Here is a 72,089-nt window from a genome sequence, read left to right as displayed (position 1 = left end):
GGTCCTGTTTAAGGACCGTCATGGCGAGTTCGTCTGGACCCATTGCCCCAGAGACACGCATATTTTTTATGGCCATCTCAATTTCCTCTACTGAAGGATAATTCATAAGGCCATCCGCATCCGGACTAATGATACTAACATCACCAAGGGTATCTTCAAGGGCAATAGTATCAGACATGCAGTTCCCTGCATACAGGTCCCGTATATAAATGGACCATACCTCTTCCGCGATAGGGATAGGGGAGGGGCTTAATCTAGATCCACACCCCTTACCTATTATTGCCCAGAAATCTCTAATCCTGCCATGTACAACAGATTCCCGCAGGTCAATCCAGATAATATCTTCCTTAGCCTTTTTTATTTTTAGCTTAAGTCTATTTCTCTTTCTTTTTAGCCTGGAAATCTCTCTTCCACGTCCAATGCCTCTTTCTAGATATTGTTCCCGGACAAGGTTATTAATTTCCTTGTTTAATATACACAATGCCCAGGGAACTTCAACCCCTCTTCTTGCTCGTGAAGATTTTTTAGCACAAGAGATGACCTTACGCAAAAATTCTTCAAAGTATACTATTTCGTTACCATGCCACTCATTAAGAACTGAAATGGTATCGAGTAGCAATTCCTTCACCCCTTTGATGGCAAAGGAATTCCAATAGCACCTTCCCGTAGAAACATGGAAGGCTGCATCACTGCCATTAAGGGACCAGGGTGCAGTGGGCAGGCTTTTTAAGGAAATAGTTACGAGTAATGGAGTATGATCACTCAGAGGGGTAGGTATTGTCTTGAGGTCAAGAATAGATGGAAACAGGCCATAATCCACAATGACATAATCCAAGATGGAAGACCCAAAGGGAGACTTGTGGGTGAATTTTGCAGGGACGTCCGACGGGAATCTCCCATTTACTATAAGCCCATCGACGGCCATTAGCTCTTTTAACAGAATCTTCCCTCTTTTATTTGTCACTGACTTTTCAGGGAAGAGAGCCTGGGGGACAAAGTGTGCCTCTTCTTTGCACTTATTCCTGAAAAGCTCCAGACTAACATTAGAAATCTTACAATTCAAATTTTATCACCCATAATCATAACCTCTGGGGGAGATAGAACATTTTTGATTTGATCTACATAACGAAATACCCGCTTCATTAACACATTAAAACATTCTTCTGGAGGAATGTAAACATTTAAAATCACAATAGGGGCCTTAATGCCAGCATTAAACAAGTTTTCAATAGTTACGGCATGGAAAAGTTTGCTGGAATCAATATAATGGGAGAATCTCCATTGCAATTTATTGGATAGTAAACAGGCGATTCCCCCCCTGGCGTGTCCTTTCTTGGAAGGGGCAGCAGGCACTTCCAGGACATAAAAATCTTTAGACACATTCAACATATTGACACACCAGGTTTCCTGTAAACAAATCACATTCGCTCCTAGTGAAAAAAGAAAATCAAATTTCTCTGGGCTGCTATGAATCCCTGATGCATTCCAAGAGATAATATTCAGCGAGCTGTTAAAGATGCTGAAACAGTCTGGGGTTGTCTTTAGTTTTTGTAGTTAAGGCTCCGTGCAACCAATTCCACCGGTCCTTATCCTCTATACAAGAGGAAGTCTGTATTGACGGCGGTGGTTTCGCTTGCGAGACCAAACGTTTTCCCTTTGAGACCCGAATCTTCAGATCCCCAAGGGAAAAGGATACCCCCTTAGTTTTATCTCCTCCAAAAGGCTCTCCAAATGCATACTTAATGTTGCCCAGGTTAAAGATCGGGAGAATATCAATACCCGTGCGTTGGAAAATCTCTGCTTGCTGCAGTATCAGGTTTACAATAATTGGTGAGTAGAATTTAACCCTTATACTCGAAACCTTGACATCACCAAACAGGGTAACCAACTCAATATCCCTAGTTTGGATATGGCGGAGGCTTTCGCTCTCACTAAAGCGCTTTAGTAGCCAGGCTCTATTTAAGGGAAGGTCCACATCAAATAAAGGTAAAAAGTCCAGGACAAGGGTGTCCACTGAACCTTTGGATGTAAATTGGGGGACATCCACAGTAGGGCCATCAACAGTCTCTAAAGCCAAGGAAAAGGAAGGGGCCAATGGATTAAGAGACCCGGGTGGAAAATTACATGGGTCTCCATTCACAGGCGATAGAGACTTACTTGGCAAGGGACCCCCCATTCGCAACAACACCTCCTGAGATGATAGGGGCCCCAGTTCACATTCACCATTTGAGGGTACAGGAGAGAAGGAGTTAAGTTCAGCATCCGCCACTGCGGGTAATGCGCGGAGTTCTGAATCAGCTACTTCATTCTCCCCTTCAGCCGAACAATTTTGGAATTTTATTCGGCGCTGCCTTTTCTTCCTATATTTGCGGATAGGTTTCTTTTTATTCCCTTTATTGTTGCCATGTTTACCGATTTTTTTCTTTACAACAGGATTAGAGTCATACACATCTTTTCTATTCTCAGACGTAAAGATGGGAAAAAGGTCTAGGACCCCGTTACGACCAACAATAGAAACATTTTCATCCTCAATCTCTAAAACCGAATTCTTAATGCAGTTCGACGCTGCAGTTAAGGGGATCGCTACAGTATGTAATTGGGGAGATGTCGAAATATCCTTCGTATTGGCGACTTGGGTACCAACATTTATTTCACCCGCTTGTAAGCAATGTTCCATCATGGGAAGAGGGGCACCTTTTAGATCAGTTGATTTTTGTAACAGAGCCTTCAGGATTTGGGTAACTGAATCCAAAATGCAATCTGAGCTGCCAACAAATTTCCCCAATAAAGCTAATATCGAGGATAATAATTGTTCCAAAGCAATCATGGAATCAGAGATGGGTTTTTCACATGCCACATGAGGATGGCATATACCCGATAGGTTAAAGCCCAAAGACCCAGAAGCATCTAACACATTAGACGTGTCCTGATCATTTAAAGAGGGGGTACTACTATGCAGCATAAGCTTAGAAGGGGTCACATCGCCCGGAGATCTGCAAGGGGCCTTAGTTTCCACTTTAGCAATGTTTGCACATTGGCCACAGGGTTCAGGGCCGGTGGATGATAACAACAAACCGCCACCCGACCCATCAATCTGTGGAGCATAGGACAACAGTGGAAGCAACGGATAATCTCCTTCAGGTCCCACTAGATCAGCCGTGCCCTCTCCCTTCCCTTCAAGATTAGCAAGAGGCGAGGACACCGCCAATACCGAATGTGGTGCAAAAGACAGCACCGAATTGGATGGAGGAGACATAAGAGCAGAGGTATGGATCTCCTGGCCCTTAGCACCGGTAGCTTTATTCATTGACACATTAGCGTTCTTAAGATTCGGCAGAACCCAGAGATCCAATAGTTGGCATTGACCCTTCAGTGGAGGGTTATTCACAGATTTATTTCTTATGCGAACAGTCTCTTTTTGTGAGGCCAAAATGCCTCCAACTTCCCTCCCTGAACGCAATGTTTTAGACATTTTTAAAAGTGTGACACACAAAATAATAATACAAAAGTACCAACTTCCAGAAGAATAAATATAAAATATTTAAAAATATTTTTCCAAAAAATAAAAAAGAAAATATAGTCCTGAAGATCCAATGATGACCGCAAAACAGAACAGTTCTGGGGGGTATCACAACAATATAAGAAGATAAATATTCCTGGGATCGTGCACCACACTCAGTGCGACTCGAAAACAAACAGTACAGTTAACTCAGTCTAAGTAAGTAACCGGGCCCAGCCCATCCTACCTCGGCCACTGAGGGCCACAGAGGGCCCGCCCTTTGCCCGGGCTTAGCTCCGCGCTTTGCTCCGCGCGCGTCCCGCTAGCGCGTCAGTAGGGGATGTTAAATAGCGGGAGGGGCGGGAAGAGGACCAGCTGCGGCGAGTTGAGCCGCACTGCGCCTGCTGGTCCTCGCAGTCCCGACAGGTAATAGAACTAGTGGCAGGTCCCCCTGCAGTGATTCCGGTGCTGGCGCAGGTGCGTTCACCACGAGCGGCGCCCGCGAAGCGGCGGCCGCGAGGCGTGGGTAGAAGAGGCGACCAGGTAATCAACAGCAAAGTAACAGGCTGCAAGCACTCCAGCGGCGTTTCCTCCAGCAGCTAGGTAGAAGGCAATGAATCACCACTCAGTATTTCCCCAAGCCGCAGTATTTCAAGTTCAGGCGGGAGGGGCGGGAAGAGGACCAGCTGCGGCGAGTTGAGCCGCGCTGCGCCTGCTGGTCCTCGCAGTCCCGACAGGTAATAGAACTAGTGGCAGGTCCCCCTGCAGTGATTCCGGTGCTGGCGCAGGTGCGTTCACCACGAGCGGCGCCCGCGAAGCGGGGGCCGCGAGGCGTGGGTAGAAGAGGCGACCAGGTAATCAACAGCAAAGTAACAGGCTGCAAGCACTCCAGCGGCGTTTCCTCCAGCAGCTAGGTAGAAGGCAATGAATCACCACTCAGTATTTCCCCAAGCCGCAGTATTTCAAGTTCAGGCGGGAGGGGCGGGAAGAGGACCAGCTGCGGCGAGTTGAGCCGCGCTGCGCCTGCTGGTCCTCGCAGTCCCGACAGGTAATAGAACTAGTGGCAGGTCCCCCTGCAGTGATTCCGGTGCTGGCGCAGGTGCGTTCACCACGAGCGGCGCCCGCGAAGCGGGGGCCGCGAGGCGTGGGTAGAAGAGGCGACCAGGTAATCAACAGCAAAGTAACAGGCTGCAAGCACTCCAGCGGCGTTTCCTCCAGCAGCTAGGTAGAAGGCAATGAATCACCACTCAGTATTTCCCCAAGCCGCAGTATTTCAAGTTCAGGCGGGAGGGGCGGGAAGAGGACCAGCTGCGGCGAGTTGAGCCGCGCTGCGCCTGCTGGTCCTCGCAGTCCCGACAGGTAATAGAACTAGTGGCAGGTCCCCCTGCAGTGATTCCGGTGCTGGCGCAGGTGCGTTCACCACGAGCGGCGCCCGCGAAGCGGGGGCCGCGAGGCGTGGGTAGAAGAGGCGACCAGGTAATCAACAGCAAAGTAACAGGCTGCAAGCACTCCAGCTGCGTTTCCTCCAGCAGCTAGGTAGAAGGCAATGAATCACCACCGTGAGATGTACTAAGTGACCAATGCAAGCAATGTCAGGACAGACAATTCCTTGGCAGTTGTGAATTTCACCTGGGGAGGGGTAACTGGCCCTAAGAAAGTTGTGGTTAGCTCAGACCTCCCTGTTGAATGCTTATTGGGCAATGATTTGGAAACTTCAGCTTGGGTGAAGTGGAACTCAGGACACATGCAGAAATTATGGGCATCCCTGCAGATGTGTTTGCCATGACTCGGTCACAGGCAAAAATGTCTTCCACTGAACAGGCCCTTGATCTTGAAAAGATGGGCCAGGTGCCTTCCAAGAGAAGGAGCAGAAGGGGTAAGGCAGTGTCTTCCCCCTGCCTCTGAGTGAGGATCAGTCTTTTGAGGAAGATGATCCCAGTCCCTGTGAAGGTTCTTTCTCAGAGGAACTTGAACCTGAATAAGTTGAGTTCTTGGGGACAGGGGGCCTTCCAGGGCAGATCTGAGCCAGGAGCGGCTGAGCTGCCCCTCTCTTGAACCACTCAGACAACAAGCTGCTGCTGAGGCTGCTGGGAGTGCCAGCAGATCTCACAGGATCTACTGGGAGGATGAACGTCTATATTCAGAGGGCAGAGACCCCAAGCCTGGTGCTACCAGGAGGATGGGTATACCTCTGAAATGTAGAGGTTTCCTATTAACACTGGCACATGACATCCCCTTAGCAGGACACTTAGGCCAAAGCAAGACCTGGGACAAGCTTGTCCCTTACTTTCACTGGCCTGACATGTCAGAAGACACCAAGGAGTTTTGTCGCTCCTGTATCACTTGCGAAGCCAGTGGTAAGACAGGTGGTACTACAAAGGCCCCCTGATACCACTACCTTTGGTGGGGGCGCCCTTTGAGAGGGTTGGGATTGACATTGTTGGTCCCATGGATCCTCCAACTGCATCTTGGCACAGAGTTAAACTAGTGGTGGTGCACCATGCCACTAGGTATCCAGAGGCAATTCCCCTTAGGACTACCACAGCTCCTGCTGTGGCTAGAGCTCTCCTGGGAATCTTTTCCAGAGTGGGTTTTCTTAAAAAGGTAGTATCAGACCGAGATGCAAACTTTATGTCTGGTTATCTGACTACAATGTGGAAGGAGTGTGGAGTGAAATACAAAGTCGCCACCCCTTATCACCCACAATGCAATGGGTTAGTTGAGAGATTCAACAAAACCCTCAATGGCATGATAAAAGGTCTCCCTGAAAAGCTTAGGCATAGATGGGACATCCTTTTGCCCTGCCTTCTCTTTGCCTCCAGAGAGGTTCCTCAGAAGGGGGTTGGCTACAGCCCTTTGAACTTCTATTTGGACATCCAGTTAGGGGTCCCTTATGTTTGGTTAAGGAGGAATGGGAGTTATCTCTCAAACCACCTCAACAGGGCATAATGGACTATGTACTTGGTCTCCGCTCCAGGGTGGCTGAGTATATGAAGAAGTAATCAAAGAAGAGTGCCCCACCACTTACTTTTGTAACCGCATTTAAGGAAAGTTGAAAACGCTGCTTGTCGTACTCAACTAGGTATTTTTATTTATACCAATCAATTTTTTAGAATTAAACTCTGTTTGTCAAAGACAACTTGTTATAGACAGACCAACACATATATACAATGTGAATTAGAACTGAAGTAAAGCTTTTCTACACAACAAAGTGTCACAAACTAAATGTAATCATTATTCACAAAAATGAAAAACATTCTACAACAGACAGTGACATTAAATATGCAATGCAATGAACAATAAACACATTTTCGGATAAATAAGACATTGTTTGAAGCAAAGAAAAATTGAAAAAAAGTGGGAAAGAAAATTAGGAAAGGAGCGTGAAGGCAAATTCGGGGTTATTTATCAGCCAGCAAATGCTGGTATACAGGTTATTCTTTTCTAATTGGCCGACGCATTTCGAATCCAGGAGCTTGTGTTCCGGATTCTCATCAGGGCACAATTACTCTGTCTGTGGAATTTAGAAGAGAAAGGGCTTTTTTGAGTATTTTGGGTGAAAAAAGACAGGGCTCCCTGTAATGTGACATACAGCCCGGGGACCTACCAGATCTTCGACGAAAACAAATTCAAAGGACAATTTTCAGTGCAGGCTGGATGGGCTCCAAGAGGAGTCAGATTGGCGGGACTTCCTAAAACAAGGTGAGTATCCATTAGCACAGCTAGAACGTATGGCTGACAGAATATGCAGTGATGCCAAATTAATTGAAGAAAAACATACCGTCAACTGTTTCTCGACTTGACGGGGGCGGCTGCCTTTAATATGGAAATTAAATTCTTCTGTAAACTCTCGCTGAGAGTGAGGTCATTGACGCTGTGTGTACAAAGGTTTGAAGTTGATGTTTGGGGCTACAGTTAAAATAGTCACCGAAAACTATACTAAGTAGCAAGGGACATACTTTTTAAATTCAGTCAAAGTAGGTGCAAGGGGTCTTGGTCTCCGATCGAACTTAAACTCGAAGGCCGGCATGTGCAATTTTCACCGAGCACCGTTTCCGCTAAAGGCAAACGGGAAGGATTTGGTTTGTTTTAGCGTTGACCTTGAGTAAACAAAAGACAGTAGCGGGAAGCCACGGGAGCAATGCTTACCTCCGTGTTACTCGGTCAAAGCTTCCAGCGTTCTGCGTGGATCCAAAGATGGACGCCACCATTGTTGCCATGGAGAAAAGCACTTGGATGTGTGCTAGGGCTTGTGGGATTTGTAGTTCATGCTGTGCTGTGCTAATGTGAGGATGTGTGAATTGGGACTGAGGAAAAACTGAGACGCGACCCGTCCGGACATCAGAACTCAAGGCACAACTGCATCAAAGTCTCGCAATCTCGGACAAGCTATTCAGGCCCTTCTGTACACTGTTAAATTTGAGAATAAGATATGCTTCCTTTTTAAGGAGCATTCTGTCCAAATCTGCGTTGTTCTGTGATGGACGTAGTGTATGCAATACCGTCCATCTAAGGTCATTGGCATCATGGTTGGCAGTCAAGAAATGTTCAACCATGGGGGCAGTCATGATATTGTTTTTGATTCGGGACCGGTGTTGGCAAATGCGTGTATTGACTTGTTGTCTGGTTTTGCCAATGTAAATTTGGTCGCAGGGGCACTGGACCAGGTAAACAACAATCTTGGTTTTACAGTTAGAAAATTCTGAATGTTTCCATCTGGTGGCCCCATGCTGGAACTCGTCGCCCTCGATTGTATTTGGGCACACGACGCAGGTACCACACTTGTGGTGTCCTGTGATTGGTTTAAGGTTCCACTGAGTTAGTAGATTGCTTTTCTTTTTCGGTAACGATGCATCTGCCCTCATGATATGCTGTCCCACGTTTTGGTTTCTCTTATAAGCGAACAAGGGTCGCGGGAGTGGACATTCTAAGTTGGCCATTAAGTGCCAGTTATTCAACACAGTTTTTCTTAATTTGTGTGTGTCTGGACCAAAGGTGGTAACACAGACCAATCTTTCGAGTGTCGGTTTGGGCCGTACTTGTAGGAGCGTTTCTCGGGGGGTGAAGCGAGCTCTTTTGAAAGAGTGCTTCAAGAGTTTCTTTGGGTACCCCCTTGCTTGCATTTCTTGACAAAACGTCGCCGCATGGGACGTGAAGTCTTCCAAGTGAGAGCAGTTCCTCCTGATGCGCAACAGTTGCCCATATGGAAGGTTGGATTTCAGATTCCTCGGGTGAGCACTCCTGTGGTGCAGAATAGTATTTCTGTCAGTGTCTTTTTTGAAAAGGGATGATTTGAGAACCCCATTGATGTTTGCTATTTCGACATCAAGGAAGGTCATCCTTTCATTGCTCTGTGCCATCGAGAATTTGATGTCAGCATGCCTGTTGTTGAGCCAATCATGGAACGCTACCAGATGAGTCTGGCTCCCCTGCCACAGGAGCCAGACGTCGTCTATGTAGCGGAACCACTGCAGGATATGCTGTTTGAAAGGGTTGTTGTTGTCCTTCAGGGCCAAGCTCCCCCGTTGTTTCTCGAGTATATGAAGAAGGCAACCAAAAACCTTGAGGCTAGCCAAAAATTGCAAAAGGCCTGGCATGACCAAAATGCTGTTCTGACTGAATACCAACCAGGACAGAAGGTATGGGTATTGGAGCCTGTGGCCCCAGAAGCTCTCCAAGACAAGTGGGGTGGGCCCCATACCATTCTTGAGCAAAAGGGAGAGGTTACCTACTTGGTGGACCTAGGAACTCACAGGAGCCCCCACAGGGTACTCCATGTGAACAGGCTCAGGCCATATGTGGACAGGGCAGACATGGGCTACCTCATGGCTACTGATGACGGCCACGAGGAAGACAGGGATCCACTCTCTGATCTCCTCTCACAGAACCCCGATGATGGTTCAGTTGATGGAGAAGACTTGGCAGGCAGCCTCACTGAACAGCAACAGACTGATTGAAGGGAAGTCCTCAATCAGTATAGACATATGTTTTCACTGACTCCAAGTCAGACTACCTGGTGTACACATGAGGTGGACACAGATGACAGTCTGCATGTTAAAAATAAGATTTACAAGCAACCTGATCATATCAGGGACTGTATCAGGACTGAAGTCCAGAAAATGATGGAACTGGGAGTAATTGAGCCCTCAGATAGCCCTTGGGCTAGTCAAGTAGTCTTAGTACCAAAACCTCACGCCCAGGGTGATAAGAGAGAGATTAGGTTCTGTGTTGACTATAAGGGACTCAATGCAGTCACTAGGACTGATGCTCATCCAATTCCAAGGGCAGATGAACTTATTGATACTTTAGCCTCAGCCAAATTCTTAAGTACATTTGACCCGACAGCTGGTTACTGGCAAATCAAAATAGCTGAGGATGCAAAACCAAAAACAGCATTCTCAACCCCTAGTGGGCACTACCAATTTGTGGCGATGCCCTATGTCTTGAAGAATGCTCCTGCCACATTTCAAAGGCTGGTGAATAAAGTTCTCACAGGTCTGGAAGCCTATAGTGCAGCGTATCTAGATGATATTTCTGTCTTTAGCTCTACCTGAGAGGATCGCCTGGTCCACCTGAGAAATGTTTTGGAGGCCCTGCAGAAGGCAGGCTTCACTATCAAGGCCACCAAGTGCCAGATAGGGCAGAGTAAGGTTGTATACCTAGGCCACCTTATAGGTGGAGGACAGGTTCAAACATTGCAGAGCAAAACTAGGAAAGATCCTGTGACGACATGTATTACGTCTGAACAACAATGTGAAGATCTAGCCTCTTTGTTCAGAAAGTCGAGACTATCTATAAATCTTTTACCATTGTCCCGACAGACCTTGCTCCCTCCACTATCTGTCGGCCTACTACTACTCTTGCTGTTACCCCTCCTATGGCCCACGACAAATTCCTTACGTTGAGTAAGAGGGTTAAATCTGGCTCCCCTATCGACCCTATGAAACCGGCCCAATTCAGAGACGCCTTATCAGTGCTATTGCCACCTTTATGCCAGATTATAAACTCCTCCTTTAGTACAGGAGTGGTGCCAATATCTTGGAAATTTGCTAGGGTGGTCACTTTGTTGAAAAAACCTTCTCTGGACCCTGCTAAGCCAGAACATTTTCGCCCCATATCTCTACTACCCTGGGTCGCTAAAATTGCTGAAGCTCACGCTAACAAAATTCTTTCTGGACATCTGAGCAACTCTGGTGCATTAGACCGCACCCAGAATGGGTTCCGCCCGGGCCATAGCACAGGAGATCGCACTAATAGCAGTATGTGAACATCTACGCACCATCCTGGATGAGGGCCAGACTGCGGTGCTTATCCTGCTCGACCTCAGCGCGGCGTTCGATACGGTCTCCCATTAGATTCTCTTGCGCCGCTTGGAGGAGGTGGGGGTGATAGGGCCGGCCTTGGAGTGGTTCCGTTCTTTTCTTTCTGACCGAGCATTCCAGGTCATGGCCCCCCTTCCTCTCCCATGCCCATGCCATCAAGCAGGGGGTTCCTCAGGGCTCGGCTCTTACCCCGGTCCTGTTCAACCTCTATGTTCAACCTCTGGCGGCGGTAGCAAGAGACCATGGTTTGTCCATGATTTCGTATGCTGACGATACTCAGCTGGTGGTGGCCCTTTCCGATGAGAACACTCGGGCTGCCGCTCAGTTCCAGGCTGGTCTTGCAGCAGTCGCGCAGTGGATGACCACGAACTGCTTGCAACTCAATGCCAACAAATCAGAGGTACTATTGGTAGGGAAAAATAAGGGATTGTGGAGCAAACACTGGTGGCCTAATTCCATGGGTGGTGCCCCACTCCTAAATCGGCAGTGAAAAACCTGGGGATCTGGTTTGATACCAAGCTGGATTTTCAAGAACATACCAAGAAGAACGCTGGTTCTTGCTTCAGTCTTCTCCGAGCTCTTCGCCCCATACTTGGTTTCTTTGACCCTCCCACCCGCCAGCTGATAGTCCAAGCTACTATCCTGTCCAGGCTAGACTATGCCAATTCACTTCTACTGGGAGCCAATAAGGCGGAAGTCACGCGCCTTTCAAGAGTGCAGAACGCAGCTGCTCGTATTCTCTTGCGACTCCCTAGAATGTGCTCTGTGACAGATGCTTTGCGGCGGCTGCCTGTGCCTCAGAGGATTCAGTTCAAAGCCCTATGTTTAACCTTCAAAATTATAAAAAAATCTTCCCCTGAGATTCTGTCCAACTTACTGATCCCCTATGTACCTTCGCCCCAGCTACGCTCGGCTGAGCACTGCCTTGTCACGGTGCCCCGGGTGAAGCGACTTAGAGCTGGGGGTCGGTCCTTTCGCTACCTTGCTGCCAAATTATGGAACTGTCTTCCTGTGCAGATCCGCCGCTTAGACTGTCTTCTGTCTTTTCGTAAAGCTATTAACACTTTTCTATTTCCCAGGGCCTAGTCTCTTCTCTTAGGGCCTAGCTTCTGCACTCTGTTGGCTTGACTTGAAGCGCCGGGACGCCCCTTTGCTGAGGCATCCGTCGCGCTATATAAAATTTCCAAATAAATAAAATAAATACATTTCCAAATAAAATCCAAACCATCATGGATTGGGTTGCTCCAACCACACAGACTCAGGTCAGAGCCTTCTTGTTCCTGACTGGGTACTACAGGAGATTTGTCAAAGTTTATGGCTCCATAATGACCCCTTTGAATGATCTAACTTCCAAAAGAATGCCTAAGAAAGTTCAGTGGACAGTTAGCTGTCAAAAGACATTTGATGACCTGAAGCAGGCCATGTGCACTGCTCCCATTCTGCAAAGTCCTGACTATTGCAAACAATTCATTGGTCAAGCTGATGCATCTGAGTTGGGGGTAGGGGCTGTGTTATTACAACTGAATGAACAGGGTCAGGATCAGCCAGTAGCTTTTATTAGCAGTAGGCTGACCCCCAGAGAGAAACGATAGTCAGCTTTTGAGAGGGAAGCCTTTGCTGTGGTTTGGGCGCTGAAGAAGTTGAGACCATACTTGTTTGGCACTCACTTCATTGTTCAGACAGGCCTTAAGCCCCTCTTATGGCTAAAACAGATGAAGGGTGAAAACTCTAAACTTTTGAGGTGGTCCATTTGCCTACAGGGGATGGACTATACAGTGGAACATAGACCTGGGAGTAACCATGCCAATGCAGATGGACTCTCCAGATATTTCCACTTAGAACATAAAGACTCAACTGGTCAACGTTAGTTTAATGTCCTTACGTTGGGGGCGGGGGTTGTGTAGGAAAGAAGTATCTGCTTCTTATAGTTACCCCCACTTTTTGGTGAGGTCACACTGTGTTTGGCTTAGTCTGACTGGGATCCTGCTATCCAGGACCCCAGTCTATCTGCTTTCTCCTGTAAATTGCAATGCATGTACTTTAGGTACACTCCAGATTGGATTCTTTGGTACCCTTATCAGTCCCTAGTATATGGTACCTCATTTACCCAGGGCATAGGTACCCCAGAGACCTCCCATGGGCTGCAGCATGTATTATGCCACCCATGAGAGGCCATCAAAATTGACATGACGGGCCCACTACTGCAGACTGTAAGATGGTGCTTGCACCACTTACTGAGATATAGGTTCACTATATCTCTCTAAATCTCTACACTTAAATATCAAAAGTCACCCCTTTGGCAGGCCTTATCAATCCTGAAAGTAGGGTGCTGGGTTTTATGTGAGAGGGTGCCCGAGCATGAGCAGAGCCCCTCTGCAGCATTCGGAGATCATTCTCCGGTGTTGTCTGTGATACAGCCAGACATATAGGTTTAAGTGCATTATAACCTTGCAGTAAATGCTAACTTTAAAACAGCTGCTTAGAAACATGTTGTGTTTGGTGTCAAACACCTTGGAATCATACCTCCACACCAGTAACTGGTGTAGGAGGTATTATTCCACCCTTCTAGAGGGACATATGTGGGTCACCGGTATACCCGGTACCAGCTTTCTCGACCTGGGTAGCTCAAAAGGGATGCTTCCAGCCACAGACACGGGTCTGCCCTCCTGCTGCTGATCCAAGCTCGCGCAGAAAAAAGGCATGACAATAGGCATCCTATCACAGGAAGGTGTACCCACCTCCCAAACAGGATTTAGTGTATTGGGGCTGGGCGGATGCACTCTCTGAGTGTCAGAACGTGTGCACTGGGGGCACATTTGGTGTCCCTGTGCATAGTCCGGCTAAAACCAGTTCTGAGAGCCAATGGCTCCTGCTCTGGCGTGAAACTTGACAAAGGACATGGGTGTAGCCGCCCCTCTGTCCTGCCTATAGGAGGGTCCACAGATTCTATCCAACCCCTTCCCATTGGTGTATAGTGGGCTACTTGATCACAGTACTTTAGATTTTACCTGGACAAGATTCTGCTAAGAAGAGACTGAGTACTTTGACTGCCTGCACGACGCTGCACAACTGAAGAATCTCCCTTGGAGTAAAGGAGTTACTACCCTGCAAAAGCAGGCGCCTAAACGCCACTACCAGGTTTGCTTCTCCCGAGCTCCTGAGGACTCCGAAGATTTCAGCAACACAGGAGGTGGATTCCTGAGGGTACCTGAGGTCGATCTGCCCTCTCAGCAATTCTGAGACCAGTATCCCTCGTGGGGACCGTGCAACCTGACGCGTGGTTTTGCAGTTGCATAGGCTTAGCGACCATTTCTGAGCCTGTGCTTTCACTCCATGTAATCCTGACCCCGAGCAGTATTTGCACCAAAGATTTCCGGCCTCCACCCCACGAGTGTCCTGTGAGCTGGTCCTTTGAATACTTACTTGAGGTCTCTTCACCATCCCTGGTCTGTTGGCCTGTGGGTCCTGGCGAGGGTCACCTTGTGAATTCTTGGACTTACCTAGTTGCTCCACAACGTGCCCTGACTCTCCATCACTTGGAGAGTCCCCTAGACCTTGCTGGTCCATACCGTAACCTGTTTCCCCTGCTTGTGTGGGTTGCAGTTGCCAAGGCTTGTTGGTGCTCCAGCCGGACATCGACCCCTCAGCTCTCGACATCCTACGTGGGACAGCTCACCTCTGGATTTTGGTCATCCTAGACATCTCCTGGTCCCGGTGACTGCAGAGTGAAACAACCCTTCTTTGCATCTGACCACCCGACATTGGTGGGCATTCGACTACGGAGCCCCTGGTCACTTGCCATGACCCAGACTCTGTCCACTCTGCTTTCAGGGTTATCTCACCTCCAATCCAGGCTTGGACTTCACCACACACTCTTCTCCTTCCTGGCAGCAGTACTTCTTTGCAGCGCTCCATTGAAAATGATAAAGGTTTCCGACACCACTTGACACCTATGCACTCCACTCCTTTTGGATAGGTAACACGGGTACCTCGGTACTCAATGGTGGATTGGCCTTAGAGCCTATGTTCCAAAGGAGTTGCTCGAAGTCCTCTTAAAAGTGTCCTTAACTTGTAAATTTCCAGCTTTGACTTTCCCAAAGAGTTGTACGGAGCACGCATCTGTGTTACCTCACTGCACCCGACCTCCGTGGCTCCCTGTGTCACTCCTTTGGGTGATTCCTTGGGGTCCTAGTGATTCCACGTGCACTGTGTCTAGCCAAGTCATGGTTGTTATACCATTTTTTTAGTATATGGTTTGGTCTCCCCCGGAGCACGCTGTGTATTGTGCTATTTACAAATGTTCTAATGAGTATTGTGTGCTTTTTGCCCTAGTTTCACATAGAGACTAGTAGAGAGTGTTTAAATTAATAAATACATATTTTATAGAAACACAGCGTGGTTCTCCTTTCATTTAGTCATTTAGGAGGTGATATTCTGGTAAAACAAGCTGCTTTGCATTCCTTCAAGATTAAGCCTGATGGCTGCTCTCCATAGCTACCACTAGGATAGCTTTCAATAAAGGTTATCTTTGGCCTCATCCATCATAAGGGTTGGGTGGATTGGTACAAGGTGCCCACTTTAATCAGTGGACAGCATATACCACCCACCTTCTCACAGACTGATATGGGATTTCATATGATATTGCATGTTCTGAAAGCAGTTCTGTCTGTTATGAGTGCTTTATCAGGGCTACCACTATATATATGTATAAACCTGCAGTAACCTGTATAGTCTCTTGTAGAAAAGAATCCTTTGCAATATGTGTGTCGGCCTGCAATGATTGCAGTCCATCAGAGGTGGATCCAAATAAAACTATCCCAAACTTCTGATTACTCTCTTGCAGAGCATGCTATGTTGATCAGGGCTGGTCTGATGCCGAATTACTTGGGCTTTGGTGACTCTAGGTAGAGATTTCTGTAGCTATTAGAGTAGTTGATCAATGTTGGCACCTGAGGAATGAATTGAAAGGGCTCTCATCTCTGGAATAGCCAACTTTTCTCTCGATTCCCAATGTTGAGTGTTACCAAGATAAAATGAAAATCTAAGGGCTTGCTGTGGTATACACCAAGGCTCAGACTTATTGCCTTTACTCTTCAGTCTTTGACATCCTCATGCAGTAACTCTACAGGTAGTTGATGAACATCTGCTACAATTTTCACATGTGGGTGGTGCCGGGATTCATCAAAATCTATGCGATAAAGCTGGGAGTCAAGTCAACATTATTAACTGTATGAATCAAACCTATCAATGGATGAGGGGGAGTTGCTGTGCCTCATTTGCCCTAAATTAGAGATCTTGCTGATGAGCCGCATAAAAAATCCATTGTTTATAGCTACTAATACCCAGAAGAAAGAACTTGAAACGGCAAACAATGTTAAAGATTTGTTTCCAATTTTTACTCATTGAACTTTCTGATCCAGCCCTTTCCAGGACTACTGATTGATAACACAGAGCCACATAGGATAAACTACAAGAAACTAGCACACTGCATGTGTTGACACACTCTAGACTGGATTAAAATTTAGCTCTCCAGCCCCAGCCCTGACCTCAGGAGACGCATGATGAAAGGATGCCTGATCAGGTGTCCTCTGCTTTCACTCAGTGGTCAATGACCTTTGTCCAAGGTCTGCTTCATGTGCCGAAAGTTCTCATTTCAACTACCAGTGGCCAAATGATGCACTCTTTCCAGGTGCTGCTAAACTGCATTACTGTGTGCTATTTTTCTCCTTTCTATTGTACTGTGGTCAGTGCTGTTTTTATGTTTTTTTTTAAGTGATTCTATTATGAATTTAATTTTGACTGGAGCTGGGATATCTTGTTTTTTGTTTTTATTGTTACTAGTTTGATGTTAATTTTTTTGTGGCTTCTAAGACTTTAATCATCTATAATTTCGTAATCAGGATGTGCGATTATAGGGGCATATGTATCAAAAAAACATTTTGTGACTCCTTAATAGCGAATTTTAGAGAATGGCTATTAAGGACTCGCAAAATGAAATGTATGTAGGGTTCGCATATTAATTGCGATTCCTACATATTCCTTAATTCCGAATCACAAATTCTGATTCGCAATTAAGGATGCCTTCCCATTCATTCCTATGGGCCTATAGGAATGAATGGGAAGACTTTCGCAAGTTGCGAGTACCCATTAGGTACTCGCAAATTGCGAATGCAATTTCAAGGGTGCAAGGGTGTCAAAAGGACACCCTGTTGAACCCCTGAAATATGCATGTGTGCACATGTGGCGCACTACATGCCATACATACATGCCACATTGAAAAATGCAAAAAAGTGCACTTTTCTAGGAAATAGCAAATTACCACCAACTTGAAGTTGGTGATAATTTACGATTTCTTAAGGCATATTCGCCGAACTTAGGTGCTTCTGAGAATCTGCCCATTTGTGAATGGGAAAAAGGCTTGATACATATGCCCCATAGTCTCTCGTGGTCCTTATCTGTCACTCTTAGCTGCATAGTGCAGGAGGGTCCAAACTTTTCAAGGAGCCCCTTTTAGAGAAGGGCCTATTAATGTCAGTGAGATATAGGACTCTCCTGATCTCTCACCACATTCTACTGGGGTGACCCCGCAGTTTTCATTACGCCACTGGTCAGCTTCAGACTAAATAATAGTTATAAATCCATTCCTCCCCATACAAAACATTGTATTGGAATTTAGTGCCATACAAACTTGAAATTATGATCACGTCGGTCTATTATATGGCTTTCAGCTGTATGCACTGAAACGGTAATTATGTGATTTCACACACTTGCCACCTAAACCATCTCCTGCATAATTTGCAGATTCAAGCCAAAACAAAATCTATCCCAAAAGGGACAAAAGTTACTTAACCGCATGCGCGCTAGCGGGTTTTCCCGCTGCGCGCTGGATTTAAAAAAAAACCCGTGTTACGTGACAAAGCCAGCTCGTCATGCGCGTAGCGCAGGTAACGCCCATGACGAGCTGGCTTTGTCATCCGCGCTGAAGGGGTTAAAAATCCCTCCCATATGGCTCTGCCTAGTGGCAGACCCTTTGAAAGGTTAAGTGGTAACTTTTTAGTTTCTTATTCCTACATTTAGGTGTCACACTGGTACTCAAAATGTGAAACCTTTATGTGTTAAAATGACAAAATATTGAAATAATATTGCCAGAGAATGTGTTGCATTAAGCCACATAATTTGCCTTTTCTTGAAGTCAACCTTTGTAGTGTAGTTCCTATATTCCCAATAGGCTCTGCGCATTGGAATAGTGTATCCTGTAGTTTAGACGTAGGACTGAAGTCAACTAGGTCTCTATCGAACATACTAAACTTAATTGTGTGTGTGCCAGTTAGCTCAGAGGTCACTAGAAAATTTCTCGAATAAACAAGAAGGGATTAGTTTCGGACAACCACTTAAAACATGACAACTTTGTTTCCCAAGAATAAGAAATATATCTCTAAAGTCGCGGAAACAATAGATAGTTATTTCACTCAGTCAATCGTGCATGCTTCGTTTCACCAGAGGTGCAGAGAAATAGACGGGCGTTTTCAATAAAAGGGTATTTATTGAACAGTCTTCTTTCTCAAGCATAAGAAATGAACTGCTGCAATCGTAATACTGACTGTAAAGTACAGAGCATATAATACGAAGAGTATTATAAAATAATACTGTAAAAGCATGATATGGTTTCTAAGCCATAAGATACCTAAAATGCATAAAATACATACAGTGATAAATAATGACTAAACGTACTCACTGTTGCTTTTAAAATACGCCTACCCCAGTGTACCTAACCTAGGTCTAGTACAAGGGAAGAAGTATGTAGGGTGTAGCCTAGTTTTAGTATTATTCGCCAAAAATCTATTCCCAGAATTCCCTTAGGGTCTAATCAGCTCGGTACCTTGGTTTAGAATGTAGGAGGTCTAGTATCTCTCTGTCAGGACTCGATTTCCCAGCAACCCGCATGGGTAGCCTGGAAACACTGTAGCTGGATTTTTCGGCAGGAGAAAGTACAGCGTCTCTCAGTGCGTCAGCTGGAGTGTCGGCTTCCTTCGGCACTTGCTGCAGCAGGGCACTTCGGGCAAGTAGATAGTCGAACTGCTCCAAACCACCGTGTGTTTGTTTGGACAAGTGTGGGCATATTTATACCTTGAAGGTGCCGACTTTGACGTAAGATTGGACATAATAACGTAATCAGAGACTTAATTCTCTGAAAACTCCATGATTTCTTGGATAACTTAATATTCATGCAGGGGGAAGTGCCTGACTGCTGAAGACGGGCTTTTCCAAGAAATCGTTGTAGATTTTCGGAACTGGTGGAAGTAGCCAAGCCGTATTAGGACTACCTGAGTTATGTCTTAATATAGTTATGATGTCTATGCCTATATAAGGATATGGTATTTTATATCTATATAAGGGCATGAATCGGTAAAATTACACTAGGGTCCTAAAATGTTATACAACACCTTGCCTAACAATTAGTTCACATAATGCCAGTGGCTTTGATCATAGGCCATCTATTGGACATCCTCCCTCTACAACATGTTCCATAAGCATCATCATCTTGAGTTCAGGTTTTGACTTTGTAAAAGCATACACAGAGAGTGGTTTCTGGGACAAACCTATTAAAGGAGCAATCGGACGGCTCATATAGAAAGGTTTGATGGCCTGAAGTGAAAGTTACACTCAAAACCAAGCTCATGTTGTTTCCAACACCACCGCCTGCAGTGAGCCCCAATATTTTGCTTCTTGGACAATTTCAAACTCCTCCAAGTTATCAGTAAGAGCCTTATTGCTATCATTGACAGGCACCTGACCATATACAACCAGAATTCGACTAATGCTAAGTCCTGTTGTTTCTAGGAATCCTTGCAGAAACAGATAAACACTAGGTCGCAACTTGAGTCCCTTGTTGATCAAACTACTGGGGCCAATGCCTACATATAACCATGGTTATTGTTTCAATATTCATTATCCCAGCAGTCTTTAAAATCACGAACCTCCAGCCAACGAAGAAAGACATATTACAATGATCCTGAAGACCCATTATTTAACAGGCGCTATAAGATCTGATTTCTGTTTTCCACAGGGATGATGCATGCTCTACTGGGACCCCTCCTTTTAGGAATCGAAAGAGCGTGTCCCATCTCACTGGTTTCGGAAGGATGATTTACAACAAGGAATAATTGTTCAAGTTTGCTTAGCACCTTTTCACCAAAAATTAATATGATTCAAGAGTAGGCATGCTGATCAGTTTTCTTACACCAAATACAACTGAATGTTAACTCTTTACAAAGTGAACTGAACACGTTAACTGTAACAACATCCCATTTCCCAAATATAGCGCTCACCTTACGCAGGGCATTCAGGCAGGGACCCACGAGGGGCTAGGTCCCACCAGCAGACTCAGGGACAACAGGTCGCGCTCCTCACCCTCTTCTGGGCACAGTCAAAGGTGCTCCTCAGCAGTCAGATAAAGCGCTCTTCTCTTCCAGGCGCTAGGGAGCAGTCAGGGCCCAGGTGTAGAGCTCAGGAGGCGCTAGGGCAGGAGAGCGGCAGGCAGTGCTAGGCCAGGTCAGCAGTCAGTGGGTACTCATCAGTACAGGACAGCAGCTCCTCTGAACCATCATCCCCTGTAGCGTGGCACTCCTCCTGGTACAGCAGCCTGTACTCTAGCAGCGGGCTCTCACTGGCCCTGTGGACAAGGGAGGGGTGCAGATGGGCTCAGGGGCCAGCACACAGGCCCATGCGGCGGCACTCCCTGGTAGCAGGTCCCCTCTCTCTCAAGTCCACGCTCTGTCTGAGCACATGGTGGCACAGCACCCCTACTTATACGCCCCTCACCCCACCTACCAGACAGTGCCAGACGCTTCTAGAAGCGTCTGGGGAAACTGGTTCTAATTGGCTCAGGAGGAGGAGTAGAGCACCCTGGGTGCCAGGCTTTCCCTCCAAAAGCTGGGATGGCTGGGAACCGAACAACTAACTGCTAACCCACCACAGTCAGGTGGCACCACACACAGCCATGGCATCCATTTTAAAAGCGACATTTCACCAGGGTGCATTCTTGCAATGGGGGAATTACAGGTGCGCACACCATTGCATTACATTTAACATGGCATCTCACACCACCCATGGCCTATACATTTCTCTACCATGGGGGAGACTTCCTAAAATAGGGGGGTGAAAAGCGAAAAATGTAAGGAAAATGGGCCAAGTCCAACAGTGGGTGGCTCCTGGAGTGCTGTTTAAACAAAAGAACTCTGAGGCGGATCCCGGTGATAGATACATCCTGGTCCAGGGAACACTGGATGGTGTGGAGCTCTGCTTACTGAATGTGTATGCCCCTAATAGTGACTACAAAGACTTCTATCACAGGATGCAGGGGTTGTTGACTCATAGCCTGACCACTAGGGTGCTGTGGGCTTGTGATTTCAACTGTGAGCTAGACGGAGGCCTTGATAGGCAGCCCCTGAAATATTTGAAGAAGCCAGCTATGGTGGAGTCCCTCAGATAGGTGATGCAGAATGTAGGCTGTGTGGACATCTGGTGGGAAATGTACTCGATGTCTAGGGAATACTTGTGCAACTCTCTGACGCATGGCACCTACAGTAGTTTGGACAGGGCACTGCGGACTGATGCTATGCTGCTACTGTGTTATCGGCCAAATATATGGGCAGGTATCTATTCGCTCGCCATTGCTCCTTGAGTTGGAAGGGAGGGGGTCACATGTGGCCCCATCCCCTGGAGCATGCTCTTTAATGCTCTTCAGGATCAGATGTGTAAGGAGTGGCTGGGGGAACGACTGATGGAATATTTTAGTGGGAATTGGGGTTCCACGACTAGTCGGGCCAATGAATGGGAAGTGATAAAAGTGGTGATGGGGGAATGCATGAGTAAAATCTAGGGTATTAGGCAGCAGTTGTTTAGAGAAGTGGGAACATTAGCAAGGAAGTTAGCGGAACTGAAGAGACGTGAGGCACTGGACCCCGAAGTGGAGGTGGAGTCAACAAACACGAAGCGCCTGCTGGGGGAGACATGGGACTGGCTGGACTGGTTCACACATAAAGAATATCGCCTGAGTTGCACAGACAGTGTGAAAGGCCCAACCGGTTATTGGTGTGGCTGTTGAAGTGGGAAGCAAACAGACTCCACATTATAGCTCTGAAGGGGCCGGACCGGACTCTGGCGTCAACACGAGTGGCAGTTAATAGGGTGCTCCAAGCTCATCTAGAGGGACTGTACAGGAAGGGACAATCACTGACGACCTTGCAAGGGTGGATATTAATATGGTCCCCCAGGCACACTGTGAGGGGTAAGAGGCAGAGCTGACATTGGAGCAACTGCAAGGGGCACTGGGAAAGATGGGTGGTGACGGCTTCCTGATGGAGCTTTACCGGGCTTATGCTGCACAGTTGATGGAACACTTGTTGGATGTCTACAGAGAGGTAATGAGGAATGGGTTTGTATGGTGCTGTAGCCCGGTGGTGGTGCCACAGACCCAGCAGCATACAGGCTCCTGTCTATGCTGAATGAAGGCACAAAGGAATTGTGCAAAATAGTTGCGAAACAGCTGCAAGGTGTAGAAGGGACACTGGTACATGAGGATCAGTGTGGCTTCATTCTAGGCCAGACTACGGCCATGAACTTGCGCAGGTGGCCCATGTGCTGCATACCATCGAGGATAGCTTGTAAGGAATTGGTGCTTGTGTCAGTGGAGTTCGCAAAAGTGTTTAACATGCTTGGCTGGGACTATCTGATGCAGATGTTACAACGTATGAGATGTGGATCAGGTTTCTGGAACTGGGTGAAGCTCCTTTACAGTGCATCCCGTTCATAGCAGCGCGCTGTGTCAGTAGAGTGTGTCCCCTCTCTCCACTACTGTTTGAACTGGCCGTGGAATCACTGGCGGCGAGGGTCCACAGTGACCTGCAAGCTTTTGGTATAAAGAAAGGTGATAGCATGCATTTGGCATCGCTCTATGCAGATGATGTGTTATTTCATTTGAGGAGGCCGGGGGACTTTGTGCCACTGTTGTTGGGCAGATCAGACAAATTCAGAATGTGGCTGATTTCAAATTTAATAGGACTAAGGCACTCCTTTTTCTACTGGGGTGTTACATAACAGGCCAGGACCTCAATTACCTTTATTGGGGTTAAAATGGGAGACAGAGGCCTACCGGTATTTGGGGATTAAGGTAGCGCATGGTGCGGAGAGACAGAGGTGACATAATATGGACAGAATGCTGGAGGGAGTGACAAAATTGGTTGCCTTCTGAAACACATTGCAGCGATTGGTGGCAGGTAGGATCTCTGTTACGATGATGGTTTTTCTCCTCTGTTGCCTGTATATTGTCCTAAACACGCTTCAAAAGTTTTCCCGAAGTACATTCATTGCACTGGATAGCCTGTTGATCTCACTTGTGTGGGCAGGAAGAGAAGCAGGGTGGCATAGGCAACACTCAAGCTGGACCAGGAGTGGGCCATGGGTCTCCCTGACCTCGAGTTGTATTATTATGCATCCCAAATGCGGCACACTGCACAGTGGTTGATGAGGAAGACAACTGGGATAAAAGGCTACTGAGGGGCACATGTGGGCATGCATCCTTGTTGAAATTGTTGATGACGGGGTGAGAGTACCGGGTCATTTCCCTCACTTAGTGCGACAAACTGAGGCGATCTGGGAAAGATTGAATAGCAGGGTCCTGAAGAGGCCACTGTTTGCAATTGTGTTAAGTATATGGTCACTGGTGTCCTTTAAACACGTTAGTGAGACTATGACCATACTTATCCCGCTGCCGGGAAGGGGGCTGTGTGACACTAGGGACGAATATCCAGACGAGGGGTTTGTTACATTTGAGGATGCATGCGTTGAGTTTGCAGTAGTGTTTAGACTTAATGCAAGCAGCCTCCCATCACCTTTGTGTGTTTCATGTACCACTCTAAGTGGCATGGGAATGCCTAGAGGTGGGTTCCATGCTCCTTTCTCACCAAGTTGTACCTGGCTGATGAGCCCATCACTAAGGCACAACCGATCCTGGGTTGCTCGTGTTCCGGTTCAGGGAGGACCTGGCTTGACTGTTCGGGCTGTAATGTTCCCATGAGAAACAGGCTCAAGACTGATTTGCATACCCCTGGGTTGAAACTGAGGTGGCATGGTGAGCGAAAGAACAATGAGTTGGAGTGTTACCCCAAGCAATTGACATTGGTTAGACTTATTACAAGAAACCTACCATCACCTTTTGTGTGTTTTAAGTTTGGAGTAGAGGTGGGACAATTTTTACAATATGCTAAAATTGCCAGTACATTCTGGAGATTTAAATAGGGTCCCTAGCAACCCCCGGATGGACAGAAATGCTGCAGCTCCTGTTGACAGTGGGCAATGCAAGGAGGCTGTGTTTTATGGGGAACTTAAAAGTGATATTGCTAATGGGAACTGCAAGAACTGGCAGGTTTGGAGGATGACCTGGAGGAGCTTGTAACGGACAAAGTGCAGGCTGAGGCGTGTTTACTCGTTCGACGGGTGTCATGTAATGCCAGGTTTAAATTGATTCATTTCAATTATGTACATCGCACTTATAAGACACCAATCAAGTTGAGTGGAATGTGTGCTAATAGGTCGGCAGATGGCCCAAGACTTACTGCACATGGCCTGGTTATATCCCACAGTGTGTACATATTGGGCGATGGTGACAGCGAGACCGGGCCTGGTGACCGGCATTGACCTGGTGGAGATTCCTGTACAGTGTCTTGTGGGTATGGCTCAGAAACCCCACGGAGGAGTGATACGTTGAAAATTCTGCAGCTGCCAAATTGTTGCCAAATGGCAGGTGGCAATGGGATGGCTGGGACAGCAGATCCCTTCAGTATCCTTATGGATTAGGGACATGGTACAATGGGTCCTGGTGGAGGGGACGCATATTTGAATTACTAGAGCTGACAGAGCTGCGTCATTTTCTACTTTTTTGTAAATTTTATCACTTTTTAAGGGTAAAGTATCTAAAACCCATCTTTTTAAAATATAATATCCGATCTTCAAAGAGCGCTCTAGTACTATTATCTTCCCTAGAGAACGTGGATATTTGTTTCTTTGCTGCTACTTTTATTTTAAAATGTACAGCTGCCAGGAAGAGCATAGTGCTGCTATAACTTTATTTATTCCTGTCTGTACATTAATGTCCTTGTTTATGCTGTATTATGCCCACAGTATGTAAACGTATGGTCCTTTTTACACATATCAAATTATTATTCCCGTGTTTGCCCGAGCCATATTTGAATTTTTGTTTTAAAATGTACAGCTGCCAGGAAAGCATTTGGTGTGATAAATATATTTATTCCTGTCTGTACATATACGACCTCTTTTATTGCTTTTTAGCTATGTTTTACATTTTTTTTTTTTTATTACTCCTGAGTATATTTTGAGTCATTTTTAGAATTATTATATATGCAATGAATTGTTTTTAGTTGTTTTTGCTTGTATGATTTGTATTTCTCAAATCGAATAAAAGCTTTTGACTTGACTTGAATGATTAGGGTGGACGACAGAGCGAGAGAGGATTTGGAGAGCTGGTTGGCATTACTGGAGGGATGTCAAGAGATGGAGGGGGAGGGGGGCCTGCTGGGTCTGACTGGGAGGGCACAGACAATGGAGGTGAACACACCGGACACACATGTGGAGAAGGAGGACGGGGTGCAGAAGCACAGGGGTTGGTCACACAGGAGGGATAAAGTGGTCTGCGTAGATGGGAGGCGGAGCTAATGAGGAGCTTTCTGATTTATCCAGGTAATTTGGACTTGCACATATGTCCTGAATCAGTGAGAACAATAAAGCACATTATCGGTGTCTATGCTAAAGGGTTCATGAACAAACACACACACACACACAAATTCTGGCAATGAAATGATTACATCATTCAAATGGTACTGCAATAATATAATGCTATAGTGAAACAATTATTAATTTACAATGTTCTTACTGTTATGTACTGACAGTAAATCAGCTATCAGCTATACATTTCAATTTTTGCTATTCATAACAATGTTTACACTGCTATACAGTTCTGGCATTAGAGAGTTCTTACAGTACTCCCTCCTTTATGCCGTTTCACTGGGGCTGGTTTACTTGGAGGCATGAAAGCACCTAATCAGTTTTGGAACAATTTGATTCGGGTAGCTGGTTCCCAAGAACTGTCCTCTGGGACATAACCTCTCCATGCTAAGAGCTACCGTAAACATCCTCCACATTGTTTGGAGTCCAATACCTTTTGAACTTCGTACTATGGTTGTCCATGGAGTAATACCGGTTGGGGTATCTTTAGTGACATTGATTTTGGAAGTGTTTAATATTGAAATGTGATACACAGGGTGCATTTGCATATTCTCAGGTAATCTGATCTCTAAAGTAACTGGGTTTATTTTCTTAAGTACATGTAAGGGCTGATAAACCTTGAGTGAAATGTATTTTAACCATTGAAATTGAGACTGTAAGTACAAGCCATATGTAGTCACCTGGTTTATGATCTGTGTTTGTCTGTCTCTTTTTGTCAGTCTGTATTTCATGTTCAGCTTTTGCTTTTTTTTTAATGCTGCTGAACCTTGGTGAAAATGGTTTATATAATGAACATCACTTAACTTTTTTAGTTGGGAAGAAATGGAAGATTTGACTTGTAACATGGAACACCAAGGTTGGGCAGAACCTTGAAGTAAATTGTTATCCCTTATTGGAGATGATAACTTTGGGAATGCCATGTATTCTGATTACTTTGGTTAGCAAAGTTTTGGCAAGTTGCATTGCGGTAGGGAGTCCTTGACAAGGAAGTAAGTGAGCCATCTTGGCCAAACTGGCAACTACTACCAAAGTGGTATTTTTCTTTGGGTCAGTTGGTAACCCATTGATGAAATCTAAAGAGTCCCAGGGAGCTGATGGAGTGGGCAGAGGCAAAAGCAAGCCATGTGGTTTAGAGTGATCTGCCTTGGCTTGTGCACAATTTTATATGGGTAGTTTCACTCTGCGGAATTCTGCGGAGTTACATATAAACTCAATGGGATTTCACAGAGTTCCACCAATGAGCAGAAAGTATGCAGCTCACACTGCAATTTAGCGCCGAGAAGCACGAGCAGCGCTGAAAACTCAGTGCAAACTGTACCATGCATTGCGCAAGAGCGAGTGACTGATCAAGTTTATTTTGCTGCCAGTCGAGTACTAAATCTACTCGAGCAGCAGCCCTCTGACCACAACCGCTCGTGACCATCCACGTTAGAAAATTGTGCTAGGGGATGCCAAATCTCAATTGTGAACACCAACTCACATTTTCTGGTGTCTCGCAGGAGAAAAATTCAACCATGCGGCGATTGGTGGAATTTGGCTGGAACTCCACTTTAAAGAGCAACGCAGAGTGACCAAAATTCAGCCAATTCTATCCACCCCTACAATTTTCACTCACAAACTTGTACGTTTTGACATACGTTTGGTCACCAAAACTCTATGAATCATCATCATCATAATACTTTATTCGGTATTAAATAGTAGAAACTATAAAAGTTACAGTACAGCTAATTACATATTTGGGAAAAACACAATGTGTAAAATTTCCATGTATAAAAGCAATGGTGAGTTAATACCAACGTCATTAACACTTAAGAGAGGGAATAAATAAAAGCCACAAGTAAAAGCTATAAAATACAATAACTTGTTAAAAGTCCCAACTTTTCCTGAGGTTCATTGCACATTTAAAAAAAACGGCCACAAAAGGGATACAATCTGGTTTAAGTAGTTGCAGATATAATAGTGCTGGGCGTACTTGCACAAAATGTAACTGTCTTAAGAGCGATTTAAGATAAAAGGTCCTGGGAAATTCATAATATTTACAAAAGAAAACAAAGTGAAGCAAATCCTGTGGAGACTTATTGTCGCAGCCACAGGATGCTAACACCGTTCCCCTATGACTACCCCTAGGAACTGCTAATAAAAAGTGAAAAAGGTTAAACCTAATCCTGGTTAAAAGAAATCGCTCATAGGCTCCAAACGGCAAAGACAAGTACGGCTCCATATCCAAGGAAGTTTTAAGCAGCAAATGTGTCCTCACACTGGATTTCAACAATTCTCTCTCCTCTCTTTCCATTTGTTTTCTTTGTGAGAAGGAGTGCTTTATGTGCCTAATGTCCTTTCTTGTTATACCTTCGGGCTTTGAAAACAAATCAGGCCGCCCCAACATCGTAAAACAAGTTTTTAAATACTTGAACCAGGGAATGTTCATCGTGTGATCTAGGCTCAGGGCTTCTCTTAGGATACTGTGGGTGAGACCAATATACTTGTTACGCCAACAATGCAGCCAAGAGGTAAGGGGACGTAGGGCTAAAGTGTCACATATAAATGGCATGCCCATTTCTTCGTGGACAGACAGATTTGCGGTCCCCTTTGGTACGCTCAATAGCCGCTTTAGAAAATTGTTCTCTGTCACCTGTAGGCCCTCTAGGGCACAATATCCCCATAGGTCGCTTCCATAGCTGGCTATGGCTATACACTTGGCCTGGTAGATTTTTAGCATTGCTGCCATTGGTCGATTGCCCATTTTAGATGCAAAGCCAAGAAGGGCCGCAATTGCCCTCTTGACCTCACCCCTTTTATTCTGTAAGAGTGCAGCCCAGTTAAGCCGATGGTCTATCAGGACACCTAGGTAAGAGAACGTTGTACATTTTGGGACCCTCACACCATTAACCGTAGAATTTTATGGAGTTCTAGGGCGCAGCCCAACCTGCATCACATATGATTTTGTATTATTTATGGACAAATCTCGTTCGTCCATAAAACTGTGAAAAGAATCAAGTAGAGTTTGTAGCCCCTTTGGAGTTCATGCTAGGAGGACTGCGTCATCCGCATAAAGCAGGACGGGCAGTCCTCTCCTGCCCACATATGGATAATCGGCCTTTGTTTCTAACAGGCAACCTTCTAGGTCGTTATTGTATAGGTTGAATAGGAAGGGGGCCAGTATGCACCCCTGCCTTACACCCATCTCGATGTGAAAATTCCTCGACACCTTCAGATCCCTAGAATATCTGACATTGGCCTTAGTATCCCTGTGTAGGTCCCTCAGGAAGTCAAACAGGCTGCGATCCACTCCCATGGCCTCCATGGACCTCCACAACCCCCCACGATTAGCACAATCGAAGGCGGACGAGAGGTCCATGAAGGCCATGTAGATGGTTCCGGATCGAGCCATGGTGTACTTCCCTATGATCACATAAAGGTTTAGACACTCAGTCATGGTTGAGTGACCTAGACGGAACCCATACTGAGCGTCCGCCAAGATTTTATTTTCCTCTGCCCAGGTACATAATCTTTTTAATATGACACCCCCAATGACCTTAAAAACAGAGTCGATTAAGGAAATTGGCCTATAATTCAATGTGCAATTTTGATCTCCCTTTTTATGTACTGGGACTATCGTTGAGGTGCCCCAGGATGCTGGGCATCCACCGATAGCCACAGCGTTACCCACAGCGGTCAAAATTTCGGCCCAGAATGTCGGGTTTGATTGAAAAAGGTCCGGAGGAATACCATCCGGACCTGGTGCTTTTTTGTTGGTCAAATTGGCAATACCCTCATTAATTTTGTGCTCTGTGAACACCACTACTTCTTTATTTGCTACCCTTGCTGGTAAGTCTGGCTGATGACACGTGTTTTTAAACATACCTTCAAAGTGGAACACCCATTCATCCTCGGTGATGTTGGAGCCCACTTCTCTGACCCCTTCCACAAAAAAAGGTGATCGATTGATGGTACTCCAAAATCTAGAGCTACTTGAGAGGGTAACAGGGTCTAAAAGCTCTCTCCATAGTGCTTCTTTTACCTCTGCCTTTCGATTGGCCACAACCTTTTTATAATTTTTCCTTAGGGTTGCAATCAGCACTTTGTTCCTCGGTGTTATTTTCAGCCCCGCCTTAAGTTCTCTCGCTGCTTTAGAACATTCACGGCAGAACCATTTCGGTACGCTTGTGATGCTGATTTTTCCATGGGCAAGTAACATACCACCTACTTTGGATGCAATTACCTCAAAGGACTTTAAGATGCCAGAATAAGAGGAATAATAATTACGACAACATGAAAACTCGGCCTCACAGGCTGCTGTAAGGGCATCATGGAAGGTGGTCGGAATTATCTTACTCCATTTAATCCGCCACGCTCCATTAGTGGGTTGCAAGTTGTTACTGCCCTGTGCTATATCTTTTGTCCTCATTAAACTCCCACCCATAGTAACATATACAGGATTATGGTCGCTATATAAGCTGGGGACAATAAAAAAACCCTGAAGAAGATATTGAATAGATGTTGATAATAATATATGGTCAATGAAGGTGTCGCAGCCTCTACCCTTGAAAATGGGGTTCATTTGTTTGCTTTGTGTAGAGGCGAAATCCATTGCAGAGGATAGATCCTGGTCATTGAGCATATCATTCAATGCGTCACCCTCAACAGTGTGTTCAAATTAAAGGTCCAATATCAATGGACACCCCAGTGTCCCCCGGGGACTCAGTATAGGGTCCCCACATGGGTGCACATTGAAATCTCCAAGTATAAGTAGATTATTTTTATGAGAACCACCTTCATGCTTGACAAATCTGTTTATCTCAGCAATCCCCCAACCTTTACCCTTATTGGTTGCATTTTAAAAATTAATCACCAGTAAGGGCCTGCCCTTCTGTCCTAAAGAGATCGCCTGGATATTTTTGTTGGCCATAGAGATAACCTTAATTCGACAGCTGAGGGCCAGCGATACAAAAATTGCGAGCCCTCCCTTGGCTCTACCACTGGCTACTCTGGTTGCTGGGGAAAAAAAGTCCTATAACCTGGCAGCGCAATATCACAGTTCACCAGCCATGTTTCCTGAAGACAGATTAGCATGAACTTGCTAATAAACTGTATCCATAGGGGGTCTGTAACTTTGCCTGCCAATCCCACAATGTTCCATGATATAACATTGTGAGGTTGGGAGTATGCGATAGGTCCCTGCATGATCTCGCCTAGTTGGCCGGGCTGAAATGTTTCGGGAAGGTTATCCTCCCCTACCTTCTCAGATAAAGTATGTATGCATTTATCCTGCATGGTCACAGAAAATACAGGATCAGGCACTGAATCATCCCATGGGCTGCTGTTTAAGAGTGAAGAATCAGAGGGATAGGGTTTCTGGGATTGACGTTCCCCACACAGTCAGTCACACTCATTTAGGCCAGAGAGAACTGCGAAATGATTCGGGCTCTCGAATGATGGCGAAGGTCCATAAGCATCCCAGTTGGGCACCCTTGGTGGTCTTAATTGATACAGGCCTACTCTCTGTTGCCGTCTAAAATAGGGTGTCCTATCATAATATCCCCCATTCCTACTTCCGGGTTGGGGTTGGGTGCTAACTCTGTAGAAAAAGCCTAGGGGCAATATCTCAACTCCCTGCTCCCTCGGGCCCCTTCTTAACTCCGCGTCCCATAGTATGCTTTCTGCTATGGATGGATTGTTAAAATTCACCACTATGCAGTCACCTTTCCTGGATTTTTGTGAGCAGCCTATCCAGGACACACCTCAAACCATAAGGACATTGTGGTTTGTCAAGTAGCCCTCCCTAGTGTTAAAGTGCAACCAATGGGTGACCTTGTTTTTTAATTGGTTGAAGTCCTCTTTGGTTCCTACTGGGTGGGGTGGGACGTTTCCTAAGACCAGCACTAGCGGAGTCGATTCTGGCGGTAGATCGATAACCTGAGGTTTATCCGTGTTACTGGGCCTTTCTTCTGGTTTACCCGTTCCCACAGAGGCAGAGGTCATTTTATCTGTAGGGTGCTCGGCTATCTTGCCTGTTACACCCGGTTTACCGGTGGCCCCCGATGATTTGGATCTCCCTTCGGTTACCACATGCTCCTTAATGGGTATAATTTGTCGCTCGACTTCAAGAGCATTAAGGGCCGGTAGGATGGGGTTTGTGGACTGAGTACAAGGGTGCGGCATTGAGCCTCCCATTTGGGGGCTGATTGGAGGGCTATCAAGTTTGTGAGTATTTGCCAATGTTACCTCTTGTAACATACCTAGGTTCTGATTAATTATCTTCAATCTCTCTACAATAGGCAACATGAAGGACTTAAGCAACTGCTCCAATTGGGGTATAAGACTTGCTATGTCGCTGGGACCAGGTGTGGCACAAACAGGTGGATGGAATGTTGATTTCGGGGGGTTGTGTGCTGACTCTTTCGTGGCGGTGGGTAGTGTGTCGTTAACCATTTTGTCTTGCAAAGGAAGAGATTTGGTTGATTTATTTGACACCTTAGGAACTTTAGATTTTCTACCTGCTTGACAACCTCCTCCCCTTTTCCTTTTCCTTTTCCCTGCTTGTGCGGGGCTTTGATGCGATATTATCGGGCTATCATCAACTGCAGCCTTCTTAGAGGTTATTATGATGGGTCGATATTCATCAACGGAGGATTCACTATCAAGTGTCTTATTTTCAAAACTGATGAGACTACACTCATCTGACTCAGTGTTAATGCTCCTCGGACTTGGCCCACTGTTTTTTTTTTATTTTTTTTTTCGGGTGTTATAGCATGTTTAATGTTACCCAAAGAAGACCGCTTTGGGTCCAGGAGTTCCAGGGATAAGCGTTTTTCCGTAATGGCTATCTCCCGCTCTAGCACTATTGCAGCTCTTTTGATGAAGTTATCTAGTGTCTCTGTCACGCTACACCCTATTAAACTTTGCGCTAGCTTCCCCCCTTTCCTAAATTGAAACACCATGATTTCTTATCGGGATCCTCTACTGATTGCGTCACATACTACAGAAGTCTTATACAAACAGTAAAGATACCAGTTAAAAGGACAGTCCCACGCACCTATATCGAAGTAAGCACTGAAACAACAAAGGTTCGGGGGTAGCCCGACCCGGCCATCTCTGGCCCTTGACGGCCTAGGACAGTCCCGCCCTTGTCCCGGGCTTCTCCCGGCACGCTCCCGCGCGCTCCTGCGCAGCGGGGGCTGAAGACAAATTTTATAACTCTCGTTCACTAGTCAGTGGGCGAGGCTTGCAGCAGAACGCCGGATCAGGTGGTCAAGATCGAGCAGGGACTCCTGGTACTACGAGTCCCTGCTGGCAGGCAGCGCAATCCTCCTTGTGGCCAAATCGCCCCAGAGCACTCACAGCGGCAAAACCAATGGTAGGGACACTCCCCTCGACGATGCGGCACCCGCGGAGCGAGTGCGGCGAGGTATGGTGTTTTTATTGCTTCTCCTACCCCGGTCACCACAGCAGGCAAACGGACAGCAAGGGCTCCTTTTTAGATGCAAGGTGACTCTATGAATAAGTTCCAGAGTTTTCTAAATTCCTGCATTCCTTTCATGATGCCAGCAAATTATCGTCTTTTACAACTGTCTTGTTGGTAAAATATTGCTGCTCGTAAACAGGCAGCCCATTTTTCATGGAGAGCCCGTTTAATCTTCTGTTCACTTTCTCCTAGAAAATCTTCATGTTTAGCTATTCTAATAACTTCCTGGGATGTTAGGATAGATTTTGTTTGCAATTTCTTGACGCTCGGAAGAATCTTTTCTGGATAGTACGTCTTCCTTTTGGTTTTGGCCTCCAGGTATAAAAGTTACTACAAAGTCGAATACAGCAAACAATTGCATCCAACACAATTGCAGAGATGATAGCAGATGGGTTGATCACATAAATTGAAAATACCAATGGTCAGAGAAGATGGCTAAACAGTATTTTGCTCCCACTAAAAGATGTTATGTTATGTTAATTGGATCTTTTATAGCGCGCGGCTACTCCATAGAATGTCCCGGCGCTTTTATTGGGAAAAAAACCTGTAGCAGAAACACACAACACAGCAAAAATAAAACAGACCAAGCAGAGGAATAAAAGAATATTAAAGGGCAAAAAGCCAAGTCTTAAGGCTCTTCCTAAAAGACAGCAAATTGGAGGTGCTGCGTAATGCCAAAGGCAGAGTGTTCCAAAGCTGTGGCGCCAGCAGCCTAAAAGAGCGACCTCCGATGCGGGCCCTTTTTACACGGGGGACCACTGCTAAAGACATTGATTCAGATCTCAGAGACCGGGCTGGATGGTAGAAGGCCAGCCTCCTTTGGAGATACTTTGCTCCCGAGGCATGAAGAGCCTTGTGGGCCAAGGTCAAGGCCTTAAAAACTATCCGCTTCCGGATAGGCAGCCAATGGACGACTGCAAAAGGCCGGAAACTCTGGCGCGCCTGTAAAGGCCAAAGATGGCCCGCGCGGCCGAGTTCTGGACCACCTGCAACCGTTGCAGGAGATACTCCGGCAAGCCCAGATATAGGACGTTGGAGTAGTCCAATCTTGAGCCAATTAAGGCCTGCACCGTAGTCTTCCTATGATCTTCTGAGAGCAAGGGAAGGAACTTACGGAGCATCCTGAGAAGGCCAAAGCATGTTCCCGTTAGACCGAGGATCTGAGATCGTAGCGTCAAACCATTATCAATCTTGATCCCCAAATTCTTTGCTAGCTTGGACTAACGCGCTGGAGGAAACATATTAGCAGGCCACCATTCCTGCCAGTCTGGGTCAGATAGGCATCCGAAGAAGAGTACCTCAGATTTATCTGAGTTGCACTTGAGGCTGTTAAGCTGGAACCATTTAAAAACAGCCCCAAGGCACTCACGGATACTCTCTCCATCAAACTCCTCACCTTTCCCACACGTAAAGAGGAGCTGGGTATCGTCGGCATAGGATACGATCTGGGCCCCAAAAGACTCCGCCAATGCCGCCAAAGGTGTCATAAAGATGTTAAAAAGAGTCGGGCTCAACACAGAGCCTTGCGGGACTCCGACTCCCAAAGGCGGCATCGCGGCAGAGCTAGGTGAGGCCCAGACCGTTTGTCGGCGGCCAGCCAAGAATGATCTAAACCAACTAAGCACCGTCCCCCTCAGACCGATCTCATGAAGTCTGGCGAGGAGACCCTCATGGGGGACGGTGTCAAAGGCCGCCGACAGATCCAGCATTACAAGCATAGCTTTGCCACCCGAGTCCAGTGCCTCTATAATGGCTTCAGACACCTCCAAAAGTGCCGTCTCGGTGCTTAAATTGGGGCGGAAGCCAGATTGAGTGGGGTGCAACAAGTTGTGAGATTCCAAAAAATTGGAGAGCACAATATGCACATGCTTCTCCAAGATCTTAACCAACGCAGGGAGGAGAGAGATGGGCCTGTAGTTGGCCAAAGCCTCAGGATCGAGGCCAGGCTTCTTAAGAAGAGGGATAACCATCGCCTGTTTCCAGGCCTGTGGGACCACTCCACTACTCAAGGAGAGATTAAGAAGTGGGTTCGCCAACGGGTTTACCACTTCCGCCATTTTCGCCAGAAATTTGGCCGGGCATGGGTCAAGGGGCGACCCAGATTTAAGGTTGGACATAAATGCCAATGACGAAAAAACTGAAATTGGCGGAAAATCTGCCAGAACTGAACCAAAAGGGGCCGATGGAACTAAACCGTCGGCCGGTGGAACTAAACCATCCTCGAGACAGGGAAGACCTTCAACCACCTTCAAGGGAAAAGAGTCCTGGATCAGTCTTATCTTGGTAGTAAAAAAGTTGGCAAGAGCAGAAACCCACGGCTCGGAAGGGACGGCCTGAGCCGAGTTGGATCGTGGGGCCGTAAATTCCCTAACGATCGTAAAAATCCCCTTACATGAGTTAGAGGCAGCCTCTATCCTCCTAGCGAAGTAACCTTTTTTTTTCAAGGAGGATATCCCGATGGTAGGCTTTAACCGCTGTCCTGTAGACAAGCCTGGCCGCGGAATCATACTGTGAACGCCAAGCCCTTTCAGCCACCTTCCACTGCCGCCGAGAGGCCGACAGTGCTGCAGTAAACGAGGGGGCAGAAACCCATTTAGATGTTGATCGGGAGGCGATCACAGGGGCTAGATCATTCAGCCTGTCCGTCAGCCACGCCTGCAGAGACTCCAAGTCCCTATCCAGGTCTCCCGTAAGAGGGCACGGATGGTCGAGAGATGCCTGTGCCAGCATTTCTGGAGTCACCCGGTGATACGCCCTGGGTGCTAGTCCCTGCTGCCTAAGAGCAGTACTCGATGGTTTCTTTGTGCCCAGCACATAAAATTTGGCCAGCCTATGATCTGACCAAAGCACCGGCAGAAGTGCCATCACCTCTATAGGGGATGTAGAAAAGACCTGATCCAAGGTATGACCTTTTTCATGCGTTGGCCCCGAAAGGTAGGGGGCAAGGCCTAGGGGGGCCGTAATGTCGTTCAAATTGATCGTATCGGGGTCCAATCCCTCATACATATGGAAATTAAAATCCCCGGCCAATACGCAGTGCTCAGCTCTCAAAACCAAAGCCGAGATAGCCGACTGGAGCTCGTCAAAAAAGGATCCGGCCGGTCCAGGGGGCCTGTAAACTAAAAGCCCTTTGAGAGATTGATGAGGCGCCAGTGCTATAGAAAAAGCAAGGGATTCAGATCCTGTGATGGGATCCATGGGAATAATGGAACATGCGGCGAGTTTATTCACCACAAGTGCCACACCCCCGCCCCTCCCCTCTGATCTGTCTTGCCTGAAGATGTTATATTCTGGGGGAATTGCCATAGCAATGTCGGGATTGGACGAATCTCCTAACCATGTCTCTGTCAGCATCAGGCATAACGGCTTCTCAGTAGCCAGGAGATGTTTCCATTCTGTGAATGCTTCTTTATTTGCGAGTGACTCTTTTTCAGCAATTAAGTAAGTTTACCTCAGCTGAATTAATATGTCTGAACATAAAGGCTATGGGGTATAGTTGACCACTATTGTCACACCATTGTGGCAGAATAGCTCCAATGGCAATATGTGCAGCATTGGCGTCCATGAAGTACGGCAAATCAGGGTTTGGACTCATCAAAATGTGGGTCTTTGTGAAAGCTTTCTTAAGGAATTTGAAGGCTGATTCAACATCTTTGGACAAAGCAAATTGATTCCTAAAGAGGTGAGGTATTGAAGGAATTACTTGAGAAAAGCATTCTATGAATGGGCAGTAGAAATTGGCAAAACCCCAAAACCACTGATCATATCACACTGCTATAGCGGTTGGACTATCTCTGATCACTTGTACTTCCTGCTAAGCCATGCTCATTCCTATAGGTGATTTAAAGAAACTACTTTGGTCGCATGAAAATTACACTTTGAGATCTTATAACAGAGGTGATGTTTACTTAAAGCTAAGAGTACAGAGGAGACATGTTGGACATGAATAGCTTTACTACGGGAACATATCAGAATGATCAATAGAAACTATCATAAAGCGATCAAAGACATCTTGTAACACAGGATTAATAAAATACTGGAATGCCGCTAGGGTAATGCATAGCCCAAACGGCATCACGTAGTATTAAAATAAAGAAACCTAGTCTTAAATGCAGTTTTCCATTCATCTGCTTTTTTAACTCGTACAAGATGGGAGCCCTTCTGAGATCAAGCTAGTGTATATTTGAGCTTACTTGATCTGTTCTAGTAAGAAAGAGATCAGAGGTAGCTGTTATTTGTTTTTAACCATGATATAATGTACGGTTCTATAATCAATGCATGCCCTGAGCTGACTTTGGTACATAAAACAAGGGCTAGACTGAGGGTAACAGGGACAGATGGATAAATCCATTGGCCAAGTACTTGTCCACGTAAGCACAAAATCATTGATTCTTAGCTTCAGTCAGAGCGTAAATCCTGCAGTTTGGACCAATTCTATTTGACAACCATATTGCCGATGGACTGGCAGGACTTCTGCCATTCGTTCATCAAAACAAAATGCCAGTACTGCACCCTTGTTGTTCGTTGTACTTATTAGCGGGTGCATGCTTGCGAGGTTTTCCCAATAGACACCAATAAGTGTCACACATTTTTTAAGACTTGGTGGTTTATTGACACAGCTTTGTTGTGTCTTTTCGAGTGGGTGTTGCTTTAAATTTTTGTTTTTTTTAGGTATTAGACATATGAGATTTCTTGAAGTAAGATTTGTGTGTAGAGAAAGTGTTGAATGAGTGTGAATATGATTGACTTATATGACTGACATTGACTTTTCATAACATGACAGAACAAGAGACATTTGCATACAGTGCAGACCATAACCAAAAACTATTGAGCAATCCTCCTTTGTTCAGTTCCGCAGCTCTGAGCTCAACTGCAAAAATCAATAACGAATCAGAGAAATTAATTTGCTTAAAAAAGAAACAAATAAGAACGGATCTTCATGGACATTTCCTCATCCAACATCTGAGAGCAGGCACTATCCCTGGAGGATTGATAATAAGGAATATACCAGTCATTTTTACAGAGGACCCAGTGTACAAAAAAGGATACAGTTTCATTGAAACAAAATGCAGTAGGGACCTATTGGTCCTAACTGTTGAAACAGCGCAGAGACTGTCAAAACTACAACTGGAAGAGATTGAAATCCTAGAGGCAGAAATCAAATCAAACCAACTAATCACAGATTCAAAAGTGCCTTTGGATTAAATGGAAAAGGACATCCCGAGTTTAAGGACTACACAATTAATCAAAAAGAAACCAAATTCGAAAAAGATAAATAAAACTTTTCCTTCGAAAAAGCCTTCCCCTAGATTTCTATTCAAGACCAGAGGCACGCCAATTACTTCCAGAAAATCAGGGTCGATCAGGGAATAACTTCATTAGCTTCTCCAATACGTCATCATCAAGTGGAAGCGAAGTAGATAATACAAACATTCGACCTGGCTTTACAAGAAGAGGAAATTTTCAACAAAACTATCAACAAAATTATCAGCAAAGCGGGGCCCAACAGCAGCAGCCTTTTTTAGGGAGAGGCCAGTCAAGACCACGAGCAAAAACCCGTTACCACGAACAACCATGGGAGATGTCCACGAGGAGACACAACTACAAAAACTAAAGGAGTCCCCAATATACAATCTGTCAGACAAGATACTGACAAAAATGGAGATTAGTGTTCTCGAAAAGGGTTTAACGTTCGTGCCTACATAAGCCACAAATGTTGTACGTATGAAGGCAGAGTTCATTGAGTTCCGCAGAAAAATTCGACTGACCACTTTCTTTGCAGGACAGGTCCCACAAGGGAGTTTTGAAACAACAGAATTGAAGAAGGAATCTAATTTCTGCCCTCTATCAAGTAAAATTCCAAAAGAGGTAATTACATTTGAAAGAACAGTCCTCTCAGCTATTGCAGATCGAGAAAAAAGAAAACCTGGATTTACAAAATCGAATCTGACAAAAGTTCAAAAGGAAGCTTTACAAACTGTAAAAAATGACAAAACTGTAACAATTAAACAAGCCGATAAAGGCGGGTCAATTGTTATATGGGGTATTCCTCAATATACAGCTGAAGTTAATAAACAACTAGCCAATGTAAAGTGCTATAGGAAGATCACCAAAGATCCTACATTTGACTTACAAAAAGTGCTGTATGAAGTGCTCAAGAAAAGGTTCGATCAAGGGTTCTTGGGAAAGAATGTATGTCATGACAATGCCGGCTTTACCCCGCGCTGCCATTACGACGCATCCATTACAACGCAAGTCGTTACAACGACTTGCGATGTAGGCGCTGGATTGTGGAATAGTTTAATTTTCTATTCCAACTCCAGCCCACGTAACAGTAGGGAAGGTGTTGGAATAGAAAATAAAACAATTCCTTTACCAAGAGCGCCCTCCAGTGCAAGTATTTGTACGACTTGCCTTGTGATGGCAGCGTGGTAATGGCAGCACGGGGTAAAGCCCGCGTTGTCATGGCTGTTTACCTTGGGAAAGAAAGAGTTTGAATATCTACAGAATAGACACCCAAGAACACCTTTATTTTATGTACAACCAAAAGTACATAAGGATGAGAAACAACCCCCGAGCAGACCCATAGTCTCGGGCTGTGAATCCCTATTTGAACCGGTATCAAAATTTGTCGACTTCTTTTTGGAACCATTTATGTCTGATGTTAAATCATTCTTACAGGACACAATGGATTTTATAAACATATTGGACCAAATGCCATTCGATGAAAACAAAGACTTCTTAGTTAGTATGGACGTTGTTTCATTATACACACAGATCCCACAAGACGAGGGTCTTGCAGTGTTACAGATGTATTTAGACAGTAGACAGAGACCAGTAAAAATTCCCACGGAATTCATTGTGGAGCTAGCAAGCATAACTCTGAAAAAGAACTCTTTCAAATTCAAGATGACTTTTATTTCCAAATAAAGGGAGTCGCCATGGGCTATCCATTTGCCCCAGAATTAGCGGTCCTCTTTACGAGTAAGTTTGAAGAAAAATTTGTTTATGAGAATAATCCCTATAAGCAGTGGATCGGCGGATGGGTCCGCTATATTGATGATGTCTTTCTAATTTGGTCAGGCGAGGAAGAACAACTTCTCGCTTTTCACCAGTGGCTAAATAACAGAACAGAAGACATTAAATTCAGCCTCAACGACTCAAAACGTAGGATGCCTTTTCTGGATGTTGAAGTCAACCCTTCGGAAGGAAAGCTGGTTACCACACTTTTCAAGAAAAAGTCGGACAGAAATGAAGCATTGCATTTTACGAGCAATCATCCGCGAAGCCTAAAGGAGAATCTGCCCTTAGGACAGTTTCTAAGATTTAGAAGAAATTGTTCTTTCAATGATGAATATATGGTCCATGCAAACAATTTAAGAGACAAACTTCTATCACGTGGTTACCCTTCAAAACTCTTGAAACGAGCGATGAAGCGAGCGTGGTGGACACCACGAGACACTCTACTTTCAAAATAAGAAAAAAGTGTTGTCGACCGAATAGTTTGCATTTCCATGGTCTGTCCAACGTCCAATTGGTTGAAGAAACTGATTCATCAAAACTGGCATCTTATTAAGAACCTCGATTCCAAACTTACTGAAGCCCTTCTCTTCGCCTTCAGAAAGGATAAAAGCATCGCAAATCAAATTGTAAGAGCAGCACTCCCAAAACCAAAAAGTTCAACGTTGCGAGACTATATGGGCCTACCGCCAATTATTGGTCACCACAAATGCGGAACATGCATTTGTTGCCCGCTTACTGTTGAAGGTCACATATTTGAACACAATGGAATTTACTGGCAACACGAACATTTTACAAATTGTAAGTCTAAATATGTGGTGTATGGCATACTTTGCCCGTGCAAAACACTATATATTGGTAAAATCAATCAGGAAGTCAGGCATTGAATTACACAGCATAAGTTGAGGATTAAAAATAATGTACAGACAGCACCATTAGTACAACATTGGCTCCCTTATGCCCATACTGAGAAGGATCTGAAATGGACTGTCATTTCAAAAGAAGATCCAGATGTAAGAGGAGGTGACCTGGAGTCCGAATTGACTAAAAGAGAAGCGACATTAATTATAAAATACAATACAGCAGTCGATGGACTGAACGAGATGTCTGAGATTTATCATTTGTAAGACTAGGAGATATTGACACCATTGCAGAATTGGAAATGGCAGGTCAGACATCGCAGTGCATCTAAAATTAGGGCACATCCCTTCGTGAATACAAGAGCCAATTACAAGACGTTTGCCACTTATATTTAGTCTTTGATACAACGGGAGAATCAGACAAAACTACTAGTGCACGAATGTGGCAACATTTATGTAGTTTTGTCAAACTTCATTTACATAGCCAAGCAGGTTTTTTAAAATTAGGCGGATCAACCACTCAATCTTAGATTGATTGCCACGCTAGTTCACAAAAAGAAAATACAAATATGGCAAAATGTATATAGTTTCATCGATGTCTATTTACATGGTTAAGCAGATATTTCCCAAAAAAGCTGTTCTAACTACGAAGCCTAAGATTGATTGACACGTCAGTTTATAAAAATGAAATATGTCGGGGGCACCACAGACTCATTGGTCTTTTTGAACTATAAGGCCCTTGGGACTACGTATCCCAGCATCCTCGACCTGATCGTAACGTCTAATTAGAGACGCCGGAAGATGGCGGTTCACAAACGCCAGTTGAGACAAACGAACGTCCAACTCGAGTTCCATGTCCAGAGAGCCCTGTGGTCGAGATAAGGTAAAAAACGGCACCCGCGCGCTTCATTCCTGATGATATTATTGCTTAGATGCCCTGTGCACACATTAAATTGTTCAGAAGCCGGTGCTGAATCTACGAATGCGAAAGAGCGTGTTCTGAACTGTTTTGGGCTTACTACGGTTGAAGCAGACTCTGGACAAAGTTACAGGAAGGCCATGTTGTTGGCGTATTATGCAATACGTTTCATTAATTGCTCAGGATTATGTCTATGCTAGAGCCACTTTGCAAAGCGAATTCTTTTGTTTGCCTTAGCTAGCCGTGATAAGTATAAACAAGCATTTGAAATGCAATAGGTCTCGCATTAGAAAAGTTGGAGCTATTGGTCTTGTAAATGACAAATATTTTATTTATTTGTTGGTTTTTAAAATAGCTAAATTGATAGCTTTGTCATTTACAATGCCAATAGTTATAACTTTCACAAATGTGACACCTATAGCATTTGGAATGCAACATGTTTTGTATTTACGTGACTTAGATGGCAGCTCTGGTCGTTAGGCCACATCTCTAGAGAGCAGGAGATTGCAGCAGGGGAGAGAAGCACAGCAATGCGTGTCAGTGAAATCATTTAATAAAATACACTGTGAGATTATTTTAAAATTCAGGTCATATATGTATAAACAGCCACGTATCTGCAGTGTACAAAAAGTAATAAAACAAACGTTGCAAAAAAACGTAAAAAAGCAATTATAGCGCAGGCTCAAAGAAGACAATTGTCCGATGCATGGAGGAGACTAAAATCTGTTTGGAAATGCCTAAGAATATATACTGTTGGAAGGAAAACAAGTTAAACAAGTTAAATAAGGAGACAGGCTGTGAAACTGAAAGCACGGCCGGCCGTCCGTGAAAGCCTTTGATCCGGCATGAAACTGAAAGCAAGGCCGGCCGGCCGTGAAAGCCTTTGATCTGGCAGGGGGTGGAGCGGCACCAAGCTGGGCAACAGATGGCTGGCGATTTGATGCTGTACACGTGCATTTTAGGTCAATGCGCTTGCGCATTGACCTAAAAGCGCACGGGCACAGCATCAAATCACCAGTCTAGGTAAGGTCTGTTTAAGCCCCTATAGTCTCGCTCCGCTCAATGCGCATGCGCATTGAGAGGCGAGACCTAAAAATGTGAACAGACTATTTTTTCCGCTATTTTTTCCACTTTAGGTTCAGACCCAAGCAAGTCTGTTCGAGAGTTAATTCAAAGCCAGACAGTGAAAGACTGGACCTTCTGATGAAGGTAATGCTTGGCACACATGTGACCGCGATTATTAGAAATCTGTTTAAGAGACATGCCTGTTTGTTCCCTTTCTATGTTCCCGTAGACTTACCAACATAATTAAAGACAAAGAACGAAAACACCTTTTTGAATTGGCACAGTTCACCAAGTGAAATTGCAGAACCTGAATCAAGTACGCATTTACCTATTATATCAAGCCAGCTACATAGGTAGATCAAAATCCATAAGAAGCTGCGATTACAGTATTCGTTTGTTGTTTTTCCAGACTTTCAACTTGGAGACTACTTCGAGTTTAGAGAGGTAAGGAGAGAGTGTTGATCTACTGAACAAGTGTTGAGTTTATGCTCAAGTATGCAGAGAGTAAGAAAGTTGTCATTTTTTGTCTTTCAGAGTAACCTTTGGTCCTGAGGAGAATCCCCGCAGTGAGGGAGATTCGAAACGCGTAGACCTTTTGTATTTCTTAGGCCAATCTGTCTATTTCAGTTGGTTGTAAAATATCCTTAGGGGTTTATGTTGCCAGATGGCCTCGTTTTTTGATTTATTCATAATTTCTTTGTATGCTCTATTGAACAAAAATTATAGCGCCGCACAATAAATAGGATAAATTAAAATTCTCCAGTGGGCTGCATTCCCATGTATGTATGATGAGAGTATGGATGGATGTTTGAAATAGGATTATAAGTGAATGACTCGATCACGGTGTAAATGTGGTGTATATATAGTAGCTTTTAGAGTATGAGTGTGATTTCTTATTAAAAAAAGGGGCTCCATAATAAAAATGAAAATTTAGTGATTGAGACATATCTGATGATGTTTCTATAAATTGTCTAAATGGTTTACAAATAAAAGAAAAATTCAGATGATAAAAATAAAGAAAAACTACTAAGATGTACTCCAAACTGAAATAGTGGTTTTTGAAAGGACAACTGTTTTATTCATTGTCCCTTCTAAATAAGGAAGTAATGGTGCAGTACTGGCATTTTGTTTTGTTTATTTCAATTGTGGCGCGGCCTTGCTGCGCTTAAGCCAAACCCTTGTTGTTCATTCCATTTGTTCATCAAAGACATCTGAGAAACTAAAACAGATTTCTGGCAAGGCTACTGCCTTCTCTTCAACTATAGCTATCACATGACTGTGTACTAGTGACTACATAGATTTTTCAAAACTAAGATTTCTAACCACTATAACATTTGTCTAACAATATGAATATTCAAACATTAAGGTTCAAGTTTCCCAGTCAACCTTCGGGTTGTGCATCGCCAACCAAGGCCTCCCCAAAAATTAATCCTTGTTGTACAGTATGAATGATATTACATTGGATTCTTTCCTCATGATTCCCTGTCTCATCAATATATTCTAGATGGAGCAATCTAGTATATTTGGTAATAACCCATTAAAACAAACTTGTATAATTCACTGCCACTACCTGTTCTGGAATTTTCTTTTTAACCGAACGGTTCAGGTTCAAAAACAAGTTTATTTAGACATTGTCCATAAAACATTTTAAAAAAACACACCTAACAATTAAAACACTTAAAAGGACCTCCTCTTGGCTAATCTACCCCCCAACTCACTACATTTCATAATTAAAATTATGTATAACAGATCATAAAAACTGAGCAATTCCAGCTGCCACATCAAAATATCGCATTTCAGACAATAGCTTCACAGCTTAATTCCTATGGAGAGCATCATATTTAAAAAACAAAGGTCTTAAAAACTTGATTCGGTTTACAAGATAAAAGACGCAGTCCATAAGAATATGCATGAGGATACAATTAACTTTCAAGGGGCAGGGGCAGAGACCACTATTGTTCTACACCCTAATTGTGTGTGGGGGGGATGAGTAGATTGGATTGCATCCCACCTTGGCCCTTAATATTACATTTCTCAATCCTAGGTCTGGTAACCGTGATGAATAAGAGAAGACACTATCCTGGCCCAATGTAGCAATCAAGAAGCTAATGGATGATCAATTCTTTAGATACAGTAAGTCAACAGATTCTCTCAGTGCTCGTTTGCCTGGAAAGGGGAGCCAGGATGTAACTGTACCACTTTTTAAATGGAGGTTCCTAAGTGCAATTATTCTTGTTCTTACAGCATTTGCCCACATCCTTTCACTGCTTTGAATTTCTCCCCAACACAATTTGGACACTTTAACCACCTCATCATCCTCTAATAATGTGTTAAAGTATCTTAGAGCCTGAGTAATGGCCGCCATGTTCCAAGAGACCAGATTGCACTCTCTCCTTATGGCATGAGCCATGGCACCTTGGGGGAGTGATAGAAGTCTTTTAAGCACTACCCCTTCCAATCTATCCCATTCATAGGTTGGATCAAGGGAAAAAAACTATCCCCTATACAGGTCTAGCGGAGGTATCTTCCCTTCATAAGCCTTTAATAATGAGACATGAGATAGCCCCTAAACCTACCATTAAATCTTGACATACAACTGGCCTGCAATTGGGCCTTTTTAAGGATAGAAATATTTAGTTATGGGATCATCTGGGCAGCAATTAAATTACCAGTGGCTCTTGAGTCTATCATCACTTCTTTGTGGATTTTCAAAAACAAATAACATTTTCATAATTAATTGATTGATGGAATGCCAGAAGGGATTGATGACAATGAAGGAATGGTCTAGTCACTGTCCAAGATGTTCCGTGCTATCCACCTTGAGATTTCTAGTTTTCTTTCAAGGTTTTACCTATGGAACTTCTCAGGGTTTCTTGGTATCAGTTCCCATGGGTCTTTGGTTGGGCACTCTCTTACGAAATGGCTGTTCTTCCCTCAATATAGACAGAGGCCCTTTCATCCTCTAGTTTATTTTTCTTCCTTAGTTATTAGGGTGCCGATCGAGCCAATTTCCATGGACTCATTATTCACATCATTGCTAGAGAGAGAAGCCTTAAAAACTCTTTTCCTTTCGGGCTCAGAGGAGTTCTGTACTAACATATTCCCTTGTCACATTTCTAGAAGCTTTTTGTCTGCAGACAAGGTGGTGATGTGCCGATCATAAACCTTCTCAAAGTCCCTTTTAAAGGCACTTCAGCTGCTATAAAACATGGGATCATTCTGATTAACAAAGGGCATTGCCCACTGTGCTGAGTCCACACCTAGATACAAAATTAGAAAAGCCACTGTAGATTGGGCATTTTGGCATCTGGGAATGCTGCTAATTCGCACATGAAATGTAATTGATTTTGTGTTTGGAAAACTTAAAACATGGCAGGATCCCATGAATAGCTCTCTGGCATAGCCAATTTTTAGATGAGGCTTTTGTAGTTAAATCAGTATTTTGAGTAAATGTTCTTGCACTGAGCTCTCTACCATTAAACAATGGTGAGTCCGGCTTTGCAATCTAGTTGTCTCCATTTTCCGCCACAGAATACTCTTCTGTAGGGATAGCAAAGCATAGTTTGTCATCTATGAGCCGCCACTTGTAGAGTCCTCCAAGAGTTGTCCTTGCACTGAGTATTTGTTCCAGGGTGTGGTCAGTATTTACAGTGAACTACACCCAAAATGGCTGCCACTGAAGGAATTCTGAGCATTGTAGTCTGGATATTTTTAGCGAAGCTAAATGTGAGTTACATACAACATACCAGAATTCTCCAAGTAAAGTATTTCAACAAGCGTTGTGTTATTGAGAATGCCAACAGGCACTTTAACAGGAGATTAAAACAGTTAACACACACACAATAGGATTCTGGCAATGGAACAATTACATTACTCAAATAGTGCTGCAATAATAAAGTGCTTTAATGAACCAACCATTCATTTATAATATTCCTACTGCTATGTATTTACAGTAAACCAGCTATACACTCCAATGTTCATACTGCTAGGTTCTGACTGTGAAACAGTTATCCATTATAGTGTTCATTCTGTTACAGAGTTCTGACAAATTTCATCCAGTTTCAATTGCTGGGCTATAAGTTATGAATGACTGATAAAAAGGGAAACATCCTTTACCACGCTTTAACTACCACAACGTGCCTTTACAATGCAGTCACTACCCTGACTGTGAAGTTACCATGCATTTTTGAACTGGTGTTGGACTATGCGTCCAACACCTTCTCTACTGTTGCGTAAACTGTAGTTAGAAACGTAAATTATACTATTCCAAAGTGCAGCGCCCCGTAAGGCAAGTCGTTGTGATGACTTGTGTGGTAAAGGAAGGCGTGGTAACGTCGGGGTAGAGACTGCACTGTAAAGGCATGCATGGTAAATGCATGTGGGGTTCCGTCATAGAACCTTGGTACAAATCATTGCTAGAAACCTCATATGGATAAACCATTCCATGTACCTGTCCACTCTCCTCAATTAATGTCTAAATACTTGTTGCTCCTCTTGACAGTTTTTTTTAAATAGAATGTGTCTACCTGGTATATTGCACTATGCAGCCGCATTCTTTCTTTCTGAATCAGTTTACTGAATGGCTCCATGCCACCAGGACACTGTAACCATGTCTGGGGCTATTATTTGACAAGGCAGCACATTCTGGCAGTGATAGTCCACAGTTACCCAACTTAAGCCAATTGAACTAAAGTTCAATGGTTTGCAGTAGGAAATTCTGGCCGAGATATGATATCTCAATGACACAGAAGCATCTGGTAACCCTTTAGAGCATAGATCAAATTCTTTCATTTACATTTGACATTCTTTTTCCAGTTAAATTGCACTGTTGATCTCTCATTTTCGTTCATTAGATGAAAAGGGCAGTAAGCTGCTAAATATCCTCAAATCCATACAAATACAAATATATTCACTGTTACATCATGTATTTAAACTAGCTTTTGGGACGTGTAGGCACAGGCAGCGGCGTCACTAGGGTTGGTGTCACCCGGTGCGGTAACTTATGGTGTCACCCCCAAACTTACCCCATGGACCTCCTCCAAGTCCGCCAGTGCCAAATAACGGGACCATACAGAATCGTTTGTAAATGTAGGTCGTAACGTTTGTAAATGTAGGTCCTGACCAGCTTTACAAAGGACATAGAAGAAAAATTTAATTCAAGGTCGGAGGTAAAAGACTGTAAGAAGTTAAGAACTAAGAACTACATAGAAAATATGTTACTTTTTAATTTTAATTTTAACATTAAACTTACTTTACTGTTACATGAGATAAGGTTGTAACCGTTCTGTATTGGGCTTGCACAATCAGCAACTGCCAGAATAGTATGCATCAGTACAAATTACAATGACACATTAAATCTCGACTAATCAGAACTTTCCTTTCCTGGCCTTTAAAGCTGCAAACTTGTTAAATACTTCATCGAAATCAACTCCTTTCGCCAAATCACTTTCAATTGATAATATTGCAAGATCAGAAAGCCTTGACTGGCTCGTGGTAGATTGCAAATAGTTCTTTATAAACTTCAGCTTTGAAAAACTCCTCTCACATGAAGCCACAGACACACAGATCGTAAGAAATAATTTTAGGCTCACTGAGAGATATGGGAGAGATTCTAGGAAGTCCCATTCAGCTATGAATTTCAAAACATCAAATACTGACACGTCTTTGGCTTCTTCGAGATCAATCTCTGCTGCCGTCAGGTGCCTTATCAGTTTTGGCATTTCTAATAAAAGCTCTCCCTTGGATAACCCATCATAGAAAGGGACAATTTTGGAATGGACACCAATAGCTCTTCATCAGTGGCAGATATCAAACTCTTGGCTTGAATAGCCTCAAACATGGCTGCTACATCCTTGATGGCTCTTGATCTGATCTGGAGTTCAGAATGGAAACGATCAATACACTCAAGCATCGCCCTCTTGTTTTCTTCTTGCAGCGTTAGTCCAGCATCTCTTGTCTTCTCATCTGTCATCCTCTTCTTGAACCTGGGTCTGCTCTATACTGAAATTCCATATTGGTCTGAATTTAAAAGCGCCTGTTCAATTGCCTGCTCCACTAGATGATTGGCTGCTCGTACAAAAAAAGTCTTAGCGTCTCTAGCTTTGTCACCACCTTGTCAAGAGTTAAGCCCTTAGTCTGAAGGTACAGCTGTGTAAGATTAACTTCTTCAAGTACATCACACCAAAAGTAGAGGTAGCACAGAATCGTGAAATTGCAGACAGCAAGCAAAAGACCTCGGGCTGTACCTCTTGTGTCTAAATTTTCATCTGGATCCCATAGAGCTTCAATTGCTATCACACATTCATCAAATTTTTCTTTCACTGCCTTTACTGCAGCATGATGAGCACTCCAGGGTTTTGTTGATAGTCTTTTCACTGAGACTCCAGTGTGGTCCATTAAAACATCCCATCAGTGAGTGGAAGCAGCAAAGAAGGAAAACATTGTCTCAAGAGTTAAAAAAAGTCACACACAAAGCATTTTCAGCAAAAGAGTGTTGGCCGCTCAAGTTAAGCGAATGGTCCACACATCCATTAAAAATAGCTTTCCTGTTCTTTCTTTTCAAAATGGCTTGTACACCCCCATGGATTCCAGCCATAGTGGCAGCATTATCGCAACCTTGAGCATGGCACATCATAATGTCGAGTCCATCACTTTCTAGATTTTTAAGAATATCAGAACTGAGGTCAACAGCTTTTTTCCCCTTTAAAGGAAAAAAAATCCCAGAAACACTGCTCTTACTTCCCACTTTCCTATTTTGTATTTTCACATATCTGATCACTTCGGACATTTGGTCAGTGTGTGATGTGTCAGGTGTGCTATCGAACTTGATCCCAAAATACCTGGCAGATTTTACATCCATGACAAGCTTCTCCTTCACATGTATAAACTCATCCTGAGTTTTTGGTGCAAGATAAGATACTGATGCTTTGAGTTTACATGTGCTTCGCTTTAATCTCATTAGGTGCTCTTTCAGCACTGGGTCATATTTAGAAAGCATCCCAACCATTTCAAGAAACTGTTCTTGATTCACTGAAGATTCATCTTCATTGTGTCCCCGGAATGCCAGATTCTGCTTGGCAAGAAACAATGTGATATCGAGCAACCTGTGCAAGATGTCTCTCCACTTTTTCTACTCTATGTCCATCAAAGCAATACTTTCGGCGTCAATTTTTTTGTGCAGTTTAAGTCCTGCTGCCAATGTTTTCCATTTTTCAAGGCAATGTAAGTGCTCTTCGGCTGTCTCAGGATTATGCACTTTCGGGCTCAGTTTCCACCACATCTGAAACCCAGTCACACATTTGGATGTCGTGTCGGTAGCATTAGCGGCAAAGAGTCGGCAGCAAAAACAATATCATTTCTCACTGACGAGTGAGTAAACTATCCATGATCGCAACACTTTCTCGCCATTTGGCATCACCTTGTAAAACCACTCTTTTGATAGCTGGCAAACATCTCCTTTTGCTTTTGGATCTTGCCTTGTTGCAATTCTGAAAGGCCATCTTTGTTCTGGAAAGAAGCACTTCCTCTTTTGATGATTACAACCAGAAAATTATCTGGAACTGATAAATTCCAAAAAGAAGCATCATCTAAAATATTCCAATTTTTTCCCTTAACCTCATTCATCATCTCATTTACAGTATCATGGTTAGAGTTACTTTCAGTACTCTCTTCTGCTTCAAATTCATCCATTTGAATTTCCATTTCCTTTCCTTGTTTTTTTGCTTCATTTTCTTCTATTTCAATTCCTTCCTCTTCTGCAGAATGCATACTAGCATCAGAATCAGCGTCATCAATTGGTGGCTGAGGAACTGTGTCTTTTGATGAATCCTGGCAATCATCTGGTCTCTTGACATATTGAAGCATGTATCCACGTAGTGTTGAGAGTGATTCATTTTTATGTCTCGCCTATTCTATCCCGCAGGGATTGAATAGGCGAGATTATAGTAAGCGGTCTGAAAAGTCTACCTAGCTGCAGATCGCGTACAGTTCATGTGAGCCAGGCGCGTGCACATCATCGCCAGCCACATCCCACACCATGTCTCGGCAGCAGACTTCAAAAGAAGCCGCTCGCACACCACCATTTGTCTGAGCCTCGGTATTAGACTTCAAAGGAATCCGCTCCAAAGCCGCTCCCCCCCCATTCAGACTATAAGGAATGCGCCTTTATCCTGCCTTTCCTTCTGGTTGTCTTTACTGGCACACTCATGCACAGAAGGCATCATCAAACAACGCCACGAGCCACACTATTGTTCCTATTTGTGACGTGCTCTGACACCCTCGGGTAAAGTCCTCGCTATATAAAAATGCATCAATTAACATAAATAAAATTGCGCATCCCTTCGCCCTGAGACTCTGAGCCTCCTTCCTTTCTTGCACAAACCTCGTGCTCCCAACCTCTGACCCCCCCCCCCCGTCCCTTTGCCTTCATTGAGCCTCCCGCGGTCCTGGAAAATTCCCCTTTAAAGGCCTCCCCTTGAGCCCATCCCTTTTGCGCCTCCTCCCCTGCCATGCGACCATTGCCAACACAACGTTTGTTCTTGTTTTTTCTTGTATTTGAACAGCAAGGTAGCCTCTGAGTGCTAGCAGGTAGTCAGCCATTTTCAACAGTAAGCTTAAATACAGCAGGCTGATAAGCAGAAAAATTAACCAGTACCCAAGGTGGTTTCAATGTATTTTAGGGCTTGAATGGAATTACAGTTTACCCTGTCCCTGCAGTCATTTCTTTATGCTTTCAAACCCCACTCAGTGCTCTCCCCTCTGGTGACCGCCGTCCATTCAGTTGAGGTGCTAGAGTCGATGGAATGGATGCTTCAATGAATACGTGTTTTAATGAATGACCTGTGAGTCAGTCGCTTGCTGCTGACGTTTGTTTGTGTGACTTCCAGGCAATAAGTATCATTCCCAGCACGGCCAAATCAGCATTTCGTCCTTTCAGAGTTGATGAACTGAGTGCCACCAAATTTGATAAAAGTAACACCAGTTTACGTGGGAGAACACACACGCATGCAACTCACAGAAGCAGGCTTATTCGATACATCACACGCAAAAAGAAAAATTGGGCAGCTTTCAAAAAAATTCACAGGGCTGAGATTACTTCCCATGCAGGATTGGACTGGCCTACTGGACAACCAGACAGTTCCAGTAAGGGCTGGTCTGACAGGTTGGTGTTTTGGCCCTCACTCTACCGCCCTCACTCTATCGCCCTCACTCTACCGCCCTCACTCTATCGCCCTCACTCACTCTATCGCCCTCACTCACTCTATCGCCCTCACTCACTCTATCTATCGCCCTCCCTCACTCTATCTATCGCCCTCCCTCACTCAATCTATCGCCCTCCCTCTATCTATCTATCGCCCTCCCTCTTTCTATCTATCGCCCTCACTCTATCGCCCTCCCTCCCTCTATCTATTGCCCTCCCTCCCTCTATTCATCGCCCTCCCTCTATCGCCCTCCCTCTATCTATCACCCTCCCTCTATCGCCCTCCCTCTATCTATCTATCACCCTCCCCCTCTATCTATCTATCTATCGCCCTCCCCCTCTATCTATCTATCGCACTCACTCTATCTATCGCATCACCACAGCATCACTCAGCACCACCACAGCATCACTCAGGGGCACAACAACATCACTATGCGCTACCACAGCATCACTGAACGCCACAGCATCACTCGTCGCCACCACAACATCACTCAGCTCCACCACAGCATCAATCTGTGCAACCATTCAACAACAACTGGTTCAAATATGTTCTCTCAATGTTTCAAGCTTTATTACAAATGTCACAAAAAGATGTTACTATTTCACTTCTGTTCTTGGATTTTCGTCAAAATAAAATACACTGAACATAATCTTCACGAAAGTTATTTACAAAAGTTTAAGCTATTGCCATTATAAATTACAATAATCTTTATTTAAGTATTAATTATTTAAAAAAATTAAAAGCCATTGTTATTTGTAATATCAATACATCTAAGTCACATAAATATAACACATATTGCATTACAAACATTTGCGAAAGTTAAAACTATTGGAATTGTAAATGACAAAGCTATTAATTTAGCTATTAATTTAGCATTTTCAAAACCAACACATAAATACAAAATTTGTCATTTACAATACCAATAGCTCAAACGTTCCTAATGCGAGACCTATTGCATTGCAAATGCTTGTTTTCCTTTTTTCTTTGCTGGCATCTACTTGGCCTCTTTGATTTATGTATTCCACATGGCATGATTGATATAATATATCCTTGAACTATTATCCAAAAAACTGTGACTTAAAAACACCAACAACAACGAACGACAAAAACAAAGCGTGTTTTTAAGCGAGTCCGGGAGCCACGTGTGTGACGTGTTTCGAACGTCGACGTCCTGACGTCGTATAGCTAATTGGACAATAATCTTGGCCAGGTAATGGGTTCCTCCCGATTAAGCGATTAGCGATTTAAAGCAGAAGCTGCAAGGGCAGAGCTATTGATAGAGAAAGTTTGGCCAGCAGCCAACAGCGTAACCAGATTATATAATAGTCTAGTTGCCATTTATGTTTTTTTTCTGTTACTACAACTATATACAATGTTATCTTCTGGAGGAGTTATTATACATGCGAAACAAATCTATAACACGTTTTTGTGTTTATAACTAACAGAACAGAGATATTTTTATATTTCAATAATACATTTCTGTTGCTGGGCTGAAACAATGCATAAGAATAATTTCATTGAGTGACATAGAATAATAGACAGTAATATTTTGCATTTGGTGTCACCCGGTGCGGTCTGCAGCCCCGCATCCCCCTAGTGACATCCCTGGGCACAGGCGTGACAAATCTCTGCCAGATGTCTAGAATATGCAGGGTTCTATGTATCTCTGATTATAGACCAATGCAGCAATGGGAACCAGGATGTTGCCCTTGTGGTTTGTTTGAAAATGTGACCATAAGTAGCCTGTTATTTTCCAGGGTAAGGGAAAAGTATCTGAGGGATCTGTTGAGCGAAACATATTTCTACTATGGAATAGAATCTTTTCAGATGTGTACACCTCCCCCCCCATTTGATCTGATGGGGGATGTTTGTATGTAGTGGGGCCTGTATAGAAAAACCTAGGTGAGGAGCAATAGAAAACAAAATGCATAAAAGACAGGGGGCCAGATATAGGTAATCCCAGTTTTCCGACTCTTAAATACAGAATCATACCGAATCGGTATTTCAGAATCAGAAAACCGTAAATAGGAAAAAATTCGAAAAAAAATACAGAATCGGTAACATTCGGAAAATGTAATCGGTATTTACCGAATCGGTATTTTCCGAATCGGTAAATCCCGAATCGTAATACCCATACAACCCTATGGTCCTCCAGGCCCATAGGAATGAATTGGAATTACCGAATTGGTATTTACTGAATCGGTATTTACCGGTAAATATCGATTCGGTAAATACCGATTCGGTAAATACAAAAATAACCCATGTGAGCCAATCATGAACACCCACCACACCCCACAACAAAGCTACAGAGGTACCAACCATTCAGATGCATCCACCCCTCCCCAGTACCTGGAATTGGCCACACCCATGCAGGTGCAGAGCAACTGAACTGTTTGGAGAGCAGGAGGAAACACAGAGGAGCAGGCTTCCCTGAGCATACCTGAGTAGCAAAATGGAGTCCCAGGATGGCCATAAGGATGCAGCTGAGCGCAGGAGGAAAATCAAATTCAGCCCAGCAGAACTGCAGGTGCTCGTTGAGGAGGTGGTCAAAAACCACACCCAGAACTTTGGCAAGCAGTCTCTGCATGTTGCAGAGTCTGTGAAAAGTAACACCTGGCTGGACTTACAGTCCAAGGTCAATGCCATTGGGGTCATACATAGGGACATAGATGACCTGAAAAAAGATGGTATGATCTGCGGATCATCACCAAAAAAAACTTGCAGCACAGAGAAAAGAAGCCGGAGCCACAGGTGGAAGGAGGAACAGAGCACCAAGACTGAGAGACCTGGAGGAGCTGGTTGAATCCACCCTGGAGCCAGAAAGTATCCATGGGATCGGGGATGCTGACAGCTCAGCCGGAGCTGCAAAGAAACAAGGTAAGATGCATGGACATGAATCCCCACCCTTTTCCCTGACCCCCTTCCCCAATGTGGGTGTCTGCATCACACCCCAGAACAGGGTTTAATTTTTACCAGCAATGCATCATGGGAGACGTAGTAATAGGTACATACATCAATACAGTCAACATAGAAATCAGCAAGGCATGCCACACACTACGTCCAGAAGCTGATGAGGACTAGGCAATTGTGTGATTTAATAATGACACACAAGTGAACAACACCACTGACCCAATGTCCATATCTGTCCACAGGAGAGTCATTGGGCAGTACAGCGCAGGAAAGGGAGGAGAGGGCACCGACAACTGAGAGGAAGGAGAAGACAACAGAAAGAGCAGGTCAAAGCGCTGTTCAGCAAAAGACAACCACAGCACATGCAGCCACTACACCTGAGCGACCCACCACACCACAGCCTCCGTCACCTCTGCTGTTTGGGTCACAAGAGTTGGAACCACCAGCACTTTCCTCCACACCAACATCACAGTCATCTGTGCAGGGAAGGGCAAGGAGGCTTGATGTGCCCCCTCTCCGGATTCTGGAGACGTCAGATGAGGAAGCTGATGAGGGTGTCACACCAACTAATCCACCTATGGCTGACAACGCTGTGCAGCAGACTTCATATGGAGATGTGCAGGCCAGTGTCCGACGCAGAAGGGTACGGGAGAGAGGCGAATGCCAGGATGGAGAGGGGGTCTTCTGTGGTCTAGAGGCCACCATGGTAAAAGTCCAGCACCTGCAGGCAAAGGCAATGTTAGCGGTTCACAGACAAGTGCGCAGTTTAAATTGCAAGAAGTCAAACATAGACCAGGGTATTGGCACCATGACAGAGAGCATGCAGTCCATGGCAAAGTGGATGACGGACATGACACAGTGCATGAGTGCTCTCTGCGACAAATTAGATATAGACCACTCCGAGAGGTGCAGGGATCATCAGTGCATGCGGCAACAGACAAAAGCCATGAACCGGTTTGCTACAGCAACCTCCCTGTTATGCCGGCGCTCTATCGCCATGCAGGATGCAATTGTGCACTGCTGCACGGATTTGTCGAGGGGGATGGGGAGAGTCACCTCTGCCATGGAGCTTATGCTCACACACCAGGCAGCCACTGCTGGAGACACAGGTGTCGGGGAAACAGAAGACTCCACCAGCAGGAGTGGCTCTAGCACTCCTGTCCAAGACATTCGTAGGAGCAGCAGGTGCCAATCTGCTGACTCAGACACCACTGAAAGCGTTGAGACCCAGCCTCGTGCATCCCGCACTGTAGTCTGTGGGCGGAAACATTGAAGATGCCCTCAACCCACAGGACAGGTCACGGTGAAGTTAACTGTGACCACCCAGTCTGAAAAATAGACATTGTAGTACCATGGTGTGGTATCTGTTAAATGCTGTAGTGACAATTAAACTACGTACTTCAAATACTAAGCCTGTGTGTGTCTCCTTACTTACTTAGAAATAGCTGTGTGTGATCTCTGGCCGTCTCAGTCTCCCATCTGTTGCAGGTGCTGCTCCTGCTGCGTAGGGCTCAGCCTGTTCTGTTCCATCATCAATGTCCTCATGATGTGTGATCTCCACCTCTGTGCCTTCCTTGGTGGCAAGATTGTGCAGCATGGCACAGGTCGCTATTATTTTGCAGCAGATGATTGGAGTGAACTGCGGTGCACCTCCACTCTTATGGAGGCAGCGGAACCTGCTTTTTAGTAGTCCAAATGTGCATTCGACAACGCTGCGTGTTGCTCTGTGTGCCACATTGTAACGCCTCTCACTCCTGGTAGATGGATTCATGTAGGGGGTGAGGAAAAAGGACCGCAGAGCATATGCACTATCACCTAGGTGGGAAAGAGAGTGCCATAAGTTACATACCCATGATTGATTCACCTGCATTCACTAACAGGGTGTGTCACAGGTATTTACCTAGCAGGTATCCATCACCAAAATCACCAGCAACAAGGCGTGTGTATATCCCACTGCTCTGGAAGATGTACGAGCCGTGGGTAATCCCTGGAAATTTAGCCACATTGTCTGTAATGAGGTTGCCAGCGTTGAATAGCACCTGCACATTGATTGAGTGCGTTGACTTCCGGTTCCTGTAAATGTGTTCTGTGGCTGCAGGTGGGATGTGGGTGCCATCTATACAGCCTATGACTTGAGGGAAGTGTGCCAGTTGATAGAAGTCTGTTTTGGTCTTTGCAAGTTCCGCAGGTGTGTCAGGGAAAGTAATATAATGATGCATTCTCTGCATCATGGCCTCAAGGAACTTCCTAAAGAAACGGGATAGGCAGCTCTGGGACACACCACCTACTGCAGCAATCACACTCTGGTAACTCCCAAAGGCAAGCAGGTGTAGGCTACACAGCACCTGCACATGGGGTGGGATGGCATACACCCTTGGTGTTGCATGATCCAGGAGTGGGTGAAGGTCCCTAATCAAGTCCAGGATGGTTTGGGGGTGTAGCCTGTACCTTTGCAGTATCTCTGGCTCAGTAAGTTGGAAGAGCGTTATCCTCTGCCTGTACACTTGCTCCTCCCTTCTCCATACCCTCTCTCCTGTTGCCTGTAGCCGTAGGCGCCTTGCTATGACGTGGAATGCCGCCATTCTGGTAGCGCAGTTGCATTTTGGGGCCTTTTTTTATAGCCTGCACCTGGTTACCACCTGCTTTCAATCCATGGTATTTACCGACAATACCGAATTTCATGAAATTCGGTATTTTTTGAGTTTCCTACATTGTCATATAGATATGCTTTGCTTATATGCTACGTTAAGTTAGCATGAGCTTATTAGGAGTTTAAACGCCATTTTACCTTTCTGCTGATTATGCACACGACACATAACTGTTATTATAGCTTTGAGCCTAGTAGAGTGTTTTGATTCACACACGAATAATATGTTGTTACTCTGATATCAGCTTTGCTTAGTGAGCCGTGTCTGTACAGTGAGTGCTAAAGCCTTCAAGGATATCTCGACACAGTTGTTGTGAGGTCTGATCTTCGCACCTTCCTAGACATAACATACATGCAGCTGCGGCCAAATTCAGGCTTTAGGCGCGTTTTATATTGCTTTGCACAGAGCATACAAACACACTTGATGGTGCTTCGCATGCAGAGAGCTGGTGGAAGATGATGTGATCCCTTACCACTAAGATTTGAGGTATGAGCCCGCCCTGCTAAAACCCAAAGAGACCTTCTTAGATATAATATAATATACTAGCTAGGGAGGGCGAGAATTAGGTGTTGTTTAACCCTATTCATTTTAGCATTTTAACATGTTTTCCCCTTTTGTATTCTATGGACTAGTAACTATGCTGATTACTTTGGCTCTTATAATATGTTTGCTTGTATTAGCTAAGATACTGAGTTTGAGAACACTGCGTTAGTAAATAAACATTTCAAATATGCACATGTCCTCTTTTACTCCTTGTTCTGGATTGAACTGATTGTATAACGAAAGAGTGTTCATGTGTTCCACGTTACCTGAGGTATTCTAAGTCTATGTTCTGGTTTGTCTAAGCATTGGGAGTTTGTAATGACCAATGAGGCACTGTAGCTAGTCTGGTAGGGGATTTTGGGTACTAAGGTGAGTTTTGGCACACCCTAACTCACTGAGGTTCCAAGTCTCTATGCACAGTTCTGTAGGAGAACAGAATCCCTGCGACATGGCGGCCAACGTTTTGGTGGTCTTATTACATGACACTTGAGTAGTACATCATTCGGTCCTTAACTCCTTCACTGTTGTTTCCGGTTAACGGTGGTGTCGGACAAACCTACCTATTTTTACATAGGTCTTTTCAAGCTTGAATCTTTCTAAACGGTTTCCTTGAATTACTACCCAGTTGTGCTACAAAGTTGACTTTGTACCTAATTCTTTCTGTGTCGATATGGCCGCAGTAAACATTCCACAGCATAGTCGCATTGCGGTGCGCAATCATTTGCAGAATTATAATGTTCCCGTGGAAGGCATGGCCATGATTATGGTGGTGAGTGCAGAAGTGGCTTACCCTTACGAAATCTTTTACTCGTGTAGGTCTTTCCCGGCTGCGAACGCAAATACTACTGTGTTCGACACATACACTCCCACTGCTGTGCCGCTAGAATATACTCCGGTTAGGGCACAGAAAGTTCCTATTGATGCTTGGCAGCACCGCGTTTGGTTTGATGTCGCCCTCCCCCACTCTTTGACAGCTCCGAGGTTAGGTCCTTTGTCAATTCCAGGCACAAATTGGCCTGTTTTGGCTGGATTTACACCTCATCCTCAACACGGCGCATGTACCGTTGTTGAACTAAGACGACTACATGTAGTCGCAATTAGCGTGATTAGGTCGTTAGTGCAATACATAACCCGTAATCTCCCGGGCGGGGCCCCGGGAGGTGCGGCGCTTCCAGCTGGACAGGGCGGTATGAAGCTCAGTCCCGTGATGGTCAATGCTGTGATGGGCAAGCGCCCCCAGGATAGGGATGATTTTCCTTTCTGGCTTGCCGAGAAGTTTGACCAGCTGGAAGCAGTATTTCCTAACACGACTCCTGGTGAGAAACACAGGATTCTGACAATTAGCATGCCGAAGGACTTGACCCCTGAAATCGGTGACTGTGAGACATGGGGTAGAACATTTGCGGCAGTCTATGCGAGGTGTTACGGCACACCGTCTATGACTGTTTTGCCAACGGTCCTTAAGCGTGTTCAGGATGAGCACGGCCTGAGGCTGCTGTTGAATTGGGTATGCGCCTTTGTGGCTCCTTTGATGCAGTTTACGATCTCATACTTGCTAATGTCAAGGGGGATGCGGTGAACTTTCAGGTTGCCAATGCTTTGCAGGCGATACCCGATGTCGAGAAACCCCGACAGTTAGCACAAATTATTGTGGCGGCTTATAAAACCGTGGGCCGCAATAGCAGGGGTCTCAAGCCTTTTTCTACAAAAGAGAAAAAACAACCCCAAGGGCAGAAGTCAGAAACAGACGAACAGCCCAAGACCAAAAAACAAAATTGGCAGAAAAAGCAAAAACAGGGTAAGCAACAACAACAGAGACAGGAGTCTCGTCCGGCATCTCCTTTGCCTGCGCCCACAGAACGTGTTTATGACTTGCACGATCGCGCGACGATAAAATCACCGGATCGTTTTCAGGTTTCTGATCAACGCTCTCCTCGTTCTTTTCAGGAGTCATCGGCCTCAACGACCGGTGGTGGAGGAGGCGGCAGGGGTTGGGGTGGCCAGCAGGGACGCGACCAGCCCCGCCCGAAAGATGGTAAAGGCAAGCAGGACGATTCTGCACCGAAGAGACCCCAGTTTCAAAAGAAGAAAGTCGCTGCTTTATCAGCGAGATATGCCACAGATAGTGAGAACGCAGCTTTGGAATCAGACATGGGCTCTGACCTTGCTGGACAGCGCGGTGGAGATCACCATAGTGCGAGAGGCCCTGCGTCCACTACTGAAGGTGACAGCGACTGACCGTTATGTTGTTGTAGAAACAGCTGACACTAGAGTTGCTCCCCCTGACAGACTTTACGAAATAGTCTTATTAATTGAAGGTGACATACAGCGTACACTAAAAGGGGTATTTTGGGAAAATCTTACAACTACCTATGACATTTTGTTTGCGGAGGGTGACTGGCCCCCACCTTTTGTTACTGCAGCTCCGAGAGGGGAGGAGGTAATCCTCCCTAGTGTTGCACACACGGTCTCGAAGGAGCATGCGCTGAATTTTGCAGAAGAGTGGGCTAGAGCCCTTGCGCCTTACACACTGTGGTTGGGATAAATTTTCCCCACACCACAAGATTCCTTTACGGTCACAGCCACAGCCTCAACCTCAATATCCCATCAGACGTGAAGCTAAGGCTTCCGTTGCGGAAATCCTTGAACAATTGGAATATCAAGGTGTGATTGAAACGTGTGTGTCACCAATGAATAACCCACTTTTTACTGTGACCAAGCCTGACGGATCATATCGTTTGGTATTGGATTACCGGCATTTAAACTCGCATTGCCGTACCTGTGCAGTACAGAATACACACGGCTCTGCATTAGTGGATAGTCTTGTGCGTAAGCGGTTTAAAACCACGCTTGACATATCCAACAGTTTTTATGCCCACCATTTGGATGGTCCAAGTTCCCAATGGACCAGTTTTACATGCGGCGGCATCCAAAAACAGTTTAAACGTTTGCCGATGGGCTATAAGAATAGTCCTGGAGTGTTTACGGCCCGCATAGTCTCTCTCTTGGAGAGGATCGACCCAGATGCATGCTCGTAGGTGGATGACATTTATCTCACAGACTACGAACTTTGGGAGCATCTGTGTCGAGTTGACTGCTTAATTTGTTCCTTTGCAGACTTCGGTTACAAATTCAACTTTGCAAAATCGCACATTGCAGAGTACACAGTGTTGTTCCTGGGCTACGAGCTCAACAATGAAGGTAGAGGATTGGCTCCTCACTTCTTGGAGAAATGCGCACAACTGCGCACTCCGACAACTCTGAAAAAATTACAGTCTTTGCTGGGATTTTTGAACTTCGGGAGAACATACATTCCTGAATATGCCCAGCGTATCAAGCCTTTGTATGCTTTGATACAACCTACTTTTACCAAATCATGCTGGCTGCCGGAGCACTCAGCAATTCTGCAATCTTTGCAAGCTGATCTGCTCGCTTCTAAATACTTACTGACATGTGTAACCACACCAACCTGGTGATAAGAATCGTCCCTGTGGCGGTGGGTTTCACTTTCCTTACTTTTAACGAAGGAGACACAGTACCTATTGCCTACAAGTCACACTTGTACACTTCGGCTGAAATGCGATTTTCCACTGTGGAGAAAGTTTTCACGGCAGTACAGATGGCGATTCTAAAGGAATGTGCTCTGTCATAGGGAAAACGCATGTTGGTTGTTACACCGTGTCCTGCTTTGGAGGCAGTTACGAAAGCCAGTGTACCTAATTCTAAAGCTTTGCACCCTTGGTGGATACAATGGCCAGCATCATTGACATCTCCGGATGTCACATTTATTTTTGATGCCTCCTTGAGGTCGCAAGAGTTTTTGCAATATGAGTTTGTTCATCCTGCACCTTTGGCTATGCGACCTTTGGACTCAGGATTTCCATTGTATCATATACACTGATGGTTCGGTGCAGGTTGCGCATGGTTCTAAACACGCCTACGTTTCCGCATGCGCCATTGTGGTTGGTGCCATGGTGAACGATGAGTTCAAGTCCAGTGTCGTGCACACGCAGACTCTAGGGGACTGCACTCCACAATTGGCAGAGCTTCGTGCTCTGATGCTTGCATTGGAGTACGCAGATCCTAGTGTGACGACTCTTATTGTAAGTGATTCTTACTACTGTGTCCAGTCTTACAATGAAAACTTGTTCTTTTGGATTCAGAATGATTTTCGTGATTCCAAGGGTATCACAATAAAACATAAAATGATCTGGGTCCGAGTGGCTGAGCTTAAAGAACAGTTGCCACTCGTGTATGTAATTCATACTCTTGGTCATCAGTGCGTGGGAGTCCACGCTGTTGGCAACTCGCTTGCTGATGAAACAGCGAAATCAGCAGTATCGACATATTTAGTTGCAGCAGTTACACGGTCCAAAAGTAAGATTGATGATGATATCTTGGCGGCTGTTGCTGCCACTGAAAAGGGAGGTAAATATCCTAAGGGGTTCCCTTTGAAGTACTCATACTACTTAAGTCCTGATAAGGTTCCTTATGTGAAAATACCTGACGTTGGAGAGAGATTGATTCCCAACACGGATCGCAGAAATGCATTGATCACAGCGGCCCATGAGGGAGTTGCGTCTGCGGGCGTTTCTGCCACTGTGTCTCAATTACAACAGCGTTTTTGGTGGCGGGGACTGTACAAACAGACGCGTGATTATGTCCTTCAATGTGACATTTGCCAGCAGATTAAGCCTTCAACTGCTGAGCGTCCACCCCAAACACAGTTGTTCATTTCTAATAAACCACTAGGATGTGTTTATTTAGATCACTGCGGTCCTTTTTCTTCTGATACTGCATATAAGTATGTCTTAGTCGCAGTTGATTCATGCACACGCTTTGTATGGGTATGGCCGCATCGCAGCGCTGATTCACGGACTGTCATAAGGGATTTGCGTGTTTTTGTAGGGATTTTTGCCTGTGGTACCTTCCATTCGGATCAGGGTCCTGCTTTCGCCTCTAAGGCGTAAAGGATGCCATGGCTTCATTGGGGGTCCAAGTCAAGTTTTCGTCTCCATACAGGCCTGAGGGCAACAGTGTAGTGGAACAAATGAACCGTGACTTAAAGCAATCATTGACAGCTCGAGTTATAGGCACTGGCAGGAACTGGCTGGCCCATCTCAATGGCGTGCAGCGTGCTCTTAATAATCTCCCTAGAAGGTCTCTGGGTGGGCGGACGCCATACGAAATGCTCTATGGTCTCAAGATGTATGTACCGGACCTTGACGGTCTAGACTCGGTGGCTGATGCTACCTCCTTTGACGTAGATAAACATTGCAATGTTTTACAGACTCTACAAATGACAAGAGACAGTCTTGTAAGGGAACATTTGCCCTCCACTTCGGATGATGCGTTGCAGATCCCGGTAGTTGGCTGGCTGCCCCAAGTCGGAGAATTGGCTCGGGAGAACATCGAAAACAAGAAAGAATTTGGTCCCTCTTACAGAGCTCCAGTTCCTGTGCTTGGTGTGAGGGGCACAAGAACAGTCATTTTACCACCATTACCTGGTCATAAGGAAAACAGGTATATCTCCATTGACAATGTCAAGATACACAGAGTGGCCGATTCTTCTTAGTATGACACCAGCAGTCTCCTGTCCTTCGATAATGAGAAATTCTGTATAGGCCACTGCTTCGAATCCTGAGCCGGAGGTGGCCCTAGAGATGCCTGCTAATTCTAGTGCTTTATTGAGTACATTGCCTGGTACTCAGCTTGATGAAACTGACTACACTTACTCAACTGACTTATCGATGCCTGATTTGCAAATTTGTTTGGCCACAGAATCCAGATTTTCATTTGACACTGTTTCACACACATCAGGAAAGCCCTCACGGATTGCAGTCTATACAAGTTTATTTAAAAAACATTTTTTGATTCCCCCTTGCACATATATTTGGCTGGTGCTTTTTTCAATTTACCTTTTTATGTCAATTGGTTTTGTGTTTTATTTTTTTCGATTCGTCAATGGACACTATGTCGAAGAGAGAACATGCATTCGACATCTCAATGGAACATTGGCACCCCTTTCCTCGTCACATTCTGCCCACAGGCTGAAGAGAGACTTGGCATTTGTTAACATCACTGCTTGGCCTGTCCTGGATGGGATTGTGTGGGATGCTGTTAAATTTCAAATCCATGGCCCCACTGAAGTCATTAATGTCCCTAATGCGCTTAGAGTTAACATGGGGGATGTAGTTAAACAAAACATACGTTCTGATGATTGGGATGTTCAGGCCGTAGAGGCATTGTTTTCTGATTTGAAATATTATGCTGCCTTTGATGCTGAAGATTTATATTTAGAATCAGCCAATTATGGTGATTTATTTTGCTTCCAATATTTTGGCAATCACTACCTACATAAAGCTAATTTCACCAGGAGTGCTGTCAATTATACACAGTTAGAGCATTGCCCAGCTCCTTTACAAGGCAGTTCAAGTACCTTTTTGAAAAAATACACTTATTTTACAGACTTTAGTCAGTCCAATCCCGCTTCATTTTATTTTAAAATGACAGAAAAGTCCATGTCCAAAGTTAGACTTACCGATACTAAATTAATGTAGTCAAAGTCCTTTCTAGACCAGTTAGCTGTTGGAGGCTACGAGTTGTGGAAGGAAACAGTTGACCTTAAATCAGTTTGGGGTTCTAAAAGTTGGCAGGTACAAGGCACTGAGGCTTTGCATCGTGCATGTCTCATCCCAAATCATATGTTGTTTTTGAATTCTACCATTTCGCAGACAACGTGCTTTGGATTGGCTACTTCTAAAACATTAAATACTCCTTCTTTCCCTGATTTGGAAGAATATTCAGGTTGGGGTCCTGCTACAAAATTTTCGATCCGGGAGTTGCAAACTCTAATGCTAAATTCGTCCTTTAACATATCCAGTTTGGATCCCAAAGGTTGGCTGCTGTGGCACAGAAGTGCTGACTCGTGCCAACATCGATTTCTGGGTTTAGCTGATGGCTTTACACAGGTCAGGGTCGATCCCCGTTTTGAGAATGACCATTCTGTCACCACTTATTCAGTAGGCAAATTATGTCAGAATTGGCTCAAACATTCTACCTTGGCGTCAGTTAAACTGCATTTATCTAAACTGACAGATGATGTTGATTTGAATGATTTCATAAAATGCCCGGCTACAGGTAGATCTAAAAGATGGATATATGCGGTTTATAATGAAATCTGGAAAACATCGCAAATTGAAGCGGCTATCCGCCTTAGGGCTATTGATCAAGCTAATTTAGAAAAAGTGCTTGCCGTTGTGGATAATAGCATTAACACGCTTTCTGCCCGCATTTACACATTAGATAGCATTGTGTCCTCTGTTGTTGATATTGTTCAAGATGAAGTGTCTGTATTATACCATGGTCAAAATCAATTGTGTTCCATTATACAGTTTGCGTGGACCCTGCAGATGCTTAAGGCTGGTAGAGTGCCTTGGAATTACATAAATGTCTCCTCTCTCTTTGCCCCGTTTAATTTAACTGACAAGCAGTGTTTGCTTTCAATGAGAGATGTATCTTTTTCCATGTTACACATTGAACGATTGGAGTCTTTACCATTCTCTGTGGCAGAGGCCACTGCTGCAACGTGGCTTATCCACGGATTAATTACTTTACCGTTCGCTCTTTTTAAATTTACAAATTGTATGAAATATTTTGCCATTGGTAGATATGAGCCTCTTGGTAGTTCCTACCTTCATGAAGCCTGGTCGCTTCCTTTTACATACAGATGCATTAGGGAAGGAAAGGAAGTTTATCTCAAAGGTGAAGAGTGCACGGAAACACCAGATCACTCATTAATGTGCAGAAATATTCAATTACACGGCTCTTGTAATCAAGAACAGCCTAATTTAGCCTGTGTTTTGAAAGGTACCCCCGTTCCCGCAATCATCCCCACGTTCACATTACTGGCAAACGGCAGTTATTTACTTTTAAATCATGAGGATTGCTGTGGGTTAATAAAAGGCATTGCTTATGTGGTTATAGTCAGTGAACGGGTGGTTTGCTGTAAAAATGTTTTGTATCCACCCCCGCATGGGAACTCGGATGTTTCCATCTGGCCGAGAATTCTGACCTTGAAGGCAGAGTTCAATGGAATGAGTCGAATAAGAGCCCTATTGTCACAAAAAGAAGTTGCCCTGACTTCAGCTCGTGAAACATTTGTCCTTCACGTAGCTAACACCCGCACAGAGGTGCAAGCTTTATTAAATACTGACCTACCGTTACATTTCAGTGAACTGGTTCATACAATCTTTAACGCATCCTCCACATCGGGGCTGGTGCATTTTTTTAAAGTGGTTAGCAGTGGTCTTGTGACTTCGTTTGAAAAGATATTTGGAGTCATTCTTGCTTTCTTCCATTCAATCTTTTCCAGCCTCTTCGGTGGATTTCCCGTTTTACTGGCACTGGCTGCAGGCTTTCTGGTGCTATTTTGTTTTATTAAAAATGGATGCACATCCTGTGTTCCAAGACGAACTGTCACTGCTGGCACTGTTTCGCAACAGGATGCTTGAATACTATGGCACACTGCCGCTCGCCACTTTAAGTGCCGCATATGTATTATCGTTTCGATTTTCCTACTTCACATGTGTCCAGCCTGTCTTTCATTGCCTGAGCTGCGAATTCGACTGAGCCCTGGACTTGTGTCTCTGCAGTATGGTGTCTCCTAACGTGGATTTTAATCATCTCATGAGTCCCTTAGTTGCTCATGAGTTGCATTGTTCTGGCGGAGGGATTATGGCCTTGGCAGCGATGCATGGAGTACTGGGTCGTTGGAATATATTCGCAGCTGCGCACGATTTCTTGGCACACAGCTTCATTGAAAACCCACCGAGTTGTCCTCTGATGGTGCTAGAGGCTCCGGTAATTGAAGAGCATGAATGTTCTTTACCGCTATTGAATTGGATGGCTGAATTATTTTCGGATGATAAGAGTGACTTCCTTTTGGAAGCTGTTGCTGCCTATTTTGCATATTCAGTCCTGGGCTGAGATCAATCGAGGCTTTGTTGACATTACACTTTTTTTGTTATAAATTTTTTTGAGTTTATGAATAACTTTTCAAGTCCCAGGCCTATTGACTTTTGTCAAATTGAACACTAAATTGTCATGATGGTGAGATTTTGTTTTTTTGAGTGTCGAAAATTATTTTTTTCTCACTTCCTCAAATTTGAACTGACTGTCGTTCTTGAACTCTGCATTTCAAAAATGAGCCCCTTATCTTATCTTATCTTTTCTTATCCGTGCTCGGATCATGAGGGGTGTCATATAGATATGCTTTGCTTATATGCTGCGTTAAGTTAGCATGAGCTTATTAGGAGTTTAAACGCCATTTTATCTTTCTGCTGCTTCTGCACATGACACATAACTGTTATTATAGCTTTGAGCCTAGTACAGTGTTTTGATTCACACACAAATAATATGTTGTTACTCTGATATCAGCTTTGCTTAGTGAGCCGTGTCTGTACAGTGAATGCTGAAGCCTTCAATGATATCTCGACACAGTTGTTGTGAGGTCTGATCTTCGCACCTTCCTAGACATAACATACATGCAGCTGCAGCCAAATTCAGGCTTTAGGCGCGTTTTATATTGCTTTGCACAGAGCATACAAACACACTTGATGGTGCTTCGCATGCAGAGAGCTGGTGGAAGATGATGTGATCCCTTACCACTAAGATTTGAGGTATGGGCCCGCCCTGCTAAAACCTAAAGAGACCTTCTTAGATATAATATAATATACTAGCTAGGGAGGGCGAGAATTAGGTGTTGTTTAACCCTATTCATTTTAGAATTTTAACATGTTTTCCCCTTTTGTATTCTATGGACTAGTAACTATGCTGATTACTTTGGTTATTATAATATGTTTGCTTGTATTAGCTAAGATACTGAGTTTGAGAACACTGCGTTAGTAAATAAACATTTCAAATATGCACGCGTCCTCTTATACTCCTTGTTCTGGATTGAACTGATTGTATACCGAAAGAGTGTTCATGTGTTCCACGTTACCTGAGGTATTCTAAGTCCATGTTCTGGTTTGTCTAAGCATTGGGAGTTTGTAACGACCAATGAGGCACTGTAGCTAGTCTGGTAGGGGATTTTGGGTACTAAAGTGAGTTTTGGCACACCCTAACTCACTGAGGTTCCAAGTCTCTATGCACAGTTCTGTAGGAGAACGGAATCCCTGCGACAACATCTTGATAGTCATTTTTTACCATTTATTATTTACCGATTCGGAAATTAAGAATTCGGTAAATAAGGATTCGGTAAAATCCGATTCGGTAAATACCGACCCGTATTTACCGATTCGGTAATCTTTTGCCTCCTACATCTCATTTTCCGGTATTTGGCTACCTACATCTGGCCCAGGGTCTATAATATTGATAGAGCGCGCAGGTCACCCGACTACCATTTTATCAATACTCACCTAGGCCCATATTCAAGTTAATCACAATTTCTTAAATCAGGTAACCTGGGCACTGACTATCAGATATTTGTACTTCCTAGGTTCTATATCCTTGACTTACTCTCCTGGTCATCGGTATCTGTGAACCTGTGGGATCAGGGAGTATAGCATAATATGTATGGTAGCAAGACACAATATGCACTCATATAATAACCACAGATTCGAGAAGTTTTGAAAACCTTTATCTAATCTTCATCAAAAGTCATAAGCCAAAGATTAACAGCAAGCAAACTATCAATAATCAAAATTACAAACAGTGTATAACTATGCAAAAGATATATTATGCCAACCATTTAGAATTCTAAAGGAAAAGTAAGAACAAAGAACATACTGAAAAGAACTTATAGGAAAACAGACTGTGAATTGATATTTTCTAAAGGAGGGGAAAAATAAGGTACATGCTACAAATCACAGTTTAATCTCTTCAAAAGGGTGGGTAAAAAGAGGGAACACAAATTGTAATGACGAAACCGAAGTAACCATGTAACTATAGGGAAGGTAAGAAAATGGAACACGCTATTAACTCAGAATAACCACTTTAGCTTCTTTAAAGGGAGGGTACAGAAAAGGAACATCTATATTTTCATGAACAGTTCTTTATCATCAATTCTAAAGGAGGGAGAAAAAATGGACCATGCTAAAATAGCAAAAATCAACGACTTTGTTATTTATTACAAAGGAGGGGGAAAAAAAAGAAACATATGCAATTATGACTTTAGCAAGATTCAGGGAGGGTAAGAAAAGGACGCAAATATACTAATTGTTACCCACACAGATTTATATTTACCTAGAACGGAGTGAAGACCAACCCTGGCCACGGGTCAGTTAAAAGGACAGACGAAACCCCAAAGAATGCAGTTGCCAGTAGGCCAGCAGGTGCAGTATAGTAATCAGGACAGGGTAGACCAGATTTGGACCAGAACCAGACCACCGAAAGTTGAGACCAGCACCCGCAGTTCAGTTGCAACGCCTGCGCTACTCCCTCTCTGCAGCTATCAGTCAAAACCCAGATTGGGTTATCGAATTCCCCAGCAAAAGTGCTTCGCCAGCACTTCAGGTCCCAGAACCCCGATTGGGTCAGCGAGTCTTCTGATAGAGTGCTTCGCAGCACCTCTGTTCTCGATCAGCTATTGAGTGCGTTGGGTCAGTGACAGGTCAACTATTCGGAAAAGTCGGACAATTTCTCTAGCTAAACCTAGGCTAGTTATACTATTTTCCAGGTCAGTGTACCACCCCCCAATGTTGCAAGTGTAAGGATCCCCAATTTCGATTGGACAAGAGAGGAGGAGAGGTCGCCACACCACCTAAATATTTGATACTTCGGCATTGAATATTAGGTTTTACGTTCCCGCCCCTCATTTTCAGGTTCACATTACATCAGCATTTCACTTCACAATGGTCGCTTTATTAATAAATACATTGTAATTCAACAGGTACACTCTGGCTTCTTCGACCGAGGGGAGAGGTCAGCTTCCTAGGCGCATCTTGGCTGTGACCGTCTTGGCTGGGTTTCAATGACAAATGACTTCAGCCCTCCTCTTGTAGAGTGTCGTGTGCAAAAGGATTTTCAAAATGGAGTATTCCTGTCCCTCCGGCCCAAAGATTTTGATACATGAAAAGTAAAAGGAAACAGTTTTAGAACACAGAATAAATGATTCCACTGTTTACCATGAACTTCTACTCTATACCCATTACCTTACTTTTATCTATAGTATTACAATTAAGCAAAACGAACAGCTTGGCAAAAGCAGCAGTGCAAGCTTCTCGCATGTGAGAACACAGAGCAGCCATATTAGCTCTAGTGCGCAGAAGCAACAGATTCCCTCCAAAGCTGCGAGTACGTCATGCCACGTGGGTATGACAGACGCATGTGCAGTAGAAATTCCCGCATAGCAGCAGCCATTTTAAATGCAAGCGTATTAGGATTAGTAAACACATAAGCAAGCTTCTCTCGGACACCCAGAATATGCGGGAAAATATATAATTAGTAGGACTAACATGTTGATTAATTTGTTAAGGTTATTCGAGGTTCATGAATACAAGCAATTCGCTTCATATGCGAATCCTTGCTCCATCAATAGTATTTAAGAACATATGTGGGAAAAGATTAATTATAGACCATTGTGGTTTGTTACAAAAATGGTTTTTGGGAAGCATTATTGCTACATTCAAAAAGAGGTCCGATAGGATTAAACGGTACATGGTCAAATGGAACCTATTATGTAACCATAAGGCAATAGTTTTATCTCAAAGAAGGGTCTGCAAAGTCGAAGCCAACCAACTTCTGAAAGTGTTTTTAGACCCTCACCATCTTTAAGATTAAAGCAGACAAAAGCAAGATTTGTGAGAGACACAACCTGCATTTTAGGGCGTATTCTACTGCAACACAATTAAGGGGATAAAATTCACATGGGTAATTTTACCCCTGACCAAGTTGTCTGACGCTGACAACCACATCATGTTTGCAAGTTTGTGAAGTTAGCAGCTTCACACCATTTTTTTTAATTTTCACTCTTCAGACTCCTAATCTTAATACTTTAATGTGAAGGTTAATGTGACATTCTGGTATTCAATCAGAGGAGAACAAAAAGTTGTTTTATTAAATATCACAATGTGTGTATCTGGATTCACAAACCAATACACTATGATGGGTCTCTCATTAGACAAAACCTAAAATCATTTATCAGTGAATCACCAAATCTAAAGCTTTAATATTAAGGGAGTGGGCCTAGAGCTTTATAAAGCTCTTTTATAAATGAACAACACCTAAATGAAGAAACATTTTTACTATACAGCAATTTGTTCAGAACCTAATTTTGCAGAAGTTAAAACCGCTTGTCTGTTAACCACCGTCATCTGCTCTTTACTTAAAACATTTATGCCATCATTATGAGTTGCCTTTGAATTCCGATGTGGCCAGTAAAATTAGTTATGGACCCCTTGGGAATTATGAGATTGGCTGGAAACCACAGATCTCATAACTTTCGCATGGAGAGTTTGGCTGCTAAAAACAGCTGAAATCTCCATTGAAAGTACATTAGAAAATGGGGAATTACCAGGGGAATTAGACCTAGATTTACTGATTCTCTCATTAAGTCCTCATTTCTTAACAGACTCTTAGGCTCCAACGTGTAATTAGGGTTGCCAATTCCTCAGCGAAAAATACTGGCCGTTTGTTGATGTTTTAAGATTTTGTAATGGTCTGCGCATGATACTTAAAACTAACTTTTTAGAAAAGTGTCTGTATTCATTTTTAACATGGCCTTTGTCTCTTTGTTTACTTTATCAGTCAGGGGTCATTAAGGCATCACAAAGGCACATTTTAAAGTGCTTTCTTTTTATGTTTACTGCTTCAAGTATGTACTGATAAGGGGGG

General features: G+C 44.3%; 1 pseudogene; it reads right to left on the bottom strand.

Annotated features, from left to right (window-relative positions):
• Window positions 1-49,397: 49,397 nt before the first annotated feature.
• Window positions 49,398-50,815, bottom strand: LOC144824177 (zinc finger MYM-type protein 1-like; annotated as a pseudogene).
• Between the last annotated feature and the right edge of the window lie 21,274 nt (window positions 50,816-72,089).

Source organism: Lissotriton helveticus, chromosome 3_1 (assembly GCF_964261635.1).
Source record: "Lissotriton helveticus chromosome 3_1, aLisHel1.1, whole genome shotgun sequence".
Taxonomy (NCBI): Eukaryota; Metazoa; Chordata; class Amphibia; order Caudata; family Salamandridae; genus Lissotriton; species Lissotriton helveticus.
This window is presented reverse-complemented; position numbering and strand designations above follow the sequence as displayed.